A 72,089-nucleotide genomic window follows, 5' to 3' on the forward strand; every position below is an offset into this window, starting at 1 on the left:
AAGCCATAGAGGGGGCTAGCCAAGCTGTAGAGGTGCCAGCGGAAGCAGGGAACGAGTCTGACCAAGCTGAGGACGGTCAGTACAACAGCGAAACAGAAGACGCTACAGAAGGAGAAAGTAGCTGGGAGTACGAGTCAGACCCTGACAGGTCTGAGAGAGAGCGAGAACAGACCAGAAGGAGAAGGAGTAGAAGGGCACGTGGAGAAGCTAATTGGCCGCAAAGAAGGAGCTCTAGCCTGAGGTCAACTCCAGAGTTAACCCTTCCTCCGATATCAGAAGACTCAGACCCAGAAGAAGGTGCTCAGGGCGCTGAAGCACCGGACCGAAGAAGGTCAAGAAGAGTGCGTGTGCCTAACAGAAGATACTCCACACCTGAGTGGACATATCTGGCGACAAATGTCTGTGAAACCGGAGACAGGGAGGATCCGAGCGGTGGTGGTGTCCAGTTCTGAGCCCATTATCACCGTGGAAATACGACTGTTGGTACCCGGTGTCGAACAAGAAGGGTCACTAACATTCATGCTCCCCAGACCTCCCCGCCTCAGCAAGTTAAAACACATGTTCCTTACAGAATTGCAATTCCCCGATTTTGGTACAACGATAACAGCACATGAAGAGCACAATCTTCGTTTGGAAATACTGAACTATGCTATTGAAGCTGCAACCACAAACCTGATAGTAGACTGTTAAAGGACTTTGTAAATAAAGCAAGCAGAAAAAGAAGATTACCTAGCGCCCAGGAAGCAGAGAATTTTAGGGAACTTCCCTTGAGTTGATGGAGAAGGGCTAGGGTTGTCTTTTTTGAACTGTTAAAGGACTTTTGCGAAGAAGGTTGTCAGCCTCCAGTTGTGTGGATTCGAAAGACAAAAGGATTAAAAGAGACTGTAAAGGAACGAGAGGAAAAGAACTTTTTGCTAAGATAAGAGAGAGCCATATTGTCTGACGAAATGGAGGCCGGCACCCCGAACCGCAGAGCTAAATGTATAATAGGTACACTAATAGTAGGAGTGATAATATTAATAGCTTTAGTGGTAACAATTTCTTATGTAAAGGGACATGAAGAAGAGGCAAAGGTAACTGATGTGAAATCTGTAGAAACGCTTACACCTACTGTTGCTGGTGAGAAAAGGGAAAACACTCAAGAGAAAGCGTTATTGGCTGCAGAGGCCCGTAGGTTACACGTAGATGAGTCCCAAGGAGACTTTAGGTCAAATGCTTATGCTAAACTCTTATATGAATACGTGGATGCCATGGAGGTTAAGGATTGCTACGTCTGCATGCAGTTGCCGGCGTCTGTAGATGAGGGAATTAGATACCATCACCTCCCGCTGACATATGGCATTACATGTAGCTTATTGCTTAGTATATTTTATGAGAGAGATAGTTTCGAATACTATTTCTCCAATTATGATTCAGTGTTGCCAGAAGTCCCAAATTATAAGCAGATGAACAAATGGGACTACTGGAAGAGTGAAGACAGATTGGCCAAGTTCTTCATTCCTTGGATTACCTTAGATACTTCACATGCCCGTAGAAATAACCTGACATGCAAGGTGTCAGAAGTCGAGAAGAAGTTCATAGGGCAGGTGGATGATCGTTACAGGAGACAAAAGATTTTGAAAAAATCAGGACAATGGAAAACAGATTGGACCGAGGAAGAGAAGGCACACAAGAGAAAGGGTAGTAGTGGTCCAATAGCTTTAGATAAGACGCAGAGAGGAAAGCTATGTCTTCACCGAGCTAAAACGTATTATGAAAATGTATACGTGGGTGAAGTTGACTGTGAACATGCTTTCAATCTAGAGTACTATACTAAGGATTTCCTGAAGGGAATGCAAGTGATTCCAAATGTGTATTTTGTATGTGGAAGAAATGCCTACGTGAGACTACCCGATAATTGGTATGGATCATGTTACCTAGCAATTGTCTTCCCCAAAATATATCATGCACAAGACTTAGTGATCATTGAGGGCAAGACATCTTCGAGGGGAAGGAGAGATGTAGGCGATGCAGAAATGGTTGGAGATGTCTTTGGAGCTATGTTCCCTCTTTTGGGAGTAATCCTTAATGATGTTAAAATTAGACGACTGGCAACAGTTGTCGACAGGTTGTCTGCCAGCACAGCTCAGTCCCTAATGCTGGTAGAAGGAGAGATGCAATCGATAAGGGCTATGGTTCTTCAAAACCGTCTTGCATTAGATGTCCTACTAGCAAAAGAGGGCGGAGTCTGTAAGGCTTTGAAGGTCCAGGAATGCTGCACTTACATTCCAGACAATTCGAAGCCCCTTGAGAAGGTTATTAAGAACATAACTAATATTCACAAGGAGATCGAAGACTTGAGTAGAGAAAATGTCTGGGAAAAGGTGGGCCACGGAATGAGTACAGTTGGAGGGTGGTTTTCCACCTTAGGCAAAAGCTTTGTTTGGTACATCCTAAAACCTATCATCATAATATTGATCTGTGGGATTATATTGTGGGGATTGGTGAGGGTATTCAAATGGTACAGAGCAAGAAGGTCAGAAAGGGCCCAAAGAGAACAGCTGCAGAGATTGGCTGCCATACAAGATAATCAGTACAGGAGTCTGAGGGCTCTGGAAGCGCAGAGAATGCCAGCAATAACTGCAGTCTAAATGTTAGTAATGACCCCGAGAGGTCATCAAAGGGGGGAACTGAGAGAGCGCAAACTGACTTAAATGTATGAGTACATCACACTTACCCGTAGTAAGCACAAATCATGAGGAGAAATGCCATGAGTGCTAATAGTATCTGGAATTATATTTTAAATGTATAGCTAATGTAGAGATTTAAGTAGAAGTGGAACTAATACAGAAATGTGTGACATTATATGATTTAGTAGATGTGATTATTTTTGAATCCATGTCGTGTAGCTGTTAAAACATAAGATGGTATGTGGTTAAACGCAGAATGTGGTAGGCCTCAGGGCCAGAGCTAAAAGGGAAGATGTTTCTTTTCACGACACAGATTGTATTAATGTTTTGGTCATTGCATTAAATGGGCCATGATTTATAGAAATGTTTACTGAATAATAGAATAAGAATATTAACATGCTAATTAATGAAGAAGTTGAATGCTATAGTCATAATGAGAAATATTGTAGGCCTGAAATGTTTTAACGTTGATTTATACGTACATGTCTGGGCTGAGAAATGTTGCAAGCTTTTTCTTTATAGAAGTCTATGAGAGTTGGGTTCTTGGCTGCAGATATCTGTCTGCAAAGGAAGAGGGGGGATCCAATTATAAATGAATGAATAGAGGTCTGTTCAGTGGACGGCCTAGACATGGAGGAGGGTTCCGGAATGTTTGAGGGGTATCAGCGGGCCGGAGAAGAGTCTGAGAAGCAAGGTCAACTCTAACGTATGAGGCCCAATACAAAGCATCATGGAAAAAGCCAGAAGCTACACCACGTGAGGGGCGTCTCGCAAGGGGCGTCTCAAATGTTGTTGACTGTTTTGTATTAGGGACAGCACCCCTGGGTGGAGTTAGAGCAGATACCTGAGGACCCTTTAGAGAGCGGATGGGTAGGCAGAGAGGGGTCATGACTGGAGAACTATAGGTTTTCACCAAGAGACTTAGAGTGAGTGACTTCCCTTGGGGGTCATTCACTGCTGACACCTTTGTTAGGTTGGGGCTTGGTTAAGTAGGGATACCATCTAGAGCAGGGTAGGGACAGCCTAACCTGTGCGTTTTCCTCCAACCTAAATGAAGGAGAGATATGCGTCAATGCTGATAGCTTTATTATTCTTAGAACTTGTGTTAGTGATTTCTGTTGCTCGTCTGAGGGCTTTCCGAGAGCACATGTATGTAATTGGACCTGTGTATCTCGTGAATCTCATTCTGAGATGCCTGTATTTGCAGCTTATCATATCTTTACAATAAACTTTTGAAAGCTAGAAGTTGTTTGTGATCTTTGGGAGCAGAGTCCTTTTATTGGGTGAACTAATTTGGAAATAGGTGCACTTTCTTTCCTCACAGACAGGCAACAAAGGTTCAGTCGACCAGATCGAGGTTTGGATCAATAGATATAAGGTATCGATCAAAATCTCGCCCTTTCAACTGTATAACTCCCTTCCCTTTGAATTAAAAAATTCCCAGGCCCTTTCGCACTCCAGGAAAGCATGGAAAACGTGGCTCTTTTAACATTCTAGAGGACATATTTGTACCTAGCCCGTCTCGCTGACCTCCCTTATGCATGACAGTGCGAAGACACCTTTGCGTACACGAGCGCTATACAAAACTCATTAACATAACATAACATAACATAACATAACATAACATGGGGCCACATATACGACTGTTTTTAGCAGTCACAAATGGAGATTCAGGCCATTTGCAACCGCTAAAAAGGGTTGCCGCATGTATCAACCCTGAGTCAGCAAACTATTACTGATTCGCAAAATAGTGTTTGCGAGGCACTATAATGAAAGGGCGTGCCAAGGGTATCACTTCTTAATAGTGAGTCGCAAGGGCATGTAGGAATGTTTTGCGACCAAAATGCGGTCACAAAACAATTGCAGTTTGAAGCCTACTTCAAGTATGTGGTAAGCCACTTGCCAACGGGATGGGGTCTCAATGAGACCCCTACCCCTTTTTGATTGGCAGCGAAAACTTTTTTTAGGGGCAGGCACTGGTCCCAACAACCACTGCCTACTCTTAAAAAATGTAACTGAAACATTTCACTTTTCTTTTTGGGAAAAAATGGGTCGCAAATTGTGACCTGCCTCATAAATATTGATATGGCAGGTAATTTGTGACTCCATTGGGAATCACAAAATATGTCTGAGACGTATTAGTACATTTCCTTTTGCAAAATCGTAAGTTGCAAAAGGAAATGATCATACATGTGGCCCTAAATTGCGCCCCACACTAAAACATGGCAATTACAAAGTGGGCCCTTGAAATGAGCAATAACCACACATACCGAGGAGTAGTAGAACCTTTCTGGTAGTTTTTCCTTGATTCCAGAGACAAGTCCACTGACATTTTCTGGCTGCTCGTGGCAGGTGGAAAATGTCTTCTGGGGGGCTGGTAAGGGGCTGGCTGTCTGACCAGGCAGAGGAGTGTTGCATTCTGCCTGAAAGGTGCAGCAGGGGATTGGTAGAGACCAGGCTGTACTTCTACATTCAGTTCCTGTTCCTGCAGAGGTAGCACATCTGCTAAATTGACAAATAAGAAAATATAATCTAAATCTACGTCAGCAGGGAAATGGACATCGAGTCCCTCTGCAAAGAGATTTACGGACTGCGTTTATTAATATTGACTTGACAAAAGACAGATCAATCAGATAAATATAATATTGGTTTGATATTATATGTTCTACAAGTGAGAATACAATTACCTCTGCTATTTTCTTCTTGGTACACAGTGTTCTGTTAAGCAAGGAGTCAATATAAAGTGCACACACATGCTTCTGTCTACACTTAAAAAGAAACCTTGCAAGCACAGCATTCCGTGGCAAAAATGCTTAATAATGTGAATTTTTGTTAATCCGTCGGACTGGTGTCCTGGAACCCACTTAATAGAGCCTTCTGCATCCTACCAAAACAAGCTAATGCTGATATACTGGCATCAGGTGCTCAAAATGACTCATTCTAAAAGGATGCCTCTTGATACATTGCATAACTTTCCAGGTGTCTTCTCGAACCCCACCTGTTCATCCACATCTCCCACTCTTCTCTCAACACTCATTCATCAGGTGCTTCAATGCCTCATCAGCGGATTTCTCCTTTCAAATGTTTTTAGCTATTGTAAAGACCTGTGAGTTCTCCGTGTAAGGCAGGGCTATATAAAAATCTAAATCAATGTAACAAAATCTATCTATCTATCTATCTATCTATCTATCTAGCTATCTATCTATCTAGCTATCTATCTATCTATCTATCTATCTATCTATCCATGTATATATATATATATATTTATCAAACTTCACCTCCGTGGAATTGCCGGGACAACAGCGCGGCGGAGCTCACAGGGTCCAAGGTTGCCCTTAGTAAACATATAGCTCAACCATGCCACGAAGCAGCACGCGTGCACGCCTTTTGAAGAAACACTGTCACCCAAGGTCTGCTTCAAAACTATTTATTTCGCATCAGCCAAGAAATACCCAAAGCGTTTCGGCGTGAACCGCCTTGCTCACGGGTAACTTTATTGACATATGCATTTGTATATAAACAAACATTTCAAACTATGTGCAACGTGAAAAATAAACATAGAAAAGTGGATTGTTGGTATGGAAAACTGTCGGCCATCTTAGAGTGGTAAAACACGTAATCATTGTGTATAAATGCAAGAAAGCCTCTATTCCTGCATATACATTCTATCAGGTTGCCTGGATACATTCGTTATTAAAAGAGGATGGCAATGACAGACGAGAAAGGGAGATGAGAGAGGGAGATTCCTCTCTTTGGCAACATCGCAGACGCAGCACAAATACCAGCATTGTGGGACAATAGTTTGCACTAAGCAGCTTTTTAAGGATAGATGCATTGTTTATGAACTTTATTGCTACATGGAAAGAAAATCACGCTATTAAGCACAAATTGAATTTCCAATGCATGTTCCAAATGATTTTATGATGCATTCTGGGGCCTGTGGTATACTTCTGCAGGCACGTGACCACTAGGCTTTGAAATATCGCTCACCTGTGATCAAGGCGTATGTGACGCCGAAACGCGTAAGGTGCAGTTTGAGCGTGTATTGTGCATGATGGCGACGAATAAAGTCAGCTGCCTCAGAAGTCGATGTTGGGCTCATTCTTACCATGGAAAACCCGCATTAATCCAGGATCTCCATTCCTGGCTATGAGCCCGCCCTGCAGAACCGGGGGCCCCCAGCAAAGTGGAGGTGTGTTTTTGAAATGTTTATTGAGGGGGCATGGACCGCTCTCTGTTGATTGCCAGCTAAAAGGAACTACCGCAGCAATTTGGCAATAACGGATGAGAAAGGGAAATGAGAGAGGGAGATTCCTCTCATTGGCAACATCGCAGCCGCAGCACAAATACCAGCATTGTGGGACAATAGTTTGCACTAAGCAGATTTTTAAGGATGGATGCATTGTTTATGAACTTTATTGCTACATGGAAAGAAAATCACGCTATTAAGCACAAATTGAATTTCCAATGCATGTTCCAAATGATTTTATGATGCATTCTGGGGGCGGTGGTATACTTCTGCAGGCACGTGACCACTAGGCTTTGAAATATCGCTCACCTGTGATCAAGGCGTATGTGACGCCAAAACGCATAAGGTGGAGTTTGAGCGTGTATTGTGCATGATGGCGACGAATAAAGTCAGCTGCCTCAGAAGTCGATGTTGGGCTCATTCTTATCGTGGCAAACCCGCATTAATCCAGGATCTCCATTCCTGGCTATGAGCCCGCCCTGCAGGACCAGGGGCCCCCAGCAAAGTCGAGGTGTGTTTTTGAAATGTTTATTGAGGGGGCATGGACCGCTCTCTGTTGATTGCCAGCTAAAAGGAACTACCACAGCAATTTGGCAATGACTGACGAGAAGGGGAGATGAGAGAGGGAGATTCCTCTCTTTAGCAACATCGCAGACGCAGCACAAATACCAGCATTGTGGGACAATAGTTTGCACTAAGCAGCTTTTTAAGGATGGATGCATTGTTTATGAACTTTATTGCTACATGGAAAGAAAATCACGCTATTAAGCACAAATTGAATTTCCAATGCATGTTCCAAATGATTTTATGATGCATTCTGGGGCCTGTGGTATACTTCTGCAGGCACGTGACCACTAGGTTTTGAAATATCGCTCACCTGTGATCAAGGCGTATTTGACACCGTAACGCGTAAAGGTGGAGTTTGAGCGTGTATTTTGCATGATGGCGACGAATAAAATCAGCTGCCTCAGAAGTCGATGTTGGGCTCATTCTTACCGTGGCAAACCCGCATTAACCCCGGTTCTCTATTCCTGGCTATGATCCCGCCCTGTATGACCGGGGGCCCTCAGCAAAGTGGAGGTGTGTTTTATATATATATATATATATATCAAACTTCACCTCCTTGAAATTGCCGGGACAACAGCGCAACGGTGCACACAGGGTCCTAGGTTACCGTTAGTAAACATATAGTTCCACCATGCCACGAAGCAGCACTTGTGCACTCCTTTTGAAGAAAAATTGTCACTCAATGTCTGCTTCAGAACGATTTATTTCGCATCAGCCAAGAAATATCCTACACGTTTCGGCGTGAACCGCCTTGCTTAAGGGTAATTTTATCGACATATGCATTCGTATATAAACAGTAGACAAAAAACTATTGTATGAAACAAAAGTCAGGAACCTGGTTTGTTAATACTCATAACTCTCGTTGGAGTTAGAGTGGGAATAACTGTGATATGTAACATAGAAATGAAAATAATATTTCTTTCTTGTGTCCCCTCACTCACCAGGGTTTCCCCATGGTGACATGCTTCATCATTGGGGCCATCCCAGTCCTCTACGGGCTGAGGCATGCTGCGACTTGCGAACTACGTAGGAGCACTTTTATTGTGGTGAACTATGTGTGGTGCATGTGGTGTAGTGTAGTCGGAGTGGTAAGTGTCTAAGTGGTTAAAAATACCTGCCTAGTGAGCTGTAAATACTTTATTCTGGGTCCTGGGTGGTATATTAAAAGTGGGGTAACGAACTAGGGATCCTACTGTCAATGGGTAAGGTATGCCTGACCATGGGGCAGAGCTAGGTCCCATATTAATGTATGTGCAATGTCTGTTTTGTTTGTTACACGATTATCCCTAGTGTGTGTGTTTTATTGATCTGTGTGTTGATCACTTTTCTTCACCTCACGCAATTTGCCTTTCTACTATAAGCATGGACTGTGGCGCTACCGAGCATGAATCGCTACTCTAAATAACATAGTGATTGCTATGACATATTAGGGCTTACACACCCCCTGTGTTTTTTATTGATATCTGTTTTTCTTTCCAGGTACGAGGTGACCATTAGGACGTATGTACTTATGCATGCTTTATTCCTGCAGCATTCATTTTATTATTCTCTCTGAATTTCAGCACGGTTTAGGAGTGGCGTACACAGGGCTGGTCCCTGTGTAGCCCTGAGGAAGAGATAGGGGTATCTCGAAACAAGTTGGCATTAAGTGAACAGGCATACCTTACCCATTGACAGTAGGATCCCTAGTTCGCTACCCCACTTTTAATATACCACCCAGGAGCCAGAATAACATATTTACAGCTCACTAGGCAGGTATTTTTAACCACTTAGACACTTACCACTCCGACTACACTACACCACATGCACCACACATAGTTCACCACAATAAAAGTGCTCCTACGTAGTTCGCAAGTCGCAGCACGCCTCAGCCCGTAGAGGACTGGTATGGCCCCAATGATGAAGCATGTCACCATGGGGAAACCCTGGTGAGTGAGGGGACACAAGAAAGAAATATTATTTTCATTTCTATGTTACATATCACAGTTATTCCCACTCCAACCCCAACGAGCGTTGTGAGTATTAACAATCCAGGTTCCTGACTTTTGTTTCATACAATAGTTTTTTGTCTACTGTTAATATAAGGAGGGCGAACCTGGTCCTTCCCTCTAACTCCCCCCTTGATATTTCGTATATAAACAAACATTTAAAACTACGTGAAACGTGAAAAATAAACATAGAAAGTGGATTGTTGGTATGGAAAACTGTCGGCCATCTTAGAGTGGTAAAACACATAATCATTGTGTATAAACGCAAGAAAGCCTCTAATCCTGCATATACATTCTATCAGGTTGCCTGGATACATTTGTTATAAAAAATAGTTATAGTTTCCACAAACTGATTCTAGTGACACTAGAGCAAGTGAATTAAAATCAAATTAAAAACCCATGCAGAGTCATGTTCACTGGAGACTATTAACAATTAATGTTGATTCACACATTCTCTTACTGAGACTTAAAAATCTTGCCACAGGAGATTGGAAATTAACAATATATACATGATAATCATAGTTCTACTCTAAGAATAATCAAATCTGCCTAAGCCAGTTTTCTAAGCAAGTTAGAGATGTACTCATTCCCCTAGGTACCAGGACAATTCTTCCTCTGAATTCAACCCTACTGGGATCTTGGTATCCAGTTCCATAATGTACCTGGATTCAAGTTGGCGTAATTTACGAATTCTGTCACCGCCCCTGTTAGATGGAATCACTCTGTCAATACAATTGTTGTATTTTTGCTGTAAAAATGTTTTTTGTTTCACCCACTAGGGTCAAAATGTATGATGTATTGATTAACATACCAATCTCTTATGGCGGGGGATAGAGGCTATTTTGATGAACATATGGGTTGTTCATTTCAAAATAATTCTAAAATATGTTTCCAACATTTATCATGTGTAACTAATCGATTGTATGGATATTACATACTTGCGCTTTTTGTGGAATTAAGATAGATGATATAAATGATTTTGCCAGTACTGTCAGGCTATATTCGTGAAGGGGACCATATGAGCAGCTGGGAGGTTGCCGGAGTACCTTTGATGAAATTTAATATCGGGAAACGAGAAGACTAAGTGATTGATAAAAAAGCATCTGATACCCTTAAAGAGGATTTAATTTTTGTATAATTTAACATGATCCTCTTTTTTATAACGAATGTATCCAGGCAACTTGATAGAATGTATATGCAGGATTAGAGACTTTCTTGCGTTTATACACAATGATTATGTGTTTTACCACTCTAAGATGGCCAACAGTTTTCCATAACAACAATCCACTTTCTATGTTTATTTTTCACATTGCACGTAGTTTGAAATGTTTGTTTATATACGAATGCATATGTCGATAAAGTTACCCATGAGGAAGGAAGTTCACGGCAAAAGGCGTAGAGTATTTGTTGGCTGATACGAAATAAATCGTTTTAAAGCAGACCTTGAGTGACAGTGTTTCTTCCAAAGGGGTGCACGCGTGCTGCATCATGGCATGGTGAAGCTATATATAAGGTCTGGTACAAAGCGGAAGCCGAAACGCATCTCTTGGGAAACAATTAGATTTTGCTAAACTTGTACCTGAAATGAAGTTACCCTTGGAAATCATGTAAAAAATTGCAAATAAACATCATTATTCAAGGACGGCATCTGGGGAATTCTTGTGCACCATTGAAAGGTCTTGAAGAACGACATTGTTATTTGTGTATCTACCTAGATAGATAGATAGACAGATAGATAAATAGATATGTATTTATATAGCGCAAATCACCGAGCGGTTTCTAAGCGATTGCTTAGGGAACCCGTCCTGGTATTCCCCTGTGAGATAACCCCGGCAGGGTATCCGCAAGGTGAAAGCCAGGCATCCTGCCGCGAGGGGCCGTTGTGGAGATTAAGCAAGCTATTGCCCAGAGTCGCAGAGTGTGAACCCATGAATCGAGTAGGCACCGGAGCGAGAATTGTCGAGTCCATGGACATTTTTTAGGACTCAAGACGCCGCCGAGCCGGGAATTGAACCCTGCTCCTGGGCTGACCTCTGCTTCCAGGTCTGCCTCCTCTAACCAGTGAGCCACACTTCTCCAGATAGATAGATAGATAGATAGATAGATAGATAGATAGATAGATAGATAGATAGATAGATAGATAGATAGATAGATAGATAGATAGATAGATAGATAGATAGATAGATAGATAGATAGATAGATAGATAGATAGATAGATAGATAGATAGATAGATAGATAGATAGATTTGTAAATATTTTCCCGCTTTGCCTGCTCTTCTGAAACCATTCAAGGAGTAATAGATGAGTATTCAGAAGTATGCAATGCAATATACAACTTGTAGCTTATTCACAAATACCTGCAATACATTCCATCGCTACTCTGGCCGTCTACATCTTGCTCTGAAACGAGTGTGAGGAAATATCTATTTCTGGCTTTTTCCTTCTTCTCTTCTTCTTTGATGCTTTATATATTTCCTTTGATTTCTTGCCAACTGTATATAGTCTTGTAGATCCTTTGCAATGGATGCTGTGCCCCCCCCCTTCTCCTATTTATTTTCTCGTTACAGTCTTCGGGTACATTGAGAGGGCTTCCTAATGGTTTAATGATTTAGTATTTCTTTTTCTTTCTCTCTTTACAGTATGGCAAAGTAGTGATTGTACTTCTAGGCGTCACAGAGGAGTGCTTGATGTGCTGTATGCACGAGGCCAGAAGCTGAGTGAATACACTGATAATCACGGATAATCAGTAGCTGTAATATTCTGTTTAGACCACCTTGTCTACTGAATATGTGTGAGGCTCCCAGTAAAACATGAATCCATGAGGTATTATTTTTATCACAAAATGTTGTCCCTGCCTATCCAATGAGGAAGTGATGAGTGGCCACGAAATGCTTTCAGATCTACACATACAGTTTTCCATAAGCACATCTAATGTGCATCAAGTACATATTACTTTGAAAATAATTGATGTGGAAACTTTAAAAATACCAGGAAATAATTTATTGTTGGTTTCTATCTTTTCTTTGAAATACTGAATGATTTTTTACATTAGTCTTTTACGACTAATGTATAAATATATTATGAGTTTTTGACTAGAACTGAGTATTGAACTAGTTTCCCCAGCACTGCGTATTAATTTCTCCTTTCCTCCCTCCTCACCCTGCTCCTCATCTATGGTTTATTCATCCCGAATCTTCATTTTACTTTCCTCAAATCAATATGAGTGCACCTGCACCCACCCCAAATAGGCCAATCTCAGCCTCCTCTCTTAGATTGCGCTCTGCCCTCTTCCATCTTATCCCTCCCTGTATCATATCTCCCCATGCCCACGTGTGTATGAAAAAACACCCTCTGTTCTACCGCGATGGGTTGCTTTGTAGCTAGGTGTTTGCTTTTTAACCCATAAACCTGCATAAATATCTTACGTAATCGAGTTTGAGAAGGCACCACACAATTCTTCCTTTCTGTCTTTTTTTCTCTCTTTCTTTTTTGTCTTTCTTTCTTTCTTTCTCTTTATTTGTAATGATCATATAAAAGAACAATCATCATATTAAAATATACTGCACCATATCAAAAAAAATAATAACAAATTATATATAAAGATAGATGAAATGTTAACAGAATTGCGCCATCGCAGGGCATTTTTTTTAAACTATGCAATAACACACAACATGATCAGTCGAAAGCCCTTAGCTTTTAAAAAAGGAAATAAATATCTGCATCTAAAAGCTTCAAAATATTTACAAAAGAAGGAAAAGTGAATCAACATCTCAAGGGAGGTTCCATCACATGGAATGTTTATTTAACTGAAAGCTTGAATATTGACTAGGGATTTATCCAGCATGTCTGCTGCTCAGTCTAGAGGTTGGGTCCTTTGAGTGGGATATCTGAAGTTGCAGCATTATACGCTATTTTCAGAGGTGAAGTATTGCAAGAAGATTCAAAGAAGATTTTGGCAAGAATAAAAAATAAAATATATTTCCATGAATTACTGTCAGAAATTGGGTCTCTAGTTGGCAATGGTTTGCATTCTGTCCAGTTCTGGTAAGTAAGTTACACACTAATTATCACCCCTTTGTAGCTTGGCAAGAGCAGTCAGGCTTATCCCCAGAGGCAATGTGTAAATTATTTGTACACACACATACACACACACAGTGCAAACACCACAAAAGTACTCCACACTAGTTTTGGGAAATGGCCAGTATGTATCTTAGTAAAACTAGACCAAAATGACAAACATCCAACAAACACAAGTCAAGATATGAATTTTCAAAGATTACATCAAGTATAGCTCTTAGAAAACAATAGCTCCAAGGGGGCTATCTAGTCGCGCTTGACGTCGACGACTCCATAAAGTCCATCCATCCTCGATGGAGCGAGGACCAGCGTCGGGAGTAATGCGGACCCCAGTACATTACGTTGTATGCATTAGTAGTCAAAGACGATGCAAGACACAGGGGAGGTGAGGCGTTGGAGAGGCAAGTGCAGCATCTGTTCCATACTGCTATGCAGGTTGTTGGCATGTCAGCACTCTAGGACAGTGTGTTGCAAGAAGGAGGTGAGGTTCATTGAAGCAAGTGAGGTGTTGGGTCCTGGCGGTGGTGCAGAGTCATGGATTTGCAGATTCCCACAGAGCCTGCATTGTAATTCGGAGTCATTGGCACCACTTGGCAAGTAGGGTTCTCTTAACAGAGGTGCCCAGGTGCTACAAGTGAAGTTTTTGATGGTCCTGAGACTTCCAACAGGTGGCAGGCTCAATTAAAGCCCTTAGAGAAACTTTAGAAAGCAGGATGTAGAGAGCAAAGTCCAGTCCCTTCATTCCCAGGACAGAAGCAGCAGGCAGCAGACCAACTCAGAAAAGCAAACAGCATAGCGGCATTCCCTCCTGGCAGCACAATAGCTCTTCTTTCTGGCAGAATGTCCTCAGTCCAGAAGTGTTCTGAGTATATGGTATCAGAGACCCAGTACGTATACCCATTTTAGCCTTTGAAAAGGGAGTCTTCAAGGAAAGGTCTTTGTAGTACAAAAGACCCTGCCCTTCCTTGCTCTGGCTCCAGACACACTACAGGGGGTGGAGACTTCTTTGGGTGGGGACAAGCACAGCCCTATTCAGGTGCAAGTGTCAGGTCCTCCCACCATTCTAGCTCAGGAATGCTCATCAACCTTGTTATGAGCCGTCAGGATCTGCAGGGCATACCTCAACTCCCTATTTGTGTGACTTATAGAGTGAATTCACAAAGTCCAACTGTCATCCGACCCAGGCATGTATTCTAAGGACAGGCAGAGGCACAGAATGGTTAAGTAAAAAATGCCCACTTTCTAAAAGTGGCATTTTCTGACCTTTAACTTAAAAAACAACTTCACTAAATGATGTGCTTTTAAATTGTGAGTCCAGAGACACCAAACTCTAATTTTCTATCTGTTCCCAATTGGAATATACACTTGATAGATGTTAGAAGGAAGCTCCAGTGCTATCCTATGCGAGAGATAGGCCCTGTCGTAGTGAAAAACTAATGTTGTTGCTTTTCACTACTAGGATGTATAAAACTCACACGTACATGTTCTACTTTTTAAATTCACTGCACCCTGCCTATGGGGCTACCTAGGGCCTAAATTAGGGGAACCTTACATGCAATCAAAGGGAAGATTTGGGCCTGGCTAGTAGGTCCACTCGTCAAGTCGAAATGGCAGTTTTAAACGGTACACACAGTCTCTGCAGTGGCAGGCCTGTGATATGTTTGCAGGGCTACTCATGTGGATGGCACAATCAGTGCTGCAGTGATTTACATCACTGGGCACACATTGTGCACATTACTAGGGATTAATAGAATTACATTTTAGGGAGAGAGCATATGCACTTTACCACTGGTCAGCAGTGGTAAAGTGTCTAGAGTCCTAAAGCCAACTAAAAGAAGGTCAGAAAAACTAGAGGAAGAAGGCAACAAGTTTGGCGATAACCCTGCAAAAAGGGCAGGTTGAACAATTACTCTACCTCTGTGCATGGAGAATTTGTACAGTATGAAGACTCCACATGCCTAGGATTAATGGAAAATGGGTGACTTTGTGTACAGCCAGCCCCGTCAGCCATTTTGAAGTGTGCACGGTCTAGTCATTTGACACAATGACTAGTCGGATACGGAAGTATTTAGGAGCACCCGGAGAGGGACACAGTAATATGCAGTCTCCAGAGGTCCAAGTAGGTGCATATCCATGAGGCGTGCTCTGACAAAGTAAGTTTGCTGACCTTTTCCTTTCACAACCTCCCTCCCGCAGCTTGACTTGAGGCTTATGAAACGTCGGAGGTATCGGGCAAATCCCTGTTTTTCTCCTGTTTTTTCCTGACAGGCTTGTTAAGGCGAAAAACCATTGTCATTATTATTATTTCAGAGTGTGACTACGAGCTCCTCAACCCCTCCAGACCATGGGGCTCATTTCAGCCTTAACAAAAGTATGTGGCATTGTATTTAAATAGATATATGTAGTATGTGTTGTAAGTCACGTGTCTTTCTCACTTGTATTTTAAATTGCACATAATCACTTTTTCCACTTGAGATGTGTGCTAAGTTTTTTGCCGCAACGTACAACGCAACACAAGGTAGTTGATAACTACACGCTCTATAGAGGAGCATTTTAATAAGGATATGACGCCATCTACATTGAGTGCCTACCAGCATGTCTGGTGGACCAGTCTTTTTCTGATTGTTTCTGTTTTATTTCCTACAGATACTACTTATCATTGTATAAACCGTATGTATTCACTAGTGCACACACAATAGGTGGGCACTTTTCAATTTCAGTTTCCTTATTTACTGGATACTATAGGGCTGGTCCCTGTGTGGTCCTGAGGAAGAGCTTTAGGGGAAGCTCTAATCATGTCGACCAAATAGTAGGAACACTTTACTCATTATAATCATGTTGTTTTCCTTAGTATTTACCCCTGTTTTTAATAATACCAACTAGGAGCAGGAATAAAGTATCAGCCCACTAGTTAGGTATTCTTAACCCACTTACTTCTTCCAATCAACATCACTGCACTACACATTTTTCAAATAAAGTGCTCCTACGTAATTTCGCAAGTCACAGCACGCCTCAATCCGCAGCAGATTGAGAGGACCCCTATGATGAAGCATGCCACCATGGGAAACCCTGGTGGGTGAGGGGACTCTTGAAACAAAGTTTTCTTTCTGGACAGAAGGGTTTCCAAACAAACACGGTGGAAACCTTGTTTTCTCCTATGGTTAGGTTCTTTATTCCGGTAATCTGGGTTTTGTGTTTCTACATTGAGTAAGGAGGGTGTACCTAACCACGTTCTCTACCTGCCCCTATTTTTCATTGTTTTCATTACTTAAGTTACTGTTTTGCTCAGTAGCAAACTACTTTTCCTTTTTCCACTAACTCTTGTTTTCAGTGGGACAGTGCTAAGTACTGGAGGGCTTACAATCTCTTCATCCAAAAGTGTCCACTTTAAAAAAAGAAATGCTGGCATGCTAGGTTTTTTATGTTTTGTTGTGTGACCATTTTTGACTTGCAAAGCGATTTCAAACATGGCCTAGCCATGGATTCCAAACATTGCCTAGCCTGGATTCCAAACATGGCCTAGCCATGGATTCTAAACATTGCATAGCTGTGGATTCCAACCATGGCATAACCGTGGATTCCAAACATAGCCTAGCCATGGATTCCAAACATGGCATAGCAGTGGATTCCAAACGTTGCATAGCCGTGGATTCCAACCATGGCATAGCAATGGATTCCAACCATGGCATAGCTATTGATTCCAAATATGGCACAGCCGTGGATTCCAAACATTGCCTAGCTGTGGATTCCAAACATGGCCTAGCCATGTATTCCATACATGACCTAGCCATAGATTCAAAACATTGCATAGCCATGGATTCCAACCATGGCATAGTCACGGATTCCAAACATGGCAGAGCCATGGATTCCAAACATGGCATAGCCATGCATTCCAAACATGTCATATCCTTCTAGATAAAGTACTAATCGATTACTTCCTATGAATCTGTCATCTTGGCCACAAAAGATCAGTCCAACCGAGACCCATGGAGTTTCTGCGCTCTAGCTAATGTTTCTTTCAACCGGCTGTTTCCATTTTTTTTACCTTCTGCACTGGTGCCTTGCTCTGCACTCTGGGTTGGCATGTATGCTTCTGACGAGCACTTTATTCAAGTAGGCCTGAAGAGTTGCATGCAGATTACCTTAATTCACCCAGTGATTCTAACCTGCCTTTTTAATTTATTTTTAGGTCTCGCCTAGCGTTGCAGCACATGCGTTGCTCGCTTTGCTGTATTAGGGTATGTTTTAGAAGTGGTGTGGAAGTTTACCATATTTTTCATTGGCTAGCATCATCGTCCATAGTAAATGCTGGCTTCCGATTGATAATGACTTTAGAACCGTTTGATGATAGAAATTAAGCTGTTTTTAAATCTTTTTACACGTTCTTATTATTTTTACTGGAAAACGTGTATGATTAATATTTATGGGTCTTGCATTTGTATTTGTGCTTTGATGACTTAATTGTCGAGTAAAGCTAATTTGATTGACTGATAATGAGGCTACTTAGTCCCTCCTTGTTACCGCCCTGTCTCCTTTTGGGACCACCCATCAGGACTGGATCTTTTACTTGCGGCGTCTCCTTCATTAGAGTAAGCACTCTTTTGTCAATGGCAGCCACATAGGTTTTTGCATACCGCTTTCACTTTAACAATAGCTGCGCGCCCCACCCCGCGAGTGCGGTGTGGGGCGGCAGCTATTGTAGAGTTAAAGCACGACAGCTTGTTAATACACTGAAAGTACAACATCATCTAGCCATAAACGACGGCGTATTTACACCAGAACCGTGTGTGTCACAGCACTAAATGTGCACACGCTTTAAACCTTTGCACATTTGTCACAACTCCATTGATCGAACCTTACAGATCCTCTGGTTTCTCTGGGCTGAGATCTCTGCACGCAGCGCTTGTCAAGATCTGCTCCCATTCATGCCAATTTTAATTTACAAAAAGAGCTTTTGCTATTTTTGAGCAGGCTTCGCATCACAATTACAGATTTAGGACCGTTCTTAAGGGTTGCTTTTCCAAGCGCGTCAGCAGTTCAGCGCACTCTGTAACCAGATTCGAGAGGATTACCACATGAATAGGGCAAATTAAAACAACATTATTAGCCCCTTACCCACCCTATCAGCCAACGACTTAAGTAAGCAGGGTTTAGCATTGTTTAATAAGGCAGTGTAATACGCACCATGACATGTTTGTGGTATCGGGGCGGTCATAAAAATAGGCCCTTCATGATTCACTACTACTTTTCATATGTGTGTATTAATTACCTTGCTCTAACCTTCAACAGGCAAATACAATTATTCAGAGTGTATTAAATTATACAGCAAGATTGGCATCATTATTTGACAAGAAAAATCGATATGCGGCATAACGTGCCTCATTCTGCAACAACGTTATTTCACTATTTTGTCATTTTATTACACATTAACATTCTTCGGGTAAAAGGTTCACCCATTGAACCCAGGATATCACTTGAATGCATCAATCCTCAACTGGAAGATGATCAGCCAACCTTTGCATAATTCCAGTGACTATTGCAGTGAGTGGGCTACTGCACTGCATCACGTGATGTTTCTTTTAGTAACGTTTGGTCTATGTGAGTTAGAACATAATGCTGTTTTTGTTGAATTCTGGAAATTATGGGGCAGACTGTAGATCATGTGGCTAAATGTGGTAAATCCTTGATTTAACACATCGTTTTGAACTGCAACAGAGCACTGTGAGGGGAACGTCAAGGAAGGTCACAATTACACTCAATGCTTGTAACACAGGAGACCAATTCAGAGATCGGCAACTTCCATAGGTCAGTGCTAATGGGAGAGTTTACAAGAGCAGAATGAAAGAAACTGGGTGCAGGAAAGAGCAACCGTCATCCCTGCCACAAGGGAATTCTGGCCAGGTCAAGTACTGTGGATGCAAAGAGTTATTGGAGATAAGGACACAGGTGTTCCTGGATCAACTGTGTCTACAGAGAGTAGAGGTTAGTTTCTGGAGTGGTACTTTATTCCAAAATCAAGGGAGGCAAAGTTAGAAATCCGGCCTAAGATTCATCTATATTTAGCAAATCGGTGCTTGAAACTTATCAAGCAGTGACGTTTGATATTCAGGTACCTTCTCCAGTCCATGATACACCATATGGTATTATCGTTTCACTTCACAACCCAAATCCCATGCTACGGTCCAACGGTCCCCTCATCATGGAACCTCCTGCTTTTCCAGTAAATCAGATCAGCTCAGCGCCTGGATACCCTCCACTGCACTCTGCGCCACTACACTACTATACTCTGTGCCACTGCAACACTGTACTCTGTGCTGATGCATTCTGTGCCACTTCCCTCTCTCCACTGTAGTCCACTCTATGCCTACTCTGCATCACCCCACTCTATGCCACTCTAATTTATTCTGCATCACTGCACACCACCCCACTGCATTATACACCTCTGCACTCTACTCTGAACCTCTCCACTCTACCCTGCACCACTCCACAATATCATTCCACATAATTAAGCCCATAACACACAATCTCACTCTACATATTTTCATAACAGTTAATGCCATGTAATTACGTTCCACATAATTCCATAGCACACCATGCCACATAGTTCCACTGCACAACTCTCTACCACACAACTCCAAAAAAACACAATTCCAAAATAACCCATCTCTGCATTGCACTTCTGCCAACCCTGTCATCTGTCCCCCACACACTCACTGCCCCTCTCATCTCTCCCTCACACTACCACTTCTCTCTTATCCCGCAGTTCCACTGCGACCCGCTCATCCCTCCCTCACAGTCCTTATCTCCTCTATACTGCCTGCTCACACATACTACCTTCCAGCACTGTGCACTGGTCAACCGCTCGCCTCCAACTCCCCCCCCCCCAGGTTCCCTTCCCACTCATCCATCTCTCTTTCTCTCTCTTTCTCTCTCACACCTCACACTCTCTTCCCACCTCTCTCATGTGGTTCACTTCAGGTCTTTGAGCACAGTTTCTTTCCAATGCCTTTTCAAAAATTCCATCCCGCAAATATAGGCTTCTCGCACCTTCTTTTTCTTTTTCTCACATATTCTTTCTGCTCCTCAATATGGAGTTCATTCACTGCTTCATACACAAACTACCTATCCTTCTCTCTCTTCCTTTTATATCTATTCTGACTAGCTCTCATCAACTCACACAATTCTGCAACTAACAATTTCAATTCAATCCACATAATTCCACTCCACACCACATACATCCACTCCACTCCAGACAAAAATACATACATAAAAGACATTGTCATTTACAAAGCCAGTAGCTCTAACTTTCGCAAAAGCGAGACCTATTGCATTGCAAATGTTTGTTACCTGAATGCTTGGTTTGTTGTAATTTCGAATCTAAACCCAAACTACAGATCTTTGTTTGGGCTTTTTCTATTAATTTGATGGGCAATTGTTTGGCATTTTGTTATTTTATTATTTTTACTTCCCTAGTTTCCTTTCTCACAGAACACTTCCCTTCGCAATTTCCAAGTCTGACAGGGGCGTCTGTTTGTTTGTGCCTGTCCCCACACCACCATATATGCAGTCGCGACTGGGATGACTCGCGGGTCGGGGGGCGGTGGGGGTCGCGCAGGGAGGGGGGTTAATTTAACTTAAAAAAATAATAAGAAACTTACCAATACAGAGTGCGTATGACTGGTTTGGACGGCCCTGGGGCCGACCAAACAGTCAGCGCTCTCAGAGTGGGCAAGCCACTCCTCCCCTGGACTCCTGCAGGACCGCCCGCCATCAACCATGGAATACCATTTTATGTTTCTTCTTCTCGCACTACGAGAAAGCAGTGAGGCGACATTCCTCCGCCCACGTGGTGGAGCCGCCCATGCATACATAGTGCCAGGTCCACGAGTAGCCAGGATTTTGTCAACTTTGTGGATGCCTGTTTTTCATACACCAGAGCATAGCTCCACATGCTTAATCCCTTATCCATTGTAAGGTTCACATTGAAGAGCAAAATATGACAATGAAACTTAGATCTGTGACGAATCTCTCCTAGATATTACCCTAGCTGTCCCCCTATAAACAATCCATGATATTGTTTATTCTGAAAAATCTGGAGGAGGAGTTCCAGTTATAGCCAATTAAATGTTTGCCTTTCACATATTGCCTTTAAAATCATACAGGTGACCTTTGCTTATTATCAGCGCATTGAGACACTCACAGGTGAGTAGTGTGCTTTACAAATCCCTGATTGATTGATTATAACTGTCATTTTGCCCTCATTGTCAGATACCACTGTGTTTGGCTATTGCCCCCCTAAACCACCTACTAACGTTGTGGATAGTTTTTGTAAACTTGCTTAACCCTCTTGAGTCCAGTTGATTTTATTATATGAGCTCGTGTTCCTAAACATGCTGCCCCTAAGAACTCATCTGACGTCAGCACAAGAATTGCTGTCACTCAGAGGTTACTTTCCTCCACAGATGGAGCAGGTCATATACTTGAGGTTATCAGCACAATCTAATGCCTGAGCACTATGCCCATGATCTTTTTCGATGTCTCTGCTGCATTCCTATATATTCTGGTTTACACCCCGCCTCTGACCCCCGAATATTTGTACTCATTTCAGCTTGGGCCTGACATTTTACCAGATCTATAAATGTTTAGCCTTGGGTGACCAAATAACTTGACATTATTGCCTCTAGAAAAACATATTTGTGACACCACATTCAGCCATCATGTCCTTGTTTTTCTGCGTGTTTAGCCTTAGGTAAATGTTCCTGTAAAGTGCTTGGCTGACTGGTGTGATTATTAAAACCCTGCTTTGAAAATGATGTATGCCGCTGCTCTTAAACAACACAAACAGACTCTGAAAGGGTCTCAGACTCAATATTTTGTACCTTACATTGACGTAGGTAAGACCTATACTAGTGATGTCTTTGAGATGGTAAACATGTTTTTCATGCTATCCGTTGAATCACACATAAATTATACTTTATGATTTTCTTGCAGATTTTTGGGGTGAGAAAAAAATCAAAACGATTCAAGCTTTGTCTGCATCTACTGAGAAGTCATTCTCTCAATTCACCTAGTCTTTCCTACTTGAAACTCAATTGTTTACCAGTGTGTTCCGACCTCTTACTCTTGAAAATAATAATGCCACATACTTGAAAACTGACCGCTGCCATTATGGATCTCTGTAATTAAGCTTGGCCTCAGTTCCTATAAACTAGAAAAAAGACGTGGTTGTTCAGCTACTAAAGAAGCATTCTACAGACCCTACCAACATGAGCAAACTTTGGAACATCTCATCTTTTCTTTGGCTGCTAAAGTTATCAAATCAAATCAAATATTTCTTTATTCGGTTTTTGTCATGTTAAAAACCATAAAAGCATTTTTCATAAAATAGGTTACATTTCACATTCTACATTAATACAAAATACTGCTTCCTAAAATAATTAATAAAAAAACATGTTTGATAAAAGGGACAAACAGATTAAGTATTGAGTAAAAAAAAATCATATTACATTACACACTAGCTTCTAGGGGGACAATTCATCTTATTAAAACGCATGTTTAAAATTTTCAGTTCACCATATCATCGGATAATTTTTATATTTTCAATCGATGGCGAAAGATGCATTTCAAGAACTTAACAATGTACCTTGATGTCCACTCTTCATCCAGATATTGTATGGCTAACAGGGCCGGGCGGCATCTTCTGATGCCCATGAGTTTTTTTTTTTTTTTATTTCAAATTTTTTTTATTGAATTGAATAAGTTTCGCATGTACAATAGCAGTATTAGCCAAATCTTTCTAAACTCCCTTTAGTATTTGCAAAAAAAGAAAGTATGGATGGTTGTCTGGATTGAGATCTCATCACACAGGCATCGTGGTAAAACAGTGTCCCAGTTATTTCTTGTTGGAAATGCAACTAAACGGTGTAACATATTTAATCTAAACCTGATTAAAAGAAATCTCTCAAAGGAGGAGAAATCATAAGTTAAATATGGCTGTATATTAAAAGTCGTTTGAACGGACATGCAGTGTTGGACAGATGGTTTAGAGACTTCATTAGCAGTCCGTAGTTCTTCAAGGTGGGTAAGGGACAACACTTGTAGTGCCTTCCTAGTCAATGACCGAATAGAGGTTGGAACCATATAATGTTTTACTAATCCTAAGTCATTTAAAAAGGATTTTATGTACGATAACCAACCTATTTTGCATGAGAGGTCTAAACCCATACAGTCTAAAATAATTTGCTGTGTAAGTGTATTTTTATCTGACGACCATATGCGGTGCCATAGAAGAAGGGGTTGTATTCTGGCTAGATCCGAAATGTAGGGAATCCCCAGTTCCATATGGCACGAGAAAGTAGATGCACTCTTAGGTAACATTAAAAGAAATCTCAAAAAACATTCTCTGCCGCTTGTAGATTATTTGTATTTGCATAGCCCCACACTCCAGCCCCATATAACGCTACAGATTGGCATTTTGCTTTATATATTTTTAAAAGCTCCTCTGGGGGCCTCTTTCCCAGTTTTTTTGAGAAGTTTACAAGGGCCTTAGTAGTTCTCATGAGATGGAATTTTCTGGACTCAATGGCTGAATTCCAGTTAAGTTTATGGTCTATGATAATTCCCAAGTATGGGTATTGTGCTGTAGTTGCTAGTTTCTCCTGATTTAAGAATATATCCTTTGTCCTTTTTTTCCCAGGACCAGCCGTCATGACAAAGGTTTTTTTAATATTAATTCGTAAATCCAGCTTACCCTTAAATTCGGAATATCTGTTTAGGGCCTTCTGTAACTCTAAGGGGGTGCGGGCCAATATCACGGCATCATCCGCGTAGAGTAGAGCAGGAATCAGAGGATTTTTCACTTGCGGAAGGTCCTGGCTCCCGTTCAACATAGCCCTCTCCAAACCATTGGTGTAGAGCGTAAAAAGGAAGGGAGCCAGGACGCAGCCTTATCTGACTCCTCTCTCGACCCCAAATGACGCAGATAGCTCGCCCTTAACCCCAAACCTTACCCTTGCTGAAGCATTGGAATATAATTCACGGAGGAAGTTTACCAGAGGTGCATCCACCCCCATGTCCAGTAGCACGGACCAGAGTTTTTTATGGCAAACGCAGTCAAAGGCTGCTGACAGGTCCACATATACCATGTAGATACTGCCTGCCTTTGCACATACGTATTTCCCTAATAACAATGTAAGGTTTAGGGCTTGTTCAACTGTCCCTAGGCCCTCCCGGAACCCAAACTGAATATCCGAGCAGAAATTGTGGAGTCATGCCTACCCTCCTTTACTGGGTCTTTCTCAAAAATCTTTGAGAAGTGCTCTACCCATGCCACTTCATCAATGGCCACCTCAATGGTGGGTATATCTTTAAGATCAGATAAAAAAGGGGATTTGATCACGGCCCAAAAGGCTGAGCTGTTTTTATGAATGCTACTTTTGTGTAATTGATCCCATAGGGCCTGTTTCAATTCTGTTTTCCTATCCTTGATAGCTATATTATATTCCCTCCTCAGCGTTGTTATTTCCTGAGGTACTCTGTTTGGTTTTTGCAGAGCTTTTTTTAGTTTGGAAAGCGCTAATGTACATCTATGGTTAAACCATCCTACTTTTTTTGACCGGGTTTTTTTTAATTTTACGGAAAGTACATCATTGATTGTTTTTAAAACCTCCCTAAAGTTGCTTAATACTTCCTCATCCGGTATGGACAGGTCTAAGCATTTAAGGATGGAAGGATAGACCGCTTTTATGACTCTCATGGTTATTTCTGGGGGATCAACTTTCTCCCATTTTAGAGAATATCCATTTAATCTGTCCAAATGTAGTGTATATTGCCTCAATGCACTAGCTATGCTTTGAGTGCAGTATTCGTGAAGTGGGTTAAATGTTATACCAAGAGCGCAGTGGTCACTTAAGGCATTAATGAGTATTTCGAACCCAGTAGCACGATTACCCACCGTGTTTGATATTAAAATAAAATCAATGGTAGTATACCTGTCCCTACCAATAAATGTTGCATCCGGCCGCTGGGTTGCAGGGTTTTTTTTTGTTTGCGATTTGAAGATCCAAATCAAGAAGAGTTTTGTTAAAAATAGTTCCCACAATTGAGTGGGAGAAGTGAATAATGGGATCCTCATATTCGTCAGTTAACCCACACAAATTCCAATTACTATGTTGGCAAAGATGCTGGTTAAAATCACTTCCCCAGATAATGGTGGCTCCTTCAGCCGATTCCCTTGTTGATACCGATAGCTGGAGTCGCAGCTGTCGCAATACCGTCAGTAGTTCTCCAACTGGTAAATTATTATAAAAATTGACCAGGAGAACAGTCTCGTCTTTACCAAAACGGATACTTAGTATTTGGAAATTTGCCTCTAAGGCCACAGTAGTTATTTGCATGCCCCCTATCATATTTGAAATAAAAATACTCAGACCCCCTTTCGCCCTCCCAGATGGTACATGTAATGCAGGTGAAAAATAAGTTTTGTAACCTTCCAAGTGTATTACACTGGTGTTCCATGTCTCTTGGAGACATATTATATTAAAATTACGGAAAAAATCCAGCCCGGTACCATTTTCTACCTTTGGGCGCAATCCAGCTATATTACAAAAAAGGAACATTATCAGCGCACCTACTGTAACTGGGTTATTATCCACTGACACTTTAGCATGCTCTGCTAATTGAACTCCCGTCTATTCTAGGGGCACGGTAGTTCCACACTAATTTATAGATGGTAAAATTTCTAATAGCCTGTTGTCTTTGCTAGTTAGTTCAGTGCTGACTAACACTTCTTCAATGTGATTTAGTGCTGCTAACTGTGTGCCGATATCCGCTAATATGGACTGTTTACCTTTAAAACTAGCCTTTTTAGTTACTAGAGTTACTGGTTGTTTTGGTTCATAGTACTCCCCAGAGGCCTGGTTGGGAAGTCAATCGACTCCTTCCAACCCAAAAAGCGTGGAGAAACGATTAAAAGTAGGAACGTTAAACCCAAGGGTTTCACTGTTACAGCCATGTATGGTGCAAGCTCGTGGGGGGTTTACCAGCAGGGATTGGGGGTAAAAATAACTTAGATCCCGTGTCGAGATTTCATCCCTTCCCTGCACAGTGTACCAGTCCCCCATATGTCTGATTACTCTGCGATCCCTAAAATTTATGATGATGAGATCCCCCCTTATGTCCTTCGGTCTACGACCCACCCATCCAAGTCTTCTAACATGGAGAATTTCGCCGTTGATGTTTGCGGGAAGTGGACTGTTGAGACTTAGCCAGTGTATTACTTTGTTTTTGAGCTCTTGGTGGCCCTCAGTCTTCCCATTCTCTAATTCTGGAACACCCGTTAATATCACCACATAAGGTGCCGCCTCTGGTGGCAGGTCAATTATTTGCTGATTTCCCCTTCGGTAATTGGTAGGTGAAGGGATCCTGGGTGCGGTTGGATGAGATTTATCGGGTTGTGTAGGCTGCCTGATCCCTCTTTCTCCCCTGGAAGTAGTGTGACCCTTATCTACCACCAGGGGGGTCTCGGGAATATCCTCAGATACTACTAGTGGGTCATTATTATGTGATTTGTCATCTCGTAACGACAGGGAAGACGTATTACATATAGGTTGAATTGTTCTAGTGTTTATAAATTCCCTGGTCAAATCTGTGTTGGTAGTAAGTGTATTTTCTATAGTCCCCAGTTGTTCTGACAGTCTTTTAACCCTCTCTACTAATGGCAATATTAGTGATTTCACTAGTTGCTCCATGCTCCCCATTAGTTCTTTAATGGATTGGGACGATAGGGGGAGATTATCTAGTGTAGTTTCCTCTATCATGTTTCCTGAGTTCTTCGGTGGGCTCTGAGTTACTTTCGATGACTTTGCACTTCTTCCTTTATGACTATTCCCCCCATGCTTTCTTTTTTAAATATCTGTGCTGGACCAGTTATTTTTTTTAATGTTTTAATATTCTGAGATCGATTAGGGAAATCGTAAATGAATGTTCGTCAGAAATGATTTCAACGGGTGGTTCTAAATACGAATCATCTTTATATCGTTCAGTTGAAGATATTTGATCTTGTAGATGTGGGGGAATGCTAATATCAGAGATGTGATCTCCTTCAGTAATTTGGGCAGGTGGAGTAGTCGCCAGCCGAATGTTACCCAAAGATGAGCGTTTCCCGGATAGGAGATCTAAGGAGAGTCTTTTTTCTGTAAAGGCGATCTCTTTTTCCAAGACTGCTGTGGCCCTTTTAATAAAATGGTCAAGGGTGCCCGTAGCTGTCCCCCCTGTGGTCGCAAGCGTCACCTTTCTTCCCTTGCCCGAACGAAGAGCCATAATTATCAACACTAACAATCAGGGCTAAGCAAAGCACAAAATATCTATACAAGCATTACACATTAAACAGGTAGGGGGAACCCAGACGGTTTCTTAGGCAGTTGAAATGAAATAACCTCGCTGCATGGAAGTTAGATAGAGGGCCCAGCCCAGCCTTGTTCTGCCTTGGACGGGCTTCGACGGCCCACCCTTGTCCCGGCGATGCGGAGGGAGTGCCGGTATTTTATGCGCCTCCAGGCGCGGTGATGGGCGTCAGTAGGCGGGACTTTCCGCAGGGTCTTCTGGGACATGTAGTCCCCCCGCTCAACGGCCGCTTGTTGTTAGGATGAGCGGCGGCGGGGAGGACTTGCAGGCAACAAGTTAGTGATTCCTGGCGCTATGGCAGAGCAACCAAATATACAACATTCTGACCTAAGCCCTGTTTTAGGGCATAAACCATACTATAGGTAAGTACAAGGTGATATGTTCTGGATGCAGCTGTTTATTTCTTAATATTCTACTTTTTCACAAAATTTTGGGGTCATTTTAGACAATGTGTCCACAAGGGGAGTTTTTTCAATACAATTCTGTGCAAGGTCCTGTTTCATGCCATAGTATTACTCCGACCCGTAGCACTACGTCATGCTAAATGTGTGTGCAATGTTTCATGACATATTTTCAATTTTCCCTAGTTTTTATCAATTTATATTTAAAAAAGGCCTTTGTTCACCACAGTTAATGTACTAATAGACATCCGCGGCCGGTAGTGAGAGTACCGGCCGGGCTGTGACGTGGGGAGGGGCAGGGAATTTTGTTGCGCGCACTGCATCACCAAATGCAATTCAGTGCACGCAACAAAATTCGTTTTATTTATTTATATGTTTACTTACCTGTTAAAGTCCTAATCCATACATTACTACCCCCCACCCTGCCCCTACCCCTCCCCACGTCACCGCCCGGCTGGTAATCCCACTACTGGCCGCGGCTGCTAATAGACCGAGCTAGTTAGAAGTTAGAGCCTTATCAGAACTATGCTGCAGAACAACAATGGGTTTGGCTCTAATCAGTAAGGCTGAGCCCATTCAATACCAAAACAATGAAAATGTCAATACTAACACTCGAGTTTTACAACGGCGCATGACCTCATATCACTGACAGCCGGAAATATTAAATTTAATATTTCCGGCTGTCAGTGATATGTGGTCATGCGCACGTTGTAAAACTCAAGTGTTGAAAAAATTATCAGTATTGGCATTTTCATTGTTTTGGTATTATCAGAACTATAGCACAATAATAGAGCATCGGGTCTTGACCAATGTCACTGTCATTTTCGCTATACGGCTACTTATTTGGCAAAAACTTTGACCCTCAATTTGCTACTCTGGTACAACTCTTTAGTTATTTTGCAAAAAGCCACGATTTGCAAATGTGGCCCATTTCTTTTGCAATGAACTGTATTTCACCTGAAGAACAAGAAAAGCTCTGCATATGTTGACGTTTTCGCCTTCCTGTAACTTCTGGCTTTGCGCACAAATGTCTTACTGGTGTATTAACAATGCTGGCATCATGTGCACTGCTTGGCTGAGAAGTTCCACTGGAACCTTCTGAATAAGAGCACCACAGGATAGCAAAATATGTATTTTCTGCTTCAAAAACACAGTTATGTCACTTCTCAGAAGATTTCGCATTCTTTATAATTTCTCAGAAATTGAGGTGTTTCCCATCTCATGCTGTGAACTGTTCTGGTAATTGGTTAGGCTACTTTGTGTGTCATTGTTTATGCACCCTTTGAACAGATCTGTGAAAAATCACATGAGTGAGTGAGTGCCCTCACAGTTTTGTATAATGGCCTTTTCATCAGGCTTTCCTGGCACTGTTTATGCCCTGAGTTCTTCAGTGGCCCTCAAGGCAGCCTCACCTGAGTTCATGTAAATTAACAGTTGAACGCCCTTGTCCTTAAATCCAGAGGGTCATCTGTTGTGTTTATTTATTATATATAAAACGTGCTTATGTTAATAAATGCATGCTTTTGTTATAGATGGCACAGCATCATAATAATGGAATGTAAGTTCAGTCAACACATATATAGAACGTATACAAGTCACCTTTCCCATTGCTAGGGCCAGGGCCGGCTTTAGCACTGGCGGCGCCTGGTGCGACAATCGTTTTTGGAGCCCCCTCCCCGACCTCCTCCTTGGATTCCCTCACTATCACCGGGCAAAAGTGAGCCTCCTCTCCATAGCCCCTCTCTCACATACATTCCATTTGTTTTAAAACTCTGGTAAAGGCTCGATTTACTGATAGGAATGCATATCTACACAAACAAATCCGTTCTAGAAACATTAGGAATAGATAATGAAAGACTGGGAGAAAAAGCATAACATGTTAGCCCATTTGATGTAGTTTGTATGCAGCTCTTTCATCACTTCATAACAGTCACTGTTCTATATTTGGGTTGTATCATATAAACTGTGGTGACAAAGAGATCCCTGTGACAAATTATTTATCTTTAAAGTTTTATATAGCGCGAATATGACCCAAGTGGGTATCAGAGCGCTTTACATAAGAGTTGAGAAACCCGAAAGGCAGTGATATAAAGCAATAACAACCAATATAATAATAAAAGGCAAAATACAGAACCAAGCCAGCTGGTGAGGAAAGAAAAAAAACAAGAAAAAAAGCAGCAGTCCACTCAGCTATCCATATAATATACAGATATGCGATCTGCCTGGTAGGTGTTCTTTGCAGCTGGCATATTAACCCTCTGCACTACTTTATGGTGAGTCAAAACTGGCACTAGACAAAACTCTATCCTTTCTCTCTAGCAGGAACATTAATCACGTGAGTTACTTGGACCTTTTTATTGCTGTTTGAAATCTGGACGCACAAGGAACTCTGCAGCAGGTGTTTTTAAACCCTAAGTTATTGCTAAACACAGCGACCCCCCTGCGGTTAGTGCCCCCCTTCCCAGGTCAGCGCCCAGTGCAGTTGCACCGGTCGCACCGCCCTAAAGATGGCCCTGGGTAGGGCCAGCAGCCTGCCCTAATAATCTTTCTCAAATATATCAACAATAGGTTTGCCTCTGATACCATTAATCACAAAGTATTTTGCAGTCACAGATGTCCCTTTTATTGACTCTGTGGTTTCATCTTATGGTTTTATAAGCTTTGTCAAACAACTTTTTACCGTTTAAATTTCCCTTCACCTAGTGCATTGGAAAAAACTCATCTACTTTTCAAGTAGGTATCACACATAGTGCATATATACTTAACATCAATTTACTTTACAGTGATAAGCATTAAAAATCATTCATACATACTAAACAGTGAAAAAATATCATAAGATCATTAATACACAAATAAATCATTTGTAAATACAACTTTCCCAAATATCGTAGTTATGATCATCTGTAAGCGTCTGTTAGAAAGGAGTCGCCGGGGGAGGCAGAAGATGTCTGACTGACCACCCCTAGGTCCACCTCTCCGTCGAGGAGTAGCCGAGCGGTTGCTGAGAGGCCTCCTGGATGAGGGTCCTCTCCTAGGATCGTACAGCCGAGTAATCACAACACTACAGAGGGACACCACACAAGAAGTTAAGTTCTCAAGCTTTTATAGGGAATTAACGGTTGCTGGTTCTTGGCAGTAGGTACAAGTAGATCGAGGGATCTGGAAAGTCTCTTAAAGGGGGGTAAGGTAGCGGGACAGTCTTACTCTGGGCGGAGGAAGGGATACCCTACGCACAGCTCTCAATCCTCGAGCTGGGGGGTTCCGAGATGTTCGAGCCGCGGCAGCGCCAGCAGGCTTGCAAGGTGGTTCAGCGAAGTAGGCCGCGGCAGCGCCAGCAGGCTCTCGGAAGGTTCAGCAAGGTAGGCCGCGGCAGCGCCAGCAGGCTTTCGGAAGGTTCAGCAAGGTAGGCCGCGGCAGCGCCAGCAGGCTCTCAGATGGTTCAGCAAGATAGGCCGCGGCAGCGCCAGCAGGCTCTCAGATGCTTCAGCAAGATAGGCCGCGGCAGCGCCAGCAGGCTCTCGGAAGGTTCAGCAAGGTAGGCCGCGGCGGCGCCAGCAGGCTCTCAGATGGTTCAGCAAGATAGGCCGCGGCAGCGCCAGCAGGCTCTCGGAAGGTCGTCGGGATACGGACGAGTTCGTCTGGTGTCGGCCGTGACAGCGTCAGCAGGGCTTCCAGTCCAGGATACAACTAAAGTCTTAATCCAGGGTTGCCCCAGATATAGGTCTGGAGGTCTTTGAAGTCCGGACCCTCGCGCCTGGGGGTCAGAGGGTCCGGGATGATGGTGTCCAGACACCCAGCAGGGGGGTGGAGCCAGCGCCCAGGGAGGCCGGAGGGCGATCGATACCAGGCGTCCGGGGACGGCTGGAGGCCCATCGAAACTCCCCTTCCTCCGGGATCTGTCGAGTGGCTACTCGACCACCTGGGTGGATCTTGGTGCCTCGATGTCGGGGCTTCGCTGGGGCCTGGGCTGGGGCCGAGGCCACGTGGTTGTGACGTGGCGGGTCCAAGATGGAGTCGGGCACGGCCTCGTGCTGAGGTCGTGATGGGCCTACGCTGGGGTCAGGCCTGCGCTGGTGGACCGGGATGGTAGCCGGCCCTGTGGAGTTGGGGCGTGCAGGATCGGGCCGAAGGGGCCGCCCGAGGTCTGGTGGAGGGCGGATATCGTCCTGGGCCCGCCATGCGGGAGGGGTAGGACCACGCCATGAGGCCGGGTCCAACACGCGTCCCCCCAGCTGAAGGCAGGGGAGAGTCACCCATCTTCTTGGGGATTCTCCTCGCTAAGGCGGAAGAATCTGGACAGGCCGTCAGCATTGGCGTGGTCGTTGCCGGGGCGATGCTCCATGGTGAAATCCATTCCCTGCAGCGAGATGGACCAGCGCAGCAGCTTCGGGTTTTCTCCCCGCATCTGCATCAACCAACGCAGGGGCTGGTGGTCGGTCTGGACCCGGAAATGGGTGCCGAAGAGGTAGGGCCGGAGCTTCTTGAGGGCCCACACCACGGCGAAGGCTTCCCTCTCGATGGTGCTCCAGCGTTGCTCTCTTGCCAGCAGGCGTCGGCTGATGAAGGCCACAGGTTGGTCAATTCCTTCGGGGTTGACTTGGGACAGGACCGCCCCGATGCCGTGCTCCGAGGCGTCGGTCTGGACTACAAACTCTCTGCTGTAGTCGGGGGCCCGGAGCACAGGGGCGGTACACATGGCAGTCTTTAGAGTCTCAAAGGCCGTTTGGCATGCAGGGGTCCAGTGCACCCTCTTTGGTAGCTTCTTGGAGGTCAGTTCGGTCAGGGGCACCACAATGCTCCCGTAGTCTTTTATAAACCGCCGATAATATCCAGTGAGCCCCAGGAAGGCTCGGACGGTGGTCTGGGTGACTGGGGGCTCGGGACTGGCCCAGGGACTGTTGGAGGGTTCGACTACCCCCAGAGCTAACATCTTGGCCACTTCTGTTTGGATGCAGGCCCGAACCCGGTCGGGTACTCGAAAAGCTCGGTGTTTCACGGGCGGGCTGTCTCCGGTGTCCACATCGTGGACACACCACCGGGTGACCCCCGGAGTGAGGGAAAACAGATCCGCAAACTGCCCCAGCAGCTTCCGACAGTCTTGTTGCTGCTCTGGGGTCAGGGTATAGGAGAGCCGGACCCCTTCGAAGGAGCCGTCTTTCTCGGTGGTGCTGAGGAGATCTGGTAGTGGCTCGGAGTCGTCTTCAGCTCCGTCATCGGTCGCCAGCAGCAGACTCAGTTCAGTGCGGGCAAAGTGCGGCTTGAGCCGGTTAGCGTGAAGAACCCGGAGGGGGTTCCTGGGGGACTCCATGTCTACCAAGTAGGTGACGGGGCTCTTGCGCTCCACCACCTTGAAGGGCCCCGTCCACTTGTCCTGGAGGGCACAAGGTTCGACCGGGGACATGACCCAGACCTGCTGGCCCGGCTCGAATTCGATGGACGAGGCGTTCTGGTCATACCAGCGTTTCATCTCCTCCTGACTAGCCTCCAGGTTGGCCTCGGCAAGTTCCCGAAACTTCCGAGTCTGATTGCGTAGGGTCAGGAGGTACCGGTAGACATCAGGTGGGGCATCTCGGGCTGCCGTCTCCCAGCCTTCCTTGACCAGGCTGAGGGGGCCTCGGACCGGGTGCCCGTACAAGAGTTCGAAAGGGCTGAACCCCAGGGACTTCGGGGGTACCTCTCGGTAGGCGAACAGGAGGCAAGGCAGTAGGACATCCCATTTGCGCCGGAGGGGCTCCTCTAGGCCCTTGATCATCCCCTTCAGTGTCCTGTTGAATCGTTCGACTAGCCCATTTCCTTGGGGATGATACGGAGTGGTGAACTTATAGGCGACCCCGCACTGCTGCCAGAGGGACCGCATATGCTTCGAGATAAAGTCGGAGCCCCGATCACTCACGACTTCCCGAGGGAAGCCGACTCGGGAGAAGATGCTCATGAGGGCTCGGCCCACCACGGGGGCCGTGATGGTTCGGAGGGGGATGGCCTCGGGATAGCGGGTAGCATGATCCACCAGGACGAGGATGAAGCGGTGCCCCTGCGAGGTGCGAGGTTCCAGGGGCCCTACGATGTCGATCCCCACTTGCTCGAAGGGGGTGGTGACCACGGGAAAAGGTTGGAGCGGGGCCTTCACCTTCCCCCCGCTCTTTCCGCTGGCTTGACAGGTCGGGCAGGTCCTGCAGTGGTTATGCACATCGTTCCGCATTTTCGGCCAGTAGAAATGGGTCACCAGGCGGCTGTAAGTTTTGTCCAGCCCCAGGTGCCCGGCGAGGGGCACATCATGTGCTAAGTTTAGGAGGAAGTCTCTGAATCGGAGGGGCACGACCAGCACCCGGCTGGCCCCTAGTTCGGCAATCTTCTGTTCACTGTAGAGAAGGTCGTTGTCCCAATAGACCCAGTGGGACCCCGCGGGGTCTCCCGCGGCTTGAGTAGCGGCTTGCTGTCGGACCCCCTCAAGGGAGGGGCAGGTTGTCTGCTCCTGCCGGAACTGTTCGCGAGTGGGACCCCCTTCTTGGCGCCATTGCGCGAGTTCGGGGAGGTGTTGGAGTTCGGGGAGATTTTCTTGGTCGGGCTCTTGGGAGCCGGGTTCCAGGCCAGGGTCCTCGGGGATGACGGGTGGCGGCGGTGCGGGCCACTCCGGCTCTTCAGTCGAAGCTTCCCCCGCTGGGGTGGAGGCTCGGGCGGACATGGAACGGGTGGTCGCGCAGACCCACTCGGGAAGGCCTAGCATCGCTAGGTGCTCTCTTCTTTCGACGCCTGCCCTGGGGGAACTTTCCAGGTCGTTCCCAAGGAGGCAGTCCACGGGGGCATCGTCACGGACAGTCACTTTTAGCATGCCCGACACTCCCCCCCACTCGAAGGGGATGCGGGCCATCTGGCACAAAGTCTCTGAGTTATCTGCGGACCGGACTGGGCACAGGACGTTAGGAAGGATCTGTTCGGAGGTCACCAAATGGCAGCGGACTGCTGTTACGCTGGCTCCAGTGTCACGGAGGGCTTCGGTTCGGCGACCATTGATGGTGACCCACTGGCGGTACTTCTGGGTGTTGCCGGGGATCGGGCCTCGAGGGATTAGGTCGTGAGTCCCCAGGCAGGCTAAGGTCATGGCGGCGGGCTCCCACTCGGCCTGCTCGGGGCCGTTGTCCTCTTCCTCACTACCTTCTTCACCCAGGGCCGCGGCCATTATCTGGCGGGCTGGGGGCCCGGTGGTGCCGGGTCGCTGATTCATCGGGCAGAGGGGGTCATTCGCGTAATGACCCTGTCGCTGGCATCTGTGGCACGTAACATTCGGCCGGGGCCCTGGTCTGGCTGGGGGGCCCCCTCTCTGGCCCCAGGGCGGCGACGTGGAGGCAGGGGATGACCCCTGGGGGGCATCTCGTCCCCGGCTCTGGCCTACTCTGCCGCCTCGGGGTCGGTGGTTTCCCGGAGATCCCCGGCCGGAGTCTTCCGTCGGACCCCGGCCGACTCGGGTGCTCACCCATCTATCCGCCTCGACAGCGAGTTTTCGTGGCTCAGTCAGTTTGCTGTCGAGGAGGTGTTGCCGGAGTTCGATGAAGCAGTTATTGGATAGATGTTCCCACAGAATGAGGTCGACCAACTACTGGTAGGTGGTGACCTGACAGCCCCGAGTCCACCCCTCGAAGGCTCTGCTGTAATAGTTCACGTACTCCACCCACGTGGTACCGGGGATTTTTTTGCAGTCTCGGAATCGCTGCCGGTACATCTCGGAGGTGAGTCCGTAGCGAGTGAGGAGGGCGGTCTTCATGTGCTCGTACGAGGTCATCTCGGCGTCGGGGAGCTCTAGCAGGGCGTCTCTCCCTTCGTTGATAAACTTCCCCCACAGGCCGGCGCCCCAGTCCTTGAGGGGTACTCGATGGGCGGTCATGGCGACCTCGTAGGCTTTGAACCACTGTTGGATGTCGTCGTTCTTATAGTACTCTTTGACGACATCCTTAGGTATGTGCACCTTTGTGTCCCCCGGGGGGGGGGGTGAGGTCTTCCCTCCGGAGCGATCAGTCTCGTTTGCCTTGGCTTTAAATTCCATTTCTTTGAGGACGCGCTCGTGCTCGAGCAGGAGTTTCTTCTCCTCGAGGTCTCTTTGTCTTCGCCTTTCTTCTAGGTCTCCTTCTAGCCGTAGCTGCTCGAGGGCTAACTTCCTTTCTGCCAGTTGGATCTCTCCTTCTTGCCTGAGTCGAACGAGCTCCAATTCGTGGAGCCGGTTCTTCTCTCGTTCTCTGGCATCTTCGTGGGAGAGGCCCGTGTCTGGGTTCGCGGGTCTCCCGCCCGCTGGGTTCGTCGCAGCCTCCGTGCCTCCGTTCTGGCCCGGGTTATCTTCCCTCGGGGGTGGCGCCTCGCCGGCGTCCACCCAGGCCTGCAGGGCCGATTTAAAGTCTTCTTTAGTACTTAAGCCAGTGGTAGCGATGCCTAAGTCCTTGCAGAATTGCTTTAGCTCCTTGTGACTGTAGTCTTCCATTTTCTCTTTCTGGAATTCTGTGCTCATGGTTGCAGTGTTTTTTTTTTTCTTGGTAGTGAGCGAATTACTCTCTGTACGATCTGCGTGGGCCCGGATCCCAGCGCTTGCCACCAATGTTAGAAAGGAGTCCCCGGGGGAGGCAGAAGATGTCTGACTGACCACCCCTAGGTCCACCTCTCCGTCGAGGAGTAGCCGAGCGGTTGCTGAGAGGCCTCCTGGATGAGGGTCCTCTCCTAGGATCGTACAGCCGAGTAATCACAACACTACAGAGGGACACCACACAAGAAGTTAAGTTCTCAAGCTTTTATAGGGAATTAACGGTTGCTGGTTCTTGGCAGTAGGTACAAGTAGATCGAGGGATCTGGAAAGTCTCTTAAAGGGGGGTAAGGTAGCGGGACAGTCTTACTCTGGGCGGAGGAAGGGATACCCTACGCACAGCTCTCAATCCTCGAGCTGGGGGGTTCCGAGATGTTCGAGCCGCGGCAGCGCCAGCAGGCTTGCAAGGTGGTTCAGCGAAGTAGGCCGCGGCAGCGCCAGCAGGCTCTCGGAAGGTTCAGCAAGGTAGGCCGCGGCAGCGCCAGCAGGCTCTCGGAAGGTTCAGCAAGGTAGGCCGCGGCAGCGCCAGCAGGCTCTCAGATGGTTCAGCAAGATAGGCCGCGGCAGCGCCAGCAGGCTCTCAGATGGTTCAGCAAGATAGGCCGCGGCAGCGCCAGCAGGCTCTCGGAAGGTTCAGCAAGGTAGGCCGCGGCGGCGCCAGCAGGCTCTCAGATGGTTCAGCAAGATAGGCCGCGGCAGCGCCAGCAGGCTCTCGGAAGGTCGTCGGGATACGGACGAGTTCGTCTGGTGTCGGCTGTGACAGCGTCAGCAGGGCTTCCAGTCCAGGATACAACTAAAGTCTTATTCCAGGGTTGCCCCAGATATAGGTCTGGAGGTCTTTGAAGTCCGGACCCTTGCGCCTGGGGGTCAGAGGGGCCGGGATGATGGTGTCCAGACACCCAGCAGGGGGGTGGAGCCAGCGCCCAGGGAGGCCGGAGGGCGATCGATACCAGGCGTCCGGGGACGGCTGGAGGCCCATCGAAACTCCCCTTCCTCCGGGATCTGTCGAGTGGCTACTCGACCACCTGGGTGGATCTTGGTGCCTCGATGTCGGGGCTTCGCTGGGGCCTGGGCTGGGGCCGAGGCCACGTGGTTGTGACGTGGCGGGTCCAAGATGGAGTCGGGCACGGCCTCGTGCTGAGGTCGTGATGGGCCTACGCTGGGGTCAGGCCTGCGCTGGTGGACCGGGATGGTAGCCGGCCCTGTGGAGTTGGGGCGTGCAGGATCGGGCCGAAGGGGCCGCCCGAGGTCTGGTGGAGGGCGGATATCGTCCTGGGCCCGCCATGCGGGAGGGGTAGGACCACACCATGAGGCCGGGTCCAACAGCGCCCTACTTTTAACCGTGCCAGAACTAGATCCTGCTCTGTTCTAGGCACATATCTATGATTGAGGTCCTGATAGGGGCCAGAGGCTATTTAGCGTTTTTAGCTCTGTGAGTCGATCAGTCCGGCTCTATGGCTGAGTCAAACAGCGTCCCTTAGAGTCTTCTTTTTCTCTGGGCCACTAAGAAATGCCGACGCGTTTCGACCTTAGAAAAGTGGGACCATCACTATATTAAAGGTCTTCTTTAGGGCTGGGTGAAGATATGGTAGGACATCATTAATTCTGTGGTGGGAATAAATATGTACCTGATTTTAATATTTAGTGAATTTAAAAATCTCAATATGTGTGATTTGAAACATTCACACCTTACATACCAGTATCTGTAGCTGAATCTTGCAGAAGATGAATTACTGCCTGTTCCAGAGAATGGAATGGAAAAAGGAAATATGTTGGCTACTTGTTAACCTTCAAATTTTCGGGGTTGGCTCATTTATTGATAACGTGAATCATACCTGTAGCGCTGATGTGTGTTACAACCAATAGTATGTGGTATCTTCAATGGCATGCCAGGTATACTTGGGTACTTGAGCAGCTAATGAAAACAATATGGGATAGAAGGTTGTCTCAAGTAAACTACAGAAAAAACTATGACAGCCTCTTATTGGACAAGGCTATAAACCGTGTTGACGTGGTCTTGCCAGAAAACGCTAGTGAAGTGGGGCAAAGTGTGTGCTTAAAATGTATCTGGCTCGGAAAGTATGCCAAGGCCGCTCTATGTAGTGACTCTTACCTTGGGCATGCTGGTCAGGGAGCACAAGTCATATATAAATTAAACCGGGTGTCATGCAATTGCAAATGGTGCAGCTCTATGGCCCGTCCAGTTTGCGGGTATCAAAGAGTTACAAGCTGGGCTTTACTGACGGCGCTCAAAGAGGCATTTAGAAAAACCAAAGTTTCAGCCGGTAGCGCGATGGAGCTTAGCTCGTACTGACTGCCTATACTGGAATTCAAGCTGTGTCAGCTTGCATGCTCGGTTTGCTCCATGGTGATCTCTTATGGGTGCCGGTCGTATTTAAAAAAAGGTTGTGAAGTGACTGTGCTTATGAGAAAACCGATATCAACGTGAGGGGAACAAATTCCTCGTTGGGTAAATACCTTTCTTACGCGCTGGAATCCAGAATTAAACTGTGTTCCTTTCAACTTTCCGCATTCGGTGGAGGTGTTTGCTGTGGCTCGAACACTCCATACAGTTCGGCGTGTGATGTCTCCAAGGATCGCCATGTTGCCATGCCGACGTCTTTGTTGGATGCGTGGCGCTCGCAACGGGTCGCGCATGCGTGCCGCAATCTACACGATTGTAGTTTTTCATGTGTCTTAACTGAAAGGAGATTAAAGTGTGTGCCGACCTCGGTGATTGAGCGAGCATAGGCGGAATGCATATCAATGCATAAAAAACCCATACCAAAGGTTCCTCACATTGCTTAAAAGTGTGTGAGTGTTATCCAAGTATGTCTCATAGGGGATGATGATGTCGAATGGGCTAACGTAGTTCTATGTCTTTTTCCTGAGCAAGTGTAACTGTTGTTCTAAACAACAGACATCTTTCCGCACCCATGTTAATATGGCTGGCGGTGTGTAACAGACACCGCCACCATATTAAACCCTTTTCTGACCGGTCAACTCATTGACCGGGTGGAAATGCGGCGGACGGTCTTTCCGTCCGCCGCGGTCCCCCTGCCATAGTAATATGGTGAGGGGGAAATGGGTGGCAGGCGGGGTCGGATCACGGGCAGATCGCCACCATCATGTGGGCGGTGGCGATCCGCCTGTGATCCTATTGGGCCCCTATGTGTTGACATCAGCAAGAGATTAAAGAACTTCAAGAGAGCTCGTTCATACAAGATGACCTACTGGGTTTTGTCAAGTCGAGGTGCAGGTGGATTGTAGTGGCAGACAGTGTCTTTGTGACAAATATTAAAATATGGTTTAGAGGCGGGACTGAGCGTAGGATAAGTCCTCGAATAAGAATGCAGAAAACCAGGTTGTGGTTTATAATGAGTTGATTTGGGTTTTGTCAACATAATATTTGATGCAGGATGAGATTTTGCCAGTTTTCAACAGGCAAATATGTCTTTCAGTAAAAGTTTAGATGATGAATGAGGTGAGGCAGATCTTGCTGCCAAAGTGCTCCCAAATTAAAATTATGAGCCGAGAAAGAAGTGGTGATGAAGTCAGTGATGGTGTGGTTAAACATTTTCTAGGTTTTGGAGAGTGGGAAGTATACTATACGGTTCGTTATTGCAAGAAAAGAACTTATGACCGAGAGTTCTACGGGTCAGCACCGAGAATTTGAAACGCACTCCCCACTAACATTAGAAGAATTCCATCCATCGCAGCATTAAAAAAGGAAGCAAAATCGTTTTATATGAGGACATTTCTCCCATAAGGCCATATAGCAGAACTTCTGTCTATAAACCTACAATGCCTGTTACCATGTTTCCTCTAGCCGTTCATTAACCACATATGGGCTTGTATATACGTTTTCATGTGGTTTTATGTTTTAAGTTGGTTTATGGTAATTTAACTGTTGACCGATATATATGTTTATATGCTTTCCTGAAGTATAATGTTGTAAATCATTAATGACTTGTAATCTATAAGGTTCAGATTGTTGAAATGCTCCTGTAAAGCACTCTGATACCCTAAGCAGGGTCATTTCGCGCTATAGAAAACACTAAATAATTTTTTTTTTTAAAATTATCTATTTTGTAATGAACATTAGGCATTGTGGTGTCCTTTGGTACCTGATTGCAGGGAGGCAGTTTTGTGTTTGGTGCAGTAGAACATTGGCAAGCATGGGGAAAGAGAAGAATACTTAAATGTCATCCGAAAATAGATGGCTGGAGAAGCTATTTGAGAAGATGATTGTTGGTGTGAGGGAGAACATTGAGCAGTCTCTCTGGAACCATAGCTGAAGAGGAGAATAAGATGCACAGCAGCTTTTGTATGAGTTTGGGGTCAAACAAGTTGAAAGGGATGCAGGAAGGGCTTGCTTTTCAGGTGATGTATGCTAACTCCTTGGATACCATAAGATTGAGGACATGCAATAGGTAGATCTTGAGGTTCAGCTGGTGAACAGAAAGGGGTATAAGAGGGTAGTAAGATTAAGAACAAAATCATGACCATTGGAGATCATGGAGAAGAAGAAAGTGATAAAGCCAGTTGGGCTAATGATGTAAGGAGAGGAAAGGACAGACCAGAGACTCGTGTAATGTTTGCATGCTCACCTGCATCCAGATCAGAAGTGACAAAGGAGAGTGATGATTTGTAGACATTTAGGCCACTGGCAGTCTGGTGTTCCCATTTTCAAAGGAGACTGTGTATCTGGATCATGAGCGTCTTATTACAGTGTCATCTTAAGGATTTTTGGGACCTCAAAAACACATATTTATGGGGCCCCTGTTCGGTACAACTTAAACTTTTGACATATTTTCTGCTAATTCAAGCCAGCATGATACAAAATACACTTTCAGAAATAGGGTCACACAAAAACGGTTGAAATATGTCTATCTGGCGGCCCAAATATCCATAAGATGACAGTTGACAAAGAGACACAAATTCAGAAACATTGGTAGGCCGTGAGAAGGAGAGAGGCTGTTATACAGAAATAGCGGTGCAATAGAGAGAAAGTTAACTTTTTGGGGTAGACAAGTGGAAGTTGGGGACCCTCTTCGTGTATCCCTTAAAACATCTCTGCCTTACTATTACCTTCGGGTGGAGAAAACATTCAAAGCTTAGAATGTGTTCATATAAATTTTGAAAGCATTGCGGAAGTCCCTATATGCCTCTTTAACAGAGATGGCCATGCATGCTAATGGAGAGAAAATATAAGGAGAAGAGAATGTCATTGTTCTGCAGCAGGAGCATATTCAGATACTGAATGGTGATGGAAAGCTCAAAGGTAATGGAGGGCTAGAGCTTAAGGGGGTTGTATGAAGACTCACTTTTGAACTGCTGTAAGTGATGCTCATGTGCAGATGTTAGTGGCGGCCATCACAAACAAAAAGTGGTGAGGCAGGTGGAGTGGGTGCGGGGGAGCACGGGAGGGGCAGCACAGGGGGAGCTTTCATAGTAAAAAAATTAAAGCAGACTTACCTTAACCTGACGGTCGCCTTGCGCCTTGGTCTTCCTTTTCTTCCTGGTCCCAGCAGACACTGGGACAGCATCACAGACTCCCTGTGCAATCCCTGTACTGCTCTCATGCTATGAGAGCAGCAATGGGGTTTTGCCTGAGCGGGCTTTTTTAATGCTCGCTCAGGCACAGGGAGTCTGTACCGTTTCTCCTACCTTTAGTGGCGGCTCCTCTGCTAATGTGGAGAAGCATGGTCCCACTGCTTTGAAGCAGTACAAGAAAGGAAAAATAAAATTATAATAAAGTAATGTTATTATCATTTTATTTTGTCCCTCTGCAGCAGCTTTGTGTGACGGGGCAGGAGGGGCTGCTCTGCTCGACCAGTCATTGCGCACTTCGCATGTTCTCCATACAGGCTGCATTACCAGTCTGCGTGGAGAACATGCCAGGGCCTCCAGTCCATCACAACGCTACAATGTGCTGTGATTGGTCAGGGGAGCCTGGCTGCCTGCTTCCTGTTCTGAGGAGAGATGCCGGAGGGACACTGCGGTAAGGTACGTTACATTTTTTTTAATAATCCCCTTAAATCCACCCCTCTCGCTTGCCCCTGACCAACCACCCTCCATCCGTGCCAGCCGCTCCTGCCAACCTGGCTGTGCAATACAGCTGGGTTGGAGAAACCTAAGTGCGCATGCGTGTTTGGTCAGCCTAGGGCGACCAGCCAAACACTCTTGTGCATTTAGAAGTGCACCAACCAGTCCTCTTTTTGGCCCCACCCCTTCCTACACACGCTGGCTAAGCCAGGAGCTGAAAAATAAAACAATGATGAAATGTTGTTATATTTTTCAGATGCTGGCTCTGAGCAAGTGGGGCAACGCTCCTCCGCCATTGCAGAGGAGCCGTCCTACAGTCAAGCAGTTCCATGTCTTGTGTTTTAATGAAAAGCAAGGTTTAGTTTCTGAGATTTATATGTTTATCTGACAAATGGGAATTTTGTTCGTGAGGAGCCGGAGGTTCGGAGGCGCTCAGTAATTTCGGTGCTTTTCAGTGATTTTGCATAAAGGTTATGTGTCTGTGTGATGTTGGGACCGGCAGCAGGTGTGGTGAGGTCTGAAGCAGTAATGACAGTAGGGGAGTGAAATGTTGAAGCTGAAAGGAAGGCCGTGAACTGGCAGAATGTGATTTTTCAGAGATAGGAGGCGGAAGTGAAACTGGAGGACACTGATGGGGGAAGAGAATGCCATGTTAGAATATGCAAAATAGAATTCCAAGTGGTCTCTACTGACATCTGTTTTAATCTAACAGAGAGAAAAAATGTACATCACCTGAAAAGGCGGCGCTTTCGAAAATTACGAACAGTATTAATATTTTCCAATGCTGTGCTGCATATCTCATGTTCTCTTCACTAATTGATATTAAATGCAAATTGCTGTTTACCAGTCTGAACACCATGTGTAAACCAACTCGTTAGAAGTGTAATAAAACGTAAAACACACAAGCTTCTTTAAAAATACGTTTTACTCAATCACTTTTAGTGCTGTGTTTCTGCAGGTGCAACCCATTTAACAGGTACGGTGGGTTGTCCTGTGTGGCAACTTCCAGCCTTGCCTACGCTTTGAATCTTAAAACGAAAACTTTCACAGAAAGCAAATATGGTCATAAAAATGATTTTCGCAAGTCCAGGCTGCACGCACATCTTAAAGGCATGAAATGGCAGTCACTGTAGAAAAGCACGTGGTTTCACTGTACCTCTCTCGGTTGGCAGGGTTCCATCTCCACCTTGGCAGACTCACTGTCTTCTGACCTTCCCTGACTGGGAACGCTTAGCTGGACACAGACCGTGGCGTAGGAACACTATGTACTCGCTGTAACATTCCACGAGCCGGGCTCTGTTTATTAACCACAGGCGAAGTGAGACTTATTGTCTCCCTCTGCAGAACCTAACCCTCGCTTAAATGGTATCTGGGAGCATTGTACTGCGAAAACTGCCCTGTGGTATTTAAATAGTCTGCATACCACTCTGCTTTTCTTCAGTGTCCCAGAAATCATAAAACAGCATTTTTCAAAGCAGGAGGCCAAAATGTTTAAAGGAAGGACAAAACAGAAGAAAACCTTTAAAATGTCCTGCTGGAAAGGTCTTTGGCTGAAAATAGGCTATTGTCTAGGAAACGAATTATGTTAAATATGCCCACTATTTGAAGAATGGCAAGTGCACAAATATGCACAGCATTAGAAGGCACTACAAGTGCATAATGCATACCAGCACGACTACAGCATGTCTGCAGTTGTAGATTATGCACAGAGGAGGGTTTATCCAAAGGCATCATCTGCCTAAAAAGGAGAGTATATTGTGAGTGACAAAAGACTTGCAATGCAGAGTACCCCAAACAAAAAATCTAATTTTCTGATAGGTACAAATATTTAAAAATGCAAATTGACACCTATCAAAATAGACCTAACTTACGACCTGGAGAGAGTGGGCAAAAGGGCATCATTCAATTAAGTGTGTGCACTCAGGGGAGAACTATATGTAAAAAAGTTGATATTGAAGGAGAAATCACCAAATTGTAAAACTATGGATGCTAGTGTATTTCTTGATCCTGTGTATGTCTTTGAATGTCTGTGATTAGAGATATTTTTGTCAAATGTGCATTTATGTAGGAAATCCAAGTAATTAATGTGTGCATTGGGGACTAGGAGGTTAAAAATGTATTTCAATTAGCAAAAATCATAGCTCCTATGACTAATTGATGTGCCTAAGTGTAGTAGCCATGCTTGTATGATGGAGGCATGCATTGCTAAACCACACGTACATCTGCAATGCTGCCTGCACAACAAATGCGTCTGAACAGTGCATTCCTTTACCACACATGCCTTTGCCACACAATTTCATGGTAAAGGCATGACTGGAAAAATGGATGTGTGGTAAAGATCACACCCCAGCCCTGAACCCTAAATACTACCCGAGTCACCTCGAGCCCCATAAACTACTCCGACCCCATCAGTGCCGGACTGAGAACCAAAACCGGCCCTGGCAAAGTGCTCGGCCGGCCCCCTAGGATGCGACCGAACTCTTTGCGGGGCCGATTATCGGCCGATTTTCTTACAGGGCCGATTTTGCAGCTATGCTGAAAAAACGGCCCTGTAATAAAAACGGCCCCCAGGGCCCAAAACCGGCCCCCACCCTTGCGGCGCACTGGGGTATTGGCCGGTGTAGGATTGTGTGATGTGGTCTAGTGGTTGGGGGGTGGTGTTAAAGGGAGGAGCAGGAACGGGAGGAGCTGGGGACAGGAACCAGGGCAGTTAGAGTAGGGACAGGGTGAGAGCTGGACATAGATAATAAAGGCTCCAGTTAAAGTATAACCAGCGTCTGTGGTTATTTGTAGCACGATGCTACAACTGGCGACGAGGGTGGGATAGGCATGACTGTAGCCTACAGAACCTCATAAGAGTGCCCTGTCCCTTTGCAGCGTCAAGAAAAGAATCCGCTGCCGTGTAGTGCTGCTACCGGAGGAGAGAGGTCAGCAGCCGGTGACCCTGCCCCTCCAGCGACTGTGAGGAGCCCAGAGGGAGCCACTGCCACGAGCGCTGAAACGCTCGAAAGAAGAAGCTGTTCGCGCCGAAAGCGCGAGTCCCGCCGGATGCGTGCAACTTGGCACCCTTGAAAGAACAGGAGTCGGGAGCCCACTCCGACCCTGTCTAGCACCCAAGAACGAGATAAAGGTCCCCCGACGTGGAGGACGCTGTCCCCGAGAGCCTGGTGACAAGCGCTGCTGAGCGCGCTGGAAGTGGAGCCCGGGTGCTGTCGGAGGTCGGAAAACCTCACGCGCGATGCGTGAGTTTCGGCACGCTAGCGGAGAAGAAGAGCGGGAGCGTGAAAAGTAAGGCGGGAGCTCACCCCAACCTTACCTGGTAGCTGCCGCGGCCAAAGAAAAGTGAATCCTGATGTGTGCTGCCCCGGAAGTCGCCGGCCGGTGAGTCCAGAGTGAGCAGGAACTGAATGAGTCAGGAGAGAAGGCCTTGTGTGACTGCAGTGACGGCGCCCATCTTAAAGTCAGGCGCTTTTCAGGACAGACCCCTTGATTGTCATAGAGCGGCCATCTTGAAGTCAGGCATAGAGAGACAAGCATTGACTAGAAGAAATAAACAAGCATTGGTGACTGTAACAAAACAAACATTAACACATACAAACAAGCACATGCAAATGCAAGAAGCAGTCTAAGAAGACAAGCATTGACAAAGACAAGGAAAAAAATAGTACAACAAGCAGTGACAAATGTAAGCGAAATACAAGGACAGGCATTGGCAAGTCTAGAGGAACAATCAGCGGCAAAGGTATAGGACCAAGCACTGGCAAAAGCAAATGCGCGAACACCGACAAACGAACAAGCCCGAGTCAGTGCAAGGAAGAAACAGTAAACAAGCACAAGCACCTACAAAAGCGATGCAACAAACATTGGCCAACGCAAGTGAGGAAAAGAAATGAGCACAGACACATGCAAGAGCTAGGTAGAAGCGACAAGTGGACCCAAATAATCACGAGCAGATGCAACGAGTATAATAAGATAACAAGCCCAAGCAAACGCAAGAGGCGTAATAAGGAAACATAAACAAGAACGGAAGAGAAGAAGCAAACAATCATAAGCAAACGCAAGCAACCGGTAAAGGTGGTGGTGAACACACACCGAAGAGCGTAAAAGGGAGAGGAGCTGCTGGACAGAATCGCATGAGATTTAGAAGAGGGCAAGACTGCGAAGGACAGTCCCAGAAACAAGCACAATATACACTGAAGTGACTGGAGGACTTGCACTAGGGTAAAGGGAACGCCCGAACGAACAAAGATGTCTAACGCGCCCAGCCTCACCGCGGAAGAGTCGGTAACCGCCTGCCACTAGCATGCGACTCGAAAGAGAAGGAGCCCTGTGTCTAGCACAGTGCGGCTGGATGGTGGACATTTAGGAACGCAAGAAATCCAAGTTTTATTCACTGGCGCATACTGTGGTGTTTGCAAAGATTATTAATGTCCCAGCAGATGACCAGACCGAAGGCCTCGACTAAAGAGGATCAGCTAAAAAGACAAGAAGCCGAGTGAACAGCCCGTGCCCCGTGAATACAATCAATCAGAATCCTCCTCTCATGGCGGGGGAAGGTGTAGCACAACGGTTCAACCCCTGCATTGAAGTACCACCCCCAGGGGTGCAGACTGATACTTGGAGTCTGTGTCTCAAACGGAACCAATGGCTGGCAACATTGGGTGACTTCCTGGACGCCAGTGGTGAACAAAGAGAGAGAAAATGTCTAATGCTACTCCTCCATCTGGTGGGTCCTGAGGGCCGATGCCCAATCAGAACATTTTCCAAAGAAGACACAGAAATCTATGAAAGACTCCAAGAGAAGCTATGTGCCCATCTCTCCGCACAAGCAGATGTGGATCATGATCGCATCGTCTTCAACACAACTCGGCAGGAACCAGGCAAAACATTGCCAACCTTCATCATTCGGTTGCAAAACCTGGTACAAGGCTGCCATTTCAACACCTTTACAAATGAGGACGCAGTTCGACTCAGGATAATTGAAGGCTGCGCAAACCCCGCAACAAATCGCAAGATCCTGCAAGGGCAGTGGTCTTTAGAAGAAATTATTAGGAAGGCTGAAATTGGAATGCATGTCAAGGCAAGAAACAGTTCAACGGACCTGGCTCTGAAGGCAAAATGTCAAGATGTCTGGACAGATAAAACTCGGAAGACAAACAAAACAAAAAGGAGAAAGAGGGAAGGCAGACCAGCAAAAAGACAACGGGAGAGACAAAGTGACAAAGGAAGTGACAAGGAGTACTCTGAGTCAACCAGTCAAAGGACAACCCCATGGAGTTCTTCACCCTCAAGGTGTCATTCAAAGTCTGATGAGGAGGGAGCGTCAAGTAGGACAGATCGCACCCTTGGACAAGATGGCAACCTGCACAACAGGAGGGTAAGGAAGACAAACTATAGAAGAAGAGATCAAAATGGTCAACACTGGAAATCGGCGCAGGAACACTCTTCGTCAAGTTGTGAAGATGAGTCCGAGGGAACATCCAGCAGGAGAACACACCACACCCGTATCATAGGTGTCCGAGCACCAAACAAAGGGGAAGAAGAAACAGGTTGCATAAGACGAACGGATCCTCCCCAACAACGAACAGGAAAAGACCAACGCATCAATGGCACCCGTGACAACGAAGAAACTGTGAAGAAGTCGTTGACATTGTGCGAGACGGGCAAAGATGAAAAACCTCGAGATCAAACACAAAGAACAAGCACGTGGTTGTTGAACAACTTCTCAAATGAAACAACACCAAAGACAAGTCAACAAAGGTGCCCGGAGGAGCGCCTTAAAGACAACCCTGAGTTAAAGAACAACGTGTCACGGCCTACTCATTTCAAAAATCCATTACTCGATACACTCTCAAAAGAACGCTTTAAAAAGAATAGGGCTAGGAACTCCTCTGATTCAGAGAGCGTGTCTGTCCGATCCTGGAAGTCGACAAAAGACTTCTCTGACTCAGCAAGCATGTCTGTCCAATCCCTTGAGTCGACTGAGTCATGGTCCCGACAACAGCCATGGCGTCAACCACCCGAACGCACCATGGAACCAAAGGACATCCTTCCCGTTAAAAGCAACATGTCCTACACTAAGGTCTCTGACTACTCAGTCACCCCACAAGACAACCTGTCATGGCAGTCACAAGTATATCCAGACATAGATCATACGCCGTCACCCCTGAAGGGGTCCGCGAGGCTGACTCGAAGGGCCTACAAAAGGAAGACAGAGATAGTGGACCTTAGTCACCGGATGGGAAGGGACCGGTCAGTCACTCCGCGTGTCAGTAGAGAGAGATCATCATCGGATGACAGAGAGACATGCCTATGCACAGATAGCCCAAGAGTTCGCCAGACAACCCGAGGCCGCGAATGGGTTACCAAACCAAACCAAGACAATCTCTTCAGATAGTACCGTACCGTCTGGTATACATGACCCTGAACTGGAGGGCAGTGTTGCCCTCGACCGGACAAGACAAAAGGAATTAAAAGTAGATGTGGGTGCTCGGAAGAGAACAAGAACATTATCCACTCATGAAAGAGATCGAGCATCTGAGCCAACAGCAGTTATACCACAAGAAGGAAACATGATGACTGCGGAATGGGAGAATAAACAGTTCACATGCCACGTAGTCAAGGATGCCCTGATTAAGACAATGGAAAGATTGACCAAAGCCAAGCCCACCACTGATTCGACACTACTGAGGCTTGAAGAACAGGCTGTCCGCCGACCCGTGTGGTGGATTGAAGAATTGCGAACACTGTGGAAATTAAGCTCATTTTGTTAAGAAAGGGGGAGATGTAGGATTGGGTGATGTGGTCTAGTGGTTGGGGGGTGGAGTTAAAGGGAGGAGCAGGAACGGGAGGAGCTGGGGACAGGAACCAGGGCAGTTAGAGTAGGGACAGGGTGAGAGCTGGACATAGATAATAAAGGCTCCAGTTAAAGTATAACCAGCGTCTGTGGTTATTTGTAGCACGATGCTACAGCCGGTGCCCGCAATGGCCAGTCTGGGCCTGGACCCCATAGAGCTCTAAAAGCGATCCGACCCCATTGAGCCCTAAAAGCTACCCTGACCCTCCCCTGAGCCCTAAACACAACCATGATCCCCCAAGCCCTAAAATCTAGCCCGACTAACCCAAGCCCTAAAAACGACCCGACCCACCGTGAGTCCTAAAAATAACGCCCCCATAAGCCCTAACACTGCACTGACACACCCGAGCCCAACAAACTATCCCCCAAACCTGAGCCGAAAACACTATCCCCCAACCCTTAAAAATTACCACCCACCCCTCTAAAACCCAGCCCCAACCCCACTTACCAGACTACGTCCTCCCGCGATCCTTCCTCTTCCTGTGACCATCCCAGCCTCTAGATTGCATACTGCCTTCACCACGCATATGCGTGGTTAAGGCAAGCGTGTTTCTGTTTGTGGGAAATAAACATGAACGGCTCAACCCGCGTTGTAACGGCTGTTACCCAGTAGTTGTCTGCAAATGATCTCTAACCCTTGTAAATCCACTCCTAGAGGCAGCTACATCCAGTAAAAAAGCATCTGAGGATAGAAGATATTAATATAGCGCCCAATAACTTCCTAAAAATCACAAGTCACAGACATGCCTAACTTCGTATCAGGAAGATATAACCCTTATGTGGGGCGAGTCAAGAACAATCCCTGTGCCCAAACCCTCGCCGTGCACAGTTTTTGACTGTGTGTTCAACCCCTCCCCCCCCCCCATAGGTGCCCAACCACCCACCACACATGGCCTTAGGCTAAACAGTAAGAAAGAGAGAGAGGATGATTAGCCTACCATTAGAGCTTGTTGTGCAAGTCAGGGCCTGACCCTGCACCCCCCCAACCAGGGTGCTCAACCCCCCCACTGTGCTCTGCTTTGGCTGTGCGTGAGGATTGCGTGATAAACAGTGTATTTTTAAGTAAGTCAGACCTACTGACTTTTTTATATGGTCAAAACATTCAAATATAAAAAGTGGGGGCCTATTGGGTTTATCAATGGGTGTTGGACAGCCTGAGAATTAGCCAAGAATGGTTTAAAAATTCAACACCCAACCTACAGACTTCGTCCTTGGGAAATCCTGATGGCTTTAGAACAAGGTCAATGGACCTTTATCACAGTGGCATGAACAGAGACATAGCTTACACCCCCCCCATTAAGTGTATATTCTGATAAATAGTTGGGTGTAGGTGCTTTCAGTCAGGTATGGTGAAGTATCTGTTAGATTTCACACAGACTTTAACACACATACACTCTCTCCCTGTCTGCTCTGAAAGTCTTCAAAAATGATCATTGTTTTACAAAATGTGTTTTCTCTTACTTAGTACTCCTACCATTCTGCATTCCTCTCTTTTCTCTGCCCTTTAGACCTCTCTCATGCACCTTGTTTGCCGTATAATATGTTTTAACAATAAATGCCAGCGTGATTGTTGGAAAATCTGAAGCTCCTCCCCCCCCCCAATCTTGCTGACCAGGCTACGCCCCTGGGTGTGAATGGGGCTAAAACAAAGTATAGATAATGCATATATAATCGGCAATTAGAATTGTAGACGTTCATTCAACAATGAGAGTTTGAAAAAGTTTCAACACCTTTATTTATCTTAAAGGATTAGTATGGGTTTTGTAATTTTATTTAGATTAGTCGGTTTACAGAAATATCAATAAAGTAATTGATTAGTGACAGCATAAAATCAATACACAGTGTTTCATAAAGGAAAGCGTCACTAAGCTAGATAAGGGACCTATCCTACTCTAAATAGAACCCATGAAGTGTTCCTTTCGGAAAAGAACATTGTAAGAATAAGACAGAACTTCCCATGAAGGGTCTTTTTCGAAATTCATACAAGTTCCCCAGAGCTGCAGTAGCAACAGCCAATAATAGAATGATCTCTGCAGTAGCATTGATCTGAAAAAGATTTTAGGTAAAGGAAAGAAAGTCCCCTTTAGCAGTAGCTGGCGGTAACAGGTAAGTATAACTCTCCACGAGAAGAGTGGCAAGGCAAGCAAATGATCTCTAAGTCTCATATCAGGATCTGCTCAACAATCTAGTCCATCTCAAAGGTTTCTCAATGTTGTTCTACTCTAGCTAGCTAGGAACTCTCATTGATATAAAATCGAATTATTTGTATCAACATTATCAGGTGTTGACTCTTCTGAACCAATGGTAACCGCTCATTCGATGGTGTCGTCAAACTTCCGATGTCTTTTCTCCAATTCCCACGGTAAACATTCACGCTGGCACATATGTATAACACTGTTGCAAAGGTTGTTACATGGAGGAAAGTTCTCACGAGAACCATTTTACCTAAGCTAAAGAATGCTCTGTGTGTTTCAATTTGAATTTATTTTATTTATTTATTTATTTATTTTAAAAATTTATAAAGCGCAGCATATACCCGTAGGTGTCTTGGCGCTGTGACTCTGCTAAAATTCTCTGACTGAGCATTTATCTACCTTAGGAAGTGGTCCCTGGACAGTTATTGGTCAAACAACCATGTTTTCAGCAGTTTCCTAAACTGAAATAACGAGGGTGAAGATTTGATTTCCTCTGGAAGAGTATTCCAGAGTCTGGCCGCGGAATTAGTGAAGCATCTGTCGCCCCAAGTGACCGTCCTGGTACGCGGCACTGTTAATAGATGCCTCTGTTCAGATCTTAAAGATCTTTTAGGTAGATAGTGGACTAGTTTCTGTTTGAGAAATGCCGGGCCATGACCATTAAGGGCTTTGAAGGTGAGGCACAAGGTCTTGAATCTGATGCGATTTCTCACCGTTAACCAGTGGTAGTTCCTGATTACATGCTTAATGGACTGCAATTTCGGAGTACCGGATAGTAGCCTTGCCGCAGCATTTTGAATGAGTTGCAGTTTGGCCACCACCCGTGCTTGTGCATTTGCAAATAATCCATTGCAATAATCCAGGGAGGATATTACCAAGGAGCTCACCACTGTTTTCCTTGTGTTCTCAGGAAGAAAGGGCAGGATTTTTTTGATGATCTTAAGCTTGTAAAAGGCCGATGAGGCTACCTGATTGGCGTGGCTGGAGAAGTTGAGTTTATCATCGAAGATGATTCCAAGATTCCTAACCTTCTGCACAGGTTCTGGAGGAGCTCCAAGTGCAGTCGGCCACCATGTGGTAGACCACTGTGGAGATAGTTTTCCAAAAATCATTACCTCGGTTTTATCCGAGTTAAGACGTAGACAGTTCTCGGCCATCCATCCCTTGATTGCCAGCATACCTTCCTGAAACCGGGCGGATACTTCCTCGCCATCATTCTTAATGGCGATCACCAACTGGGTGTCGTCGGCGTATGAGGTCAGGCTCATCCGGTAGTACTTAATCACCCTAGCTAAGTCCGACACATAGATGTTAAAAAGTGTTGGACTTAGGGATGAGCCTTGCGGAACGCCACATGGGAGGGCAAGATCAGTAGATTGCATTGATCCCAAGGTCACTGCCTGTGTTCTGTTAGACAGAAAAGAAGACAGAAGATCCTTGGCCCTTGAGTGTATGCCCATTTCTTCGACACGGTCAATCAAGATGGAATGATTGACCGTGTCGAAGGCTGCAGAGAGATCCAGCAGGACCAGTATCGCTGTTCCTCCCTGGTCCCTGATGGTCCTGATATCATCAGCAGCTTTTATAAGAGCAGTCTCTGTTCCATGTAGTTTCCGGAACCCAAACTGAGAGTCGTCCAGGAGGTTATTTTGTTCGATGTATTCAGCTATTTGTCTATTCATGGCTTTCTCCACCACTTTGGCCAGGTAAGGCAAACTGGCAATCGGTCTGTAATTTTTTAGGATAGTTTTGTCTAGACCGATCTTTTTCAGGAGGGGTTTCAATAATGTGTTTTTTAGTTTGTCCGGGAAAATCCCTGATTGGAACATGGCATTACAAATTTGAGTGATAACTTCGCTGATCAGGTCAATTACCGGGGTGAAAATCTTTGGAGGACAAGGGTCTAAGGCTGAGCCTGTTTTTACCTGCCTCATGAGATCTATTATCTCCTCTTTCGTTACCTCCCTAAATTTGGAAAATGAGCAGTTGGGGGTAATTCTTAGTTGTTTAGGTTGCATGTTTGTGTTAATTTTGATTACTGAGAATTCCGAGTATATATCATTTACTTTTGAGAAGAAAAAGCCAGCTAGATCATTACAGAATTGCTGTGATTGGGGAGGACTCAAATCTACCGATTTCCCTGCCAGTGTCTTGACTACCTCAAACAGTTGTCGACTTGAGTTTTTAGACTTTTCAATTTGGTGCTCAAAATAATTCTTTTTTTCCTCCTGAATCATTTTTTTATAGATGGTTAATGTTTCCTTATACCTGGCTTTACTTATGTTATCGTAGGTCTTACGCCAGATTCTTTCCTGATTCCTGCAAATCTGCTTTTGCTTTCTAAGGATCTCTGAATACCAAGGTGCTGAGGGCACTTTCCTATTTTTTGAGATGGATTTTAGTGGAGCGTGTGTTTCCACCGCTTTGCCAACCCAATCGAGAAACTGACCTACTGCTTTGTTAGGGTCTGGCTGGATATCTGGACGGGAGTTGGACAAGGACATTCTGAAGGTTTGGTAGTCGATGTCCTTCCATACTCTAAATTTTTCCTGTGACAGGGTCTGTTTAGGGGCGATAATCCGATTAGTCGGAATTTGACACAGAATGGCATGGTGATCTGTCCATGTTAGCGGTAGTATGTTGGTTACCTCTAACTCGTTGATGTTGGAAAAGATGGCATCTAAAATATGTCCAGCATCATGAGTTGGTTCCTTTATGTGCTGATTTAAACCTAACGTCTCACATTCTGCTATTAAAGATTGAGTTTCCGACTCCTCCATCTTGTCTAAATGGAAGTTGAAGTCTCCCAAGGCCATGAAGGAATCTTCAATGGCTAGCGATTCCATCCAGGAAGTAAAGGAGGAAAGAAACTCCGAGCGACAACCTGGCGGTCTATAGATGAGCACTCCTTTAAGATTATATGAAGGGTTCAGGTTGATAGCGAAGTGTAACGCCTCACATGCAGGCGATGGTAAGGGGGAGATTCTAACCGGGAGGGTATCCCGGGCAATAATTGCCAGGCCCCCTCCTCTTTTTCCTCCCTGTCTGTCCAACCTATACACCTCGAAGCCGTGTGGTACTGCTACCTGAAGATCGGGCTCGGATGTTTCATCCATCCATGTTTCGGTTATGAAAAGGACATCTATTTTATAGTCCTCAATTAAATCTGCAATCTCCTGCCTATGCCGAGCCAAAGACCGAGCATTAATGAGGGAGATAGTGATAATTTGTTGCTTAGCCGTTCCGTTAGCAGAGTGGCTGACTTTATTCTTAATAAGAGGAAAGGAGGACTTACAATCCCCACAGCCGATTTCAATTCGGTCTATAAGATCTTCTGGATTGTGCTGAGTGCAGGTCATCAAGTGTCCTGGATTCCACTTCCGTATTTCAACTGGGGTGTATATAATCCTTTCGGTGTTGAATGACACAGGGGGTATGGCGCTAGGCGCGGGTCTGGCGCGGACGGGCGCAGACGGGCTTGCCTCTGGCGCGCCGCCGGCGCGCCCGCTGCGCCCGCCCGCTGCGCGGACGAGGAGGACATCCATTTTTATCCAGTTCTGAGGAGGGTGGGAGGTGTCCAGCTACTGGACCGCCACCCTTCCTACCTCCAATATGGCGCCTGCTCAGCCTGTTCTCCCCACGTCAGCACGTGATTCTGCTGCGCGGAGTACAGCGTGTTGGAGCGGCAATCTAGGCAATGGGGTCTGTTTAATTAAAACAATTCAAGTTTCAAATAATGCGAACAAAAAATAAGGCACACATTTAAAATACTACAATACAGAGCCCCCGGCTTTCCGCCTCAGGGGTGATGAGACTAGCAATTAAGTCAGCGCGCGTGCGCTCTTGCAGTGCTTAAGTAGTCTGGGAGGGCGGGAGGTGTCCAGCTACTGGACCGCCACCCTTCCTACCTCCAATATGGCGCCTGTTCTCCCCACGTCAGCACGTGATTCTGCTGCGCGGAGTACAGCGTGTTGGAGCGGCAATCTAGACAATGGGGTCTGTTTAATTAAAACAATTCAAGTTTCAAATAATGCGAACAAAAAATAAGGCACACATTTAAAATACTACAATACAGAGCCCCCGGCTTTCCGCCTCAGGGGTGATGAGACTAGCAATTAAGTCAGTCTAACGGTCTAACAGAAAATCTGGAGGCAAACTAGCAATATGTTCTGATGAAGCACACCAAAAATGTTTACATCATTTTTCATTATAAAGAAACACAACAAGTCTCATTGTATTAGGGTAAATGATCTAATATGGGGTGAGAAAACTGAGTGAAATTCATGATAGGAGTCAGCAAATTCCTAAACAAGATACAGTGATATGCAAATGATCTAAATGATTTATTTTGCTACGAGCTAGAGTCAAGAAAAAAGGCTTTTGAGGTCTTACTAAATGTACACATTTAAGAATGGTAGCTTAGTACAACATATTTTTAACACATATTATTACATTTTTTACAAGTGGGATTTTCCTACATTATTAATTATTAATGAAATATTGTGCGTGTATTATTAACAAATGTTTACATCATTTTTCATTATAAAGAAACACAACAAGTCTCATTGTATTAGGGTAAATGATCTAATATGGGGTGAGAAAACTGAGTGAAATTCATGATAGGAGTCAGCAAATTCCTAAACAAGATACAGTGATATGCAAATGATCTAAATGATTTATTTTGCTACGAGCTAGAGTCAAGAAAAAAGGCTTTTGAGGTCTTACTAAATGTACACATTTAAGAATGGTAGCTTAGTACAACATATTTTTAACACATATTATTACATTTTTTACAAGTGGGATTTTCCTACATTATTAATTATTAATGAAATATTGTGCGTGTATTATTAACAAATGATAGGGATTTCTTTTGTATTACAATGTGGGCACATTTTTTCTGTGTGTCATTTCTAAGTAATAACATTTCTACATCAATTAAAACCCATTCTAAAATTGCAAGTCTAGATTGGTTTGCAGGTCAATTTTTATATTTACAGGATCAGCAGATCAACATGTATAGAGCGTACCTTCAGTGTTTAATAATAGTGACTGTCACGGCATGCTTACTATAAAGTATTTTTTTTTTAAATGGGTGAGAGCAAACATGCCTTCCCTGCCTGCAGCAGTGCGGGCAGGGAGGGCATTGCAGCTGTCACCCAGCGGGAGATTTAAACATACTCCAACTGGGTAGAAGCAGATTTCTGTTTCCTGCCCACACTGATGCAGGCAGGGAAAAAGAACAGATATTGCTCCTGTTTGGAGGGAGCATGCATAAATAGCTGCTCCCTCTGGGCTGGAGTAATACCGGCTCCCGCACTACGCGGGGAGCTGTCTAAAGCTGCGGGGCACTGAGGCTTCCCTCTCAGCCCCCAAGCTTGAGATTCGTGGGTGCCCCGGGTGGGCATGTGGGCACCCACCTGTAACCCCACGGGGTGGCCCAAGGGGATAGGGTCAGCGGGGCTCAAAAAGGATCAGTGAAAGAGGTCGTACACCCCCTCCCCTTAGTTATGGAATATGGCATTGGGGGATGGGGATTTCCCTGCCTTATAAGGCTCGGGGAGGTGGGCTGCGCTGCCTTCCTCCCCATTCCCCATTTTAATGTCATGTTGCCCCGGGAATGGAGTCCCTGGGGCCACTTTTTGGTCTGGAAGTTGGCTACCTGCAGGGATGGTTGACCACAGAGCTGGCCGCAGGCCAGGCCCTGTAGCCAACATCCTGTTGTGCACAGAAAAAGCTGTGCGCAGCATGGGTTTGGCTGCCTATGGAGCATTGGAGGCAGAGTCAGGCCCTGCAGACAACCCCATGCAGTACTTGATCCAAATGCAGTGCATGCTGTCAGGCTAGCTGGATGCGAGGTATATATAGATATATATATATATATATAGATATAGATATAGATATAGATATAGGATATATATAGTTTGACGCTCACTTCATTTCATCTGCTGTCTTGAAAGCTTCGGGGTGATCTGTCAAGTGGGGGCTGAGAAAAAGGGGGGGGGTCCAAAAACACATTTTCCCTATTTTAATTTCCATAGCAACTTTAGACACTGCTACAGCCCGAACTGCTGAACGGAATTGTACCAAATTTGGCAGAACGTTAGCTGTTGTGAATTGGTGTAAATCCGTTCAGTAGTTGCCGAGTAATTTAAAGAAATCTCCAGTTGTATATATAGGGACTTGGAGGAACCATGACCCCTCCCGATCTCGTGCTGAGATCTGATTGGCTGCCAACACTTCATACCAGGAAGTGTTGGCATCCATCTTGTGACTCGGCTTAAACCAAGTCACAGAAAAAATGTTTTAAAAAATAGAAAAGAGGGCAGGGTAGAAATACCCTGCCCCCCCTGGGCCTCTTGCTGGGGTTTCCCACTGGGACCCCGCATGGCCATAAAAGCATTTTTTTAACCCTTGTGAATCCACTGCTAGCTCAGGTAACTATAACTGCTGAATTTCACTGGTTTTGTATGATTGAAATCTGAGCCTAACTATATTATCCCTGTAACCTTTGCTTTTTTCAGTGAATTTCTAAGTTTTTAAATTCTATTTCCTAACTATAATGACCCTGTAACCTTTGTTTTTTTAAATGTGTATATATATATCTATATTTATATATATATATATATATATATATATATATATATATATATATATATATATATATATATATGTGTAAAAACCTCCGTTCTCCTGCCACAATCACCTCTGACCTGATCGCGCTGGAATATATGTATATATATATATATATACATACATATATATATATATATATATCAAAAGAAATCCCGACCGCCGATGACTGCGGTCATAAACGGGCACGGACCACCTTCTCCTCGTCACCTTTCCTCTTACTTATGAATCAAGTAAGAAACGCCAAGACACCATATAGTGTAGCAGTGCAGAAATGTATTGCAGAATTGCCAGAGCAAGTGCCCTCCCTGACGCGTTTCGCTCCGCGAATGGAGCTTGGTCACATGACGTGATATATATATATTTCACAACTGATGGAGCGTGATTATTTGAGAATAATCTTACTCAATCGAGTCTGCTCAGCCAATATTAATAACAGTGTGATGAACTAAAACGTGTGAAGGTCTTCAGAAAGAGCACAACATAAAATGTGCAAAAGCGATCTAACACATTCAGGGGCATATTTTCAAGGAGGTTTATCTCCGCTTTTTTGGCTTTAAAAGCCAAGAAAGCGGAGATAAAATTATCTCCCTATTACCTAGCTGTCGCTAACACCAGTTAGCGACAGCTAGTAGGAGATAGCGACCATCTTGGGCTCCACTTTGCATGTCAGTGATATTTATCACTAATGACATGCAAAGTGGGCGTGCCAAGATGCTAGCGACTGGAAACAGTCGCTAACATCGCTATCTCCTATTACCAACTTTTGGAGATATTCGCGCTAAGCGCGAATATCTCCAAAAGCTAACACCTGCCCTGAGCAGTTCTCAGCCATGTTATCCAATGGGAGGTGGATAACATGGCTAAGAGCATTAGCTCAGTAATGCATGAATATCGCTGACTTTTCAGCGATATTCATGCATTGCGGCCGTTTTTTATCGCATTTGCGATAAACCTTGGTAATACCAAGGTTTATCTGCGATAAAAATCGCCACAGCTCAGCGGTATATTTTTGTCTCTAACCAAGTAATAGTGATAATTATCGCTATTGCTTGGTAATATGCCCCTCAGAGTTTCTTAAACCCGCAATGAAAAGAATACCGAAGAGAAATACGCTGGGGAAATAAGAGATGATTTTGTTAATGAGAGAGACTTACAAAATGTATTAAAGAACATAGTGCAAAAGTATATGCCAAATAGTAATATAAAATTGTGGTAATGAGAAATGTTTAAAGTAGAATGATTCTTGTTTGTTTTTATTTCGCGAACATGACAATCATATTAGAAAAGTGATCGTTCATGCCTTTAGACAATTGCAATCAGACAAAATGCCTTTAAGTTCAGTTGAATTCATGTTTTCTCATATCGCTTCCATACATTCACCATTTTATTCAATACAATTAAATAATGCTATGTCTATTCTTTGAAATTATGATTTTGTTGTTCTTCTATATAGACCTTGGAAGCAGCCGTGAAAAGTGTATTATTTTCTTTTACTAACGTAGGCCTCAAAGAATGTATTTTGTCCTTTGTTTATTCTAATGCTGATTTCGTTGTTTTCCCACTGTTGAAGTTTTTTTTGTGATAGAGTATTCTTACTATGAATGATAGTGACTATTTTGTTGCAAGCGAACATGGAAGTGACCATGTGGATGTACAAGTTATAACGTGCTTCGAGTTTCAATGTGCTTCCTATTTCAGAGGTAGTTTAACATTGTATAAAGGAAACAAAAGTGGTTTGTCAGAGTTCCGGATGATTTTGACGGGAGAATGAACATATCACGGTCACACTATGGATCCTAACCAATGGAAATACATAAAACAGTGAAGAAGATACATTTGAAGGTTGGAATTAGGAACAGTTTGAGCTATAATTACTCCGTGGAAAGAAACAAACTCTCTCGGGCTCTCTTCATCTTGGGAGAACTGATATTGCTGATGCTACTGCTGGCTGACTGACTATTTTCCCCTGCATTGCTGTCGGTCCAAACCTTGATTCCCCTAAACTGAGCTATCCTGATTATCTCTTTGTACATCATCGGCTGATGGTGTTGCACAGGCCATACCATTCTGATTGAAGGGTTGCCTATTTTACAGACTTTTGCACGCTGGCATTAGTTCATTGATCTAGGCTCGTATGAAATCCCGAATTGCATTCTGAATTTGCAATGTGTACCTTTCCCTTTGTCTCTCTCTCTGTCTCTCTCTTTACGCCAGTAATTGATTTATGATGTATTTACCTATGTTGCATGTTTACCTGTATTCATGGAATTAACCAAAGTACTGATGTTCTAATGTGTTTTAGTGTATTGATCATTCATATTTAAAGTTTAGATAAAAGTATCTTGCTAAATATACTGAGTTTGTCCTTATTGACAAGTGTTTTTATATGTTATTGTTAGACTGATGTTGGATATTGCTTTCCTTCATTATAGGTCCTCATGATGAAATTGCATCCATCTCTAATTATCTGAGTCCCTATTAGCTCCTATAAAGATCTATTGGAGGGTCTCAAGTTTTGTAAGTAGTTGTAGAGTGTCTATGGGCCCGAATTCTTTGGTTATAACAGATTTGTACTGTAGTTTTGGTTCATGGTATATTAGGTGACATTGTGAAAGTATATAAATGTTATTCCACTTCCGCTGCATCACAACAAAGTACGCTGCACTCCTTGAACTCGATTTCAAGGATTTATTTCAACATACAACTCTCCACCAACATGTTTCATCCTCACAGGGTCTTTATCACAGTAGGTGAGTCTTTCTTCATAAAAGTATGTATGCTATTTCCCACCTCAGCCAATTAGGAGGCATTGTGGGGACTGTAATTGTTCTAATTTTATGGTAAAAACAATTATACAACAACCATTCTATAGTCATAGGAGAGACATTATTAAATGTGTCTGTGATTATGATACTTTAACACAAATAGTTCCTGTATAGAACCAGGATTTTCAACCATTATCAGAGGAGAAAATATTTTTCGGCCAGTTTTTGATGGTCTTACATATACATTCCTAGTGAAGTGCCAGGATCTTCTAACCCCATTAATTACCCCCATAATTCTTATCACGTTACAGTGACAATCATTCAATTAATCAATCTAGTTCTATCTTCTTGCATCCTGGTCCAGGACCCATTATTCTCCCCTGATTTGTATATGTTGATGTAGAGATCTAGACATTTAATCATTTACATTTAAATTGGTCATTCTGTCTCAGTTTGTGACAACATCAATTGATCTTGTGTATACTGTCAGTTCATGGGTGGTGATCTTACAGATGTACATAGAGTACATATACTTCTATAAGACATAAAAAAAAGGCCTGCAAGTCTTTTCTTTTCTGATAATACCAATCAGGGACGTGCACTTTGGGAGATGATTTGCTCTCATCCTCCCCTGCTGACACCACTTGATAGCTAGGCATGGGACTAGCCCTCTCCACCAGTCTTCCTTTCTAGTTAATTACATGACCCTTTACTATTTTGAAATACAACACCATGCTGTACCCAGAGTTTTGGTCAATGCATGATGGAAATCAGTTCACACACACTCAGTCTTTGAGTGCACTGCAAGACTCCATTGAATGACAGCATTATAATTCCAGAGTAATCGAGGAACAGCCGTGTACAACTAAATTAATCTTAAACGTATTTTCTTTTTTGCATAATGCTGAGAAATACATGATCGTGATGAGTGTTTTTTTTATTCCCTTAGGTTCTTTCACCCTTAGCTGTGTGACAAGGGGTGTCACCTACTTGGCTGGAGAGGGGTTTTATCACGTCATTGAACAGGTAAGATGACGTTATAGTTTGTTTAAGCAAGTAAGCACTTCACTTCGCCAAATTTTGTTTGTAATGAAGACCTCTTTTGGAACTTCAGTAGGACAAATCAAGACATGCTTAATGGTAATGTTTATCTATGATTGTTTATTTCAGATAGAATGTGGACCCGCTCCCCCAATCCGGGCCATCGGCGGATCTGACAGGCTACTGAACTTTGGTGGAAAGTATACTTATATACATATATATTTTCTATGCAGAGTGACTAGTTACTTGGTCCTGAAGAATGGACCTGAACCCAGAGCGGGATCAATTAAGGGCAGAAACATGTTTGCATACTGTAGGGGTATACTTGCTGGTAACCCCTAGTCCTCTCTCTTTTTAATCCTGTCCCAGGAGACCATGGAATAAATATTATTTGTCCTCCCAGAGACAGTTTTATTTCACAACCACCCTTCATTGCACTCTGACCCTCACCACCCACTTCTTCATTTTATCTCTTGAGAACACCTCAGCTCCTCTTCATATCCAGGAGAGTTGTCGCCACACCTATGGCATTTTAGGGCCTGGTGTGAGGAGGAAACCCAATGATGAAACATGTCACCTCTGGGTGAGTGAGGATTCTTGTCCTAAAAGAGGTTCTTCCCTGTACGATGGTTATAACACTCAGGTGCATATGTATAAGGACTTAACGCAGCTATTTTTTTATTTCCTTATTCACAAGTTCTGGAGTTAGGTGCACTTCTCCGGCGAAAATATGAATGTTAAAGATCGCCACTTATGTTAGCGAGAGTTAACTAAAATGAGATGCAAGTTGGGCGTTCCCTTGCAAAAACGGCCTCAACCCCCACTTTACGATATTTACAAGGCATTCCTTGTATGGTGCAAAACCCCCAAAACTGCTTTTAAGTTTAGTTAGAGGCAGTTTTTTAAGACCAGAAAATAGCTGGTCTTAAAATTGATGTAAACACTTGGGGGCTCATTTCAGAGGGTTTGGTGCTGGACAGCACAGCAAAGAATATTGCTGCGCAGCCCTGCACCAAAACAAAAGCTCAGGAATGTGCCCCACAATAAGATAGGGCACAGTCCTGGACCTCATTCATGAAAAGTGTTGCATCGCTGCGACACAATAGCCTTGTGGCACTTTTAACTACGCCCTCCTTGCGACACCATGGGTGTGCCGTATTTACTGTACATAGCTCCATTTTGCAAGGATTTACAGATATGTCAGTATTGCTGACACATCTCTCAGTGCTAAAGTCATGCATTACTGCAATTATGTTGCAAGCATGACGCAACTCGAGCAATGCATGGGGAAGGCCTATCCCCATGGCACTGCATAAGTTTTTGACGTAGTGGAGTCCTAGAACTCTTGTAGTGAAATCTCTTAGATTTCACTGCGCCATTCCTACGAGGCTTTGTTGCATGGGAATGCCCACCCTGTATACATCCTATTTGACACAGGTATAATGTGGCATAGGGGTTCACAAAGTCATGCATATGCCTAGATGCATCCCTTGGTACAGAGTCTAGTTTGGAATCCAGGGTGTCTGCTGTCACCCTCCCTGGCAGCCAGCGACCCCCAGATGCTCGGTCCACTGCTACGGAGGAGCTGGCAGGGTGTCGGCGCAGTTGGAGCTCCATCGGTGGAGTTTGCGCACTGTGGTCTTGGCATCTGTGGACGTTGGTGGAGTGGTGGTGCTGAGGGAGTTGCCGAAAATGTCTTTGATGGCCTTGATCCAGCTGCAGCTGGGGGGGGAGTGATGATGGCAGTAGTGTACGGTGGGCGTGGTGATGGTATGATATATCATGATGGTCAGTCCAGGAGTGTTTGGGGGTGTGGCTGTAGTTGAATTTCCCATTAGGGGAGAAGATAGAGTCGAGCATGTGTCCGGCTATGTGGGTTGGAGTGTCTGAGAGGAAGGGTCCTTGGTGCTGGGCGCGGTCCAGGTATGGACAGACGCAGACAGGCTTGCCTTTGGCGCACCAGTGGTACACCTGCTGCACATGGCCACACAGTGGCTGTCATTAAGTACTGCTGCAGGGAGGACTGGACAGCTAGGAGGCGGGGACGTGTGGGGAGTGGGGGTTGTACATATATTTTTTTAATCTTACCGTGAGGCCTGGTCTCGCGTCTTCTGTGCCCCTGCTCTCCTAAGTCTGCTTCCAGGAACAGGAAGCAGGCAGCCAGGCTCCCTCCCTAAGCCAATCACAACACTGCAATGTGGGTTTGTGATTGTTCTTGAGTGCCATGACAAAGAGTTCAGCCAGGGGCTGGAGGGGTGGGCATGTTCTCCATGAAGGCTGTAATGCAGCATGCATTGCAAACAGGGAAGTGCGCATGACTGCTTTGGGCAGCCTAACGACCAAACAGTTATTGTGCAGGTGAGTGGGCATACTGATGAAGGAAGTATTCGCACGTAATCCGACTTGCTTGTATTCAGTCCTCTCGACATAACGTTAATGTACTAATCAACATGTTTGTCCTATTAATATTGCATTACATGACATCTAAGTGAAGATTGCATATGTGCTTTTACTAACAATAATCCGCTTGCATTAATATGGCCGCTGCTATGCGGGTTTTCTTACTGCGCATGCATCTGTCACACTCACGTGACATGACGTACTCTTTGCTTTTGGAGGGAATCTTTTGCTTCTGCACACTAGAACTAAGATGGCAGCTCTATGTCCTCACATGCAAGAAGCTTGCACCTCTGCTTTTGCTAAGCTGTTCGTTCTGCTTAACTTTAATGCAATAGTTAAATATAAAATAATGGGAATAGAGTAGAGATAAGTGGTATACAGTGGATTCATTTATCCTGTGTTCTAAAACTGTTTCATTTCTACTTTTCATGAATCGTAATCTTTGGGCCTGGGAGGTGCTATTACTCCATCTTGAAAATCCACACTGCGCATGTCAAACTCCAGAAGGAGCTTAAGTCATTCGCCATTGAACCACAGCCAAGCTTACAGTACACTAGAAGATGTGCCTGGGAGTGTGAACTTTCAAACCCAGGAGAGGAAGCTGGACTGTACAATACTGAACGCTATTGTTACTGATTGATACATTCATTGCCGGGTGGAATAAAAGTGCATGGGAAAATAAAGTTATGGGCGGGAACGTTAATTGTAATATCATCAAGAAAAGTTTTATTTTTGGTATGGTGTGATGACGTCTCCTCTCTTTTTGTCCAATCACACTTGCAACACTGAGGGGTGGTACACTGACCTGGAAAATAGTATAACTAGGGTAGGCTTAGTTAGTTAATTTGTCCGACTTGTCCGAATAGCTGACCTGTCACTGACCCAACGCACTCAATAGGTGATCGGGAGCCGAGGTGCTGGCGGAGCCCTCTGTCAGAAAGTTCGAAACCCAGATTGGGGTTTGTGAGCTGAAGTGCTGGCGAAGCACTTTGTCGGAGAGATCGATAACTCTTACAGGGTTCTGGCTGTTAGCTGCAGAGAGGGAGTAACGCAGGTGTTGCAACTTTAACTGCGGGTGCTGGTCTTAGCCCTTGGGGGTCCTGTCCTGATACAATTTGGCTTTACCTGTCCTGATTCTGATCTGCACCTGCTTGCCTTTATGGTGCCTGCACTTTCGGGGTTCTGTCCTTTAAACTGACCCATGGCCTGGGTTGGTACTTCACAACATTCTAGGTAAATATTCAATGTGGGTATGTCATTGTATCGTTTCCTTCTCTCTTCCCCCCCCTTAATGTCAAATGCGTAAAGACTGCTTTATAAATACTCTGCATATTTTCTTTCTAATCGTTATTTTCCTAATTGAGAATTTTCTATTGTTCAATGCTTGGATTATGACATTTTAAAGATTTTAGATAAAGAGTTTAAACCTTTCCCGAGTTGTGGTTATTTTATGGGTGCAAATGTTATTATTCTACCTATTATTCTAACACCTTTGATCCCTTAGGACTTTAGGTACCGATGATGAAGATTGGTAAGACAATGGTATAGGTCCTAAATGAAATTTATAAATCACTGATTAGAGTAAGTGCACAGGTTACCTGATTAAATCTCATCATTTGTTGTTTATGGGCCCAGGTGAGTAAGGTAATCTAAGTCGGGTGACCTGCGCGCTCTAACAATGCCGTTCTGCCCCTGCACTGCTCCGTGAGTAGAGAAGCCACACCCACCCTCCTGCCCGCAAATGAAGCATAGCAAGAGAATATCAGAAAGTGATCATCATATTATGTTCCTCTTCTTCCACTGCTTGACTGCAGTGGGGGGATGCTTTTTCACCACAGCAGAGGAGCCGCCACTGGGGGTGCATCACCCACAGGTGCTAGGCCTGGGCTCAACTCAAACACCTGGCCTCCTCCGCCACGCATCCCACCTTCTCCTCACCTGGACATTGACACTGTGGCCCAATCCACTGCACTCTCTCCAAATCTGTGACTCAGACAGCAGGAGCCTCAGCCAGGTGGGATTTCACAAGCCTGGGTACGGCAGTCGCCACCAAGTCCACTGGGGAACCTCCTGATGCTGGTGATGCAACAGGGCTCCCTAATGTGTAAAGATGCAGCACTTCCACCACACAAGTTTGGCGCAGCTCAGGGGCCTCACCCACCACAGCATCCGGCTAGCGCAACATCCTCCGGCCTGTGATGCAGAGATGCGCAGCCCACCATTGGTAAATCTCCTCCGTGCACCCCGGTGTAGAGGTGTCGTGCGGTATGTGATGCAAACCTCCATACATTGGTGCGCAGGAGCGCCTCTACCATTCACAGCTCCAAGGGACACCAGGCGGTCTTCTCACACAGGTCAGCAACATGTTTCCATGTTACCTGGCAGACTTCAACACAAGGTAAGGGCGATCGCGAAAGCCTCAATGTCTACCGCCATGGCCCAGCAACTCAGCAGCACCTCCGCATCCCACGCCGGGTCCTTGATGCAGCGTTTTCAAGGTTTTGGCTGTCATGGTGTTCCAAGGAGGGCGCTATGAAAAGTGATGCATCACAGGTTTTCCCCTACGATGTGCCTCTTTTCATATATGTACCCATGATTCTGCATTTCCTCTTCCCCTGGGACTCTGGCTGGTCATCCTGGCTATTGGGGGGTTTGGGGAGGTTGTTGGTCTGTGCTGCACTTGTCCCTGCCTTCTCCACTCTTCATTTCATGCGACAGGTTAAGAATTTTGTATTCTTAACGGGATCTTCCCTAAAAGGGATATTGTAAGAAGTTCTATTGATCCCGCACCTGCAGGCTCGGCAATTGTTATACTTGACAAATCCCTTGCGTGCTGTTAACCAACTGGTAATCGGTTTAACTTCTGGACTACTACTGACCAACGCATCGCGCATAGAATTTGATTTTCTAAATGTGATGAATGGATTTTTTGGCAATTATCGGATCACTGAATATAACTGGCCAATTCTTATTGAATATTCTACGCAGAGTATTTTGTTGTGGACTATACGTCAGTATCAGTCTTGTTGGTAATCCTGATTCCTCCTCATGTGTGTTTGGTTTAGGTGTTGTTTTGCCTAGCATTTTTGTTCTGTCTTGGCTATTAGCTTTTTTAATGGCCATGTCAACTGTACTTTGTTTGTAGCCCCTCTCCATAAATCTCGCCTTACTAGATTGCTGGACAGAATATATATCAGCCTCAGTACTACATAGCCATTGAATCCTCAGCATTTCCCCATAAGGGATACTATGTATCAGGTGCTGGGGATGATGACTTTTAGCATGTAGTATGCTGTTACCTTCTGTAGGTTTACGGTGGAGCCTGGTTTCAGATTTTTGATCTTTAAAAAAAACATACTTGTTGGCTACTTATGGTGTCAGTAAAATGAAGATTGACATTGTTGTTATTGAGTTCCTTCACAAACTCATGAGCCATCACCTCAATTCACTGCCATATCATGAATAAATTGTCTATGTAGCGTAACCATGTTTTTACGTGGCTGTCAACTGTTCCTTTCCGTATTTTATTTAGAACCATCTCCTCCCACCATCCCATGTGGAGGCATGAGTAGCTGGGGGAAAAACACGCCCCCATAGCTACCCCTCTTACTTGTTGTAGCACCTGGTTCTGAAACAGAAACATTTTGTTGTGATGGAAAAGATGTAATGGTCTAGATTTTAAATAATATTCAATCGCCTTAATTCTGTCTTTCTGATGAATACTTGTATATAATGACATGACATCTAGACACATCAGGAGGTAGTCTGGTTCCCACTGGCAAGTATTTAACTGTTTTAGGAAATCTCCTGTGTCTTAGACAAAGGACGGTAATTGTCTGTCAAAGTCTTGTAAGAAGAAGTCTATATATTTAGATGTATTTTCCAAAAGACTCCACCTTGCCGAAACGATTCGCCTACCAGGTGGTGTTGTCACATTTTTGTGTAGTTTGGGGATGAAATATATGACCTGAATGACAGGATGTTCATTTTTGAGGAATTTAAACTCGTCCATGCTTAATAATCCTGCACTTCGCCATGCACTCAGTTTGGAATATTTGTTCCAGGAAGATCGAGCTGCTTGAACATTGCTCTTTTTGTAGCAGTTGCCATCTTCCAATTGTTGGCTAGCCTCCTTCATATATTCCTTGCGTGGCCATATAACTATGTTGCCCCCTTTGTCACAATTGCTAATCACAATCTGTTCATTTTTTTTGTTGTTTTATCAACTGGTATGCATCTAGCTCATAGTTATATTTTTTGCATGATCTTGATGTTTGATATTTTAATTTCTTTATTTCAGTGGTGACTAATTCTCCAAAAATGTCTAGGGAGTCTCTTGGTGGCAACGGTTGAAACGTTGATTTTGGCTTGAACTTTGTCTGTACTGTGCCAAATGTTATTCCGTTAGACTGCCACTTATTGTTCATCACTGGTGCTCTCATATTCCAATTGTTGTAGGTTTAATAATGTGTCAGCATCGCCCGCCGTGAGTATGTTAGAAGCGCCCAGATCGATTTTATTTGCCTTCACAGTATTTGCTGTTTGCTTGACTAGATGATGTTTTTTTAATTTGAGTTTTCGAATAAATTTGTAAACATCGATCCTGGTCTGGGTGTAGTCAAAATTACTTTTTGGGGCAATACGAAAGTCCTAATTCCAAGAGTTGAGTTTCAGCTTTACTTAAACTCACTGAGGACAAGTTCACCACAGTGTTTGATTTGCTATTGTATGTCAGATTTATTTTCGTTTTGTAGGTGAAGAGTTCAGCATTGGAGACAGTGTCCACCAAAATATGGGATAAGCAAGATGGAGACCCTGTTATTAATCCAGATTTAGAGATAAGAGAACATTAGGCTCTTTCTCTGCCACAAGTCAAGCCATACACATCAAAGGATGCTTGCACCTAACCCCACGCCGCACATGGCAATGGACATCTTACTTTATGTTTAAAAAATCACATAGAAATTCCCAGGAAAAAAACCTGCAGTTTAAGTCATGTTATAGTTAGGAATTGTAATAATATTGCAATTGACAGTGATCCAATCCTGAAACATTATTTCAGAATAGCACCACCCTGTTTTAACCAGGTTGGAAGCCCTCCTAATTAAAATTGTTCTCTCTGGAACTTCCAATTCCTGTTTTAACAATCACTCGGTTCATTCACTTGCACTCCTTCTAACCACACATAGGTCCCTCACCCCCGCAGCGCTATATGACAATTAAGAATAAAATATCTCTGCCAAAGAGCCCCTCTCTTGGAGGCCATCGGGTATTGCAAAGCCGACCTGATGAGGAGCATGCTCTATGATGAAGCATGACACCCAGCCGGTTGTGTGAGGGCCCTAATTCCAACAGGAGGAATTCCCAGTTCCCCCTGTAATCCATGAGGATTTATGACCACCATTGCCCTCCTGTCCCCCCTAATCCATGTTAGGAACTGCATATCTTCTTGCATTTAACTTTATGTTAAAAAAAAACTAAAACATTCAATGAAAAAACTAAACTACTGACATTCATCAGTTATAGTTATTTCAATTAATTATAACTTGTGCTTTAAAGTAACTATAATTTAAATCCTCGCGATGCCCTGCTAATTACCTCACATATTACATCACTCATGACAAGTTCTATGAACCCATTATTAAAATGACTGCAACTTCTTAAATGACATCATTAATGACAACACTGTGCATGGCTTGGGCATGACTTATTACTTCCAGTAATATATATTTATATATCGAAACTATAACTCACGCCCCCACTATGCACAGTGTTGTCATCAATATATATATACATTTGATGTGATCAAGTCCGGGTTCCCCGGACGAAACGCGTCATGCTGTCGTTCCCATCGTTGGAATAAAAAGCACTTCATTTTGACTACAAAAACCCTCGTTGTGGTCTGTACCTGGTTTTGTGTTGGAGCCGTTGCCTGGTTGCTTGCACTGCAGGATTGTGGAATCCAGATACATATATATATATATATCAGCCGCGGGCCGTGGAGGGAGTTACGGTGGGGCAGGGAGGCGGGGAGGGGGAGGGGCAGGGTGGAGAGGGCTAAAAAACGGCACCTGGATAATTACAGGTAAGTAAACAATTTAAATAATAAAACGAATTTCGTAGCTCGCACTGCATCGCAAAATGTGATGCAGTGCGCGCTACGAAATTCGTTTTATTAATCAAAGTGTTTACTTACCTGTAATTATCCAGGTGCCGTTTTTTAGCCCTCTCCACCCTGCCCCTCCCCCTCCCCGCCTCCCTGCCCCACCGTAACTCCCTCCACGGCCCGCGGCTGATATATATATATATATATATATATATATATATATATATATATCCAAGCTCCAGTTACACCATACAACGAGTCACTCTCAGAAGCGGGTGCTATCACGCGATGGTGTCCGCGTGTAAAATGCAAGCTCCAATTTCCTGGTAATGCCCAGCCGGGTTTAAGGAAAAGACAGCACTCACGCATATAGCAGCATGTCGTCAAAGGGTTTATTCAGTTCTGAATAAACCCTTTGACGACATGCTGCTATATGCGTGAGTGCTGTCTTTTCCTTAAACCCGGCTGGGCATTACCAGGAAATTGGAGCTTGCATATATATATATATATATATATATATATATATATATATATATATATATATATATATATATATATATATATATATATATATATATATATATATATATATATATATATATATTTATATATGTGTGTATGTATGTGTATAGATATATATAACTACACTTATTAAAGTGTCTAAGGTACATAACTGTGAAGTTAAGCTTTGTAAATCTATACTTATCTATATGCATGTACCTCCTCGATTATTTAGTTTTCAATATTTTGGTCACAACATTGTGCCAAATGGATATTGTACACTCAATATTCAGAAAAAAACCTATGCCAAGATATGCATGCCGGTTTTGAACTGCCCAAGTTTACGTTACTTCCAGACACATGTCTGCCTGCATGTCAAATGTGATTAAAATGAATCCCTAGTTTCACTTTTGATAGCGATATAGATGATACAGAGGTATGTCCAGGATTCCTTCAGAAGGTCAGGAATTTAGGGCTAGCACTTCTAATTGCGAACAGACAAACAGCTTTAGCAAGAAAGAAGGTCTGGCCCCACTGACACTAGATTGGTTGCGAGATTTAGCATGCTGTAGTGAGTAAGCAGACCCCTACGTTAGTGTGCAACCAATCTACTCATGACCCTATACA

This window comes from Lissotriton helveticus, chromosome 2_1 (assembly GCF_964261635.1).
Source record: "Lissotriton helveticus chromosome 2_1, aLisHel1.1, whole genome shotgun sequence".
Taxonomy (NCBI): Eukaryota; Metazoa; Chordata; class Amphibia; order Caudata; family Salamandridae; genus Lissotriton; species Lissotriton helveticus.